At 41.6% G+C, this 72,089-nt stretch overlaps 1 protein-coding gene across 2 annotated transcripts; it reads right to left on the reverse strand.

Moving 5' to 3' along the window:
- Positions 1–7,672: 7,672 nt before the first annotated feature.
- CALCOCO1 (calcium binding and coiled-coil domain 1) lies at positions 7,673–37,816 on the reverse strand. 2 transcript variants are annotated; one of them, XM_075265812.1, is made up of 13 exons: positions 37,747–37,816; positions 30,432–30,597; positions 29,997–30,099; positions 28,156–28,346; positions 27,054–27,212; positions 26,070–26,218; positions 24,308–24,398; positions 23,646–23,900; positions 21,684–21,809; positions 20,732–20,827; positions 19,862–19,967; positions 19,287–19,498; positions 7,673–8,582 (listed from the first exon to the last, which is right to left on the reverse strand). In XM_075265812.1, the coding sequence occupies exons 2-13, from the start codon at positions 30,576–30,578 to the stop codon at positions 8,577–8,579; spliced, it is 1,641 nt and encodes a 546-aa protein (XP_075121913.1). In that variant the 5' UTR covers positions 30,579–30,597; positions 37,747–37,816; the 3' UTR covers positions 7,673–8,576. The 2 variants fall into 2 exon arrangements, with proteins under 2 accessions (XP_075121913.1, XP_075121912.1); XM_075265811.1 differs by having other exon boundaries at positions 30,432–30,586; positions 37,735–37,799.
- Between the last annotated feature and the right edge of the window lie 34,273 nt (positions 37,817–72,089).

Below are 72,089 nucleotides of genomic sequence, written 5' to 3' on the forward strand. Positions count from 1 at the left end.
GCGTGATCTGGCACGTATATGGCGTGTCAGAGTTTGAGCGCGCAAAATAACGCGGCGTATACGCTCGTAACTCCTATTGAAATCAATGGGATCTTTTTGAGCGCTCAAACTCTGACACGCCGTATACATATATCATGCTCCACTTTACATCGTGTGAACGCACCCTAAGAAATGAAAATGGTAGGAGAATGGTTAAGTGAATATGACTTTTTAGTATTATTAGCAGAAGCAATCCTGTCAGCAGATGTTCCTACAATAGGGCTTACTAGTAAAAGGAACAATATTAGTTTTGTCCCATAACAGTTACAGTCATAAAAAAAAAACAAGTACGCCTTGTTCAATTCTTCGGTTCTATGTATGTACCTATATAAAAACAGAAGTTTTGGCAGTTTACTGGTCTGCAGCATTTCCAAGGAGAAAAGACATTAGCATTGATCTTAGAGTTGCTGCTCACCAATTATGGAAGGGTAAAGCTGGTTCACACAGGGTTTTTGGTACGGATTTTCACGTGGAATCCACGACAGAATCTGGCTCAAAAAACTACCTCCCATTGAAATTCAATGGGTTCCTTTTTCCATGAGCGGTTTGTTCCCATTTACAGAAAAAAAGAAGTGACACACCCTTTCTTCAGGCGGATTCCGCGGCTGATTCAGCCGTGGATGTCCGCGGCGCGACACTCCCTCCCGACTAGGCCCGATCATTTGGGCCTTATCCAGAGAGGAATGCTGCGACTGGATGCCGGGTGCACTGTATGCATTGCTCCGGCATCTAGTTGCGGCTACCCGTTTTTTGGACCGGATTCTGAAGTGGCCTCCGCGTCAAAATCCAGTTCAAAAAAACGCTGTGCGAACCAGGCGTTATAATGCCATTTGAAGTCTACCATTATTCAGTGAGAAAGACTATTCAGAAGTGGAAAACATTCAAGCTGACAATGTGGGGTGATGATTTGGGCTTGTTCTGCAGCCACAGGACCTAGGTATTTTGTAGTCATTCAGTCGACTATCAACTTCTCCCTATACCAAAGTACTGTATATACTTGAGTATAAGCCGACCCGGATATAAGCCGAGGCCCCTAATTTTACCACAAAAAAACTGGGAGAACTTATTGACTCGAGTATAAGCCGAGGGGGGGAAATGCAGCAGCTACTGGAAAATTTCAAAAATTAAAATGGTCGGAGTTTTTGGGTGCAGTAGTTGCTGAGTGCTGGGGAAGGGGAGGGGGTGTTTTGGTTGTCTGTCTGCCCCTTCCCTGAGCTTGAGGACTGTTTTTTTCCCCCACTTGGAATTCAGCCTGGCTGAATATAGGGGATCTGCAGTGCTCCTATTAACCCCTTCCCGACGGAACAGGAGCACTGCAGATCCCCTATATTCAGTAGACCGGGCTCTGTCAGACACAGGATACCTAATGTGTTTGTGTTTCACAGAAATTTTCTACTTTTATATGTATTCTAGGGAAAGGAGGGATTTAGAATTTTTACTTTATTTTTTTATTAGATATTTTTTAAAGTTTCTTCTTTTTTTTCCCCACTATTTTATGGGAGATTGTATACATTACTATTGCGGCTGGTCATAGACCCCCCCCCAAAAAAAATAAAAAAAATAAAAAAAAAAATATATGTTTTTTTTTTGCTTGACTCGAGTATAAGCCGAGGGGGGCTTTTTCAGCACATAAACTGTGCTGAAAAATTCGGCTTATACTCGAGTATATACGGTACTCAAAAGTCAAATGTGAGATCATCTATTCAACAGCTAAAGCGGGCTGCAACTGGATTGATCAAAGATCCGTAGCACACTAGCAAATCAAACAACAGAATAGCTCAGAATGTAAAGAATCAAGGTGTTGCAATGGCCCAGCAAGCCGCACTTTTCTCTCTGCATTTTTCACCCTTTTCAGCGGAAACCACATGGACTCCACTATAGTCTATGGGGTCTGCGGGTTTCCTAAGGTAACCACTTTTTTCTGTAGATTTTGTTTCTGTTCAGGGGGTCCCCAAGCGGATGTGAATCTACCCTGATAGTCAGCCAGTTATTGATGCTGAAGGTGGTTGTATAAGCTACAGAGTCATGGGGTATATACTAGACTGTTCACACCCAGGTTTTCCATTTTGACTTCATTTTTGTTACATACACAACATGACGTTGGGATCTTTTTTTGTGTTGTTTATCTGAGGATGAATTTAACTAATTTTATGACCTAAGAACCAAATTTTTTAAAATGATGTCCTTATAAGTAAAACCAGAGAACTTAAAGAGCTTGCACTTTATTTTTCTTCTGATTGTAATGAAGTCACATTACGGTATATAATGATACAAGATCCTATAGAGCTGCTGACATGTACTTATTACTTTATCCAATATTCACGTCTGTAAATACAGGATTTATGCAGGTTACACATGTCTGACATTTCTAGCGGTCCCTTAGTCCTCCAGATAAATCACCAGTGAAGGATCTATAAGTGGTTTCGCAGTACAAGTATGCTGTGTGTTGACAATGGGACTTTCCTCTTTTCTTTATGGTGTTACTGTGGTCTTTGTCATCGGGCCATCAGCACAGAGTGTTCTGCTCGGCGGCGGAATGAATGGCACAACCCTTAGCTAATTAAAGCACTGAGGGGATTGATGACCCATACTTACAATCTGTATGAATTTTTATGGCATATTTACTGTATCTGTAAATCAAAAAGGAGCTCAATGTTTTCCACCATAGCGATTAATCACGACTTACACTGCATAAATTAGATGACAACTTCTCCCTTTGTTTCCAGTAGCTTCGGGGGAAACTTGTTTATAGACAGACACATTTCCCATCTCACACTTTGCCTACAAAGAATAAAGAGGACATTTAGGACAGGTAACCTTAGGCAAGGTGATGTAAACCATGGCAAGCTGGACCCTACCTATGGATTTTAGAAGTACAACAACTGCAACTTGTTTGTAAAAAATATTATCAACATTCCTGTTGTAAGCCACTTAAAACTATTGTTGGTCCCTGACCAATAGCACAAGTTTTATCACACCGAACACAATGAATCACATGCTATATAAAAATCTGCCATATTGCTTGCTTATTTAATATGCAAAGCAATACAAGATTATAGAACAGAATGCACTGGAAAACTATTTGCTCTTCTGTACTAAACACTAGGGGATGGGGGGAGGGGATTCATCAATATTGCTGTATTTTATATCAGTCTTATCCCCTTCGCCAACAGGGGGAGCGTCTTGATGAGACTAGTTCATTCATGAATTAAGCATCACCTGCACGTCCAAGCACCTATTTTTCTAGTTTAATAGTTTATCTAATTCACACATCAATACAAGCTTATAGAACAGACTGCAGAATTATTTGCTCTTCTGTACTAAATACTAGTGGTCGGTCCATCAAGGCCTGCATATTTAAAGCAGGTCTAAGGCTAAGTTCACACAGAGTTTTTTGGTCAGGATTTTGAGGCCATATCCGACTCAAATTCCTGACCATAAAGACGACTATCATTGAAATCAATGGGAGCCGCTCAGGTCTTTTTTCCAGGAGCCTTTTCTTCCGGTTCCCGGAAAAAAGAAGCCAGATGCTCATTCTTCAGTCCGTTCCGCCTCGCGATTCGGCCTGAAGATACACCCTCCTCCGGACTAGATCCATTCATTGGGCCTAATTCGGAGCAGAGCGCGCAGCTGGATGCCGGTGCAGTGCATCGGCTTTCAGTAGCGGGTACCCGGCTTTTGGTCCGGAACCTGAGGCGGCTTCTGCCTCAGGTTCTGTGCCAAATAAACCCTGTCTGAACTTAGCCTTAATGTCCCCTAAGCCAGAGGAGGGAGCACCTATCCCATAATGTGGCCTCATTCATGCATTAGGTACATCATCCCTACCATCCTTGCGCCTAAGTGCAAATCCACGGCAGCCCTTTTGTCATTGTTTACACTGCTTCTGTAGCATATAAGATGATGATGATGAATACAGCGTAGATGGTCACCCCCCAACAGTTTTGATAAAGTGGTGAGGTTAATGAAAAAACGCCTCTTTTAGATATTTTAATTGCAAGTGACCTTAAAGAGTGTCAACTGCAACTAGTTTACTAGTGACCATAACGATGACTTTCCCCTATGTGTATTGAATAACATTTAAGGTGCGCGCATGTGCTAGAGATTTTCCTCTATGGAATTGGGATAGGGGAGATTCACAGTATTGTACAGTAGCTGCATAGTGAGGCCCCGATGAACATATGTGTGAACACAAAAGCACAAGCTATAAGAAACAAATTTTACCTTACCAGTATGTCACACCGTATGGGGCTGCAACAAAGCTCGGCCATCAGAAGAGATCCCCCATTCTCCATAGAACAAAAAGAACGTCTTTTACTCCTTTTACTTTTAAGATAGATTGTTGCTAGTTTTCTCCATATATATTGTTATATAAATTGTTAAATTTAAGGATACTTTATATTTGCTCTATGAGCCCAATACGTTTTTGAGGTATGTTACGTCTGACTGTTGGAGAGATGTGTGTAAATAAAGTGAGGTTTCCAATAAGCCCAAAGTCAGTGGTGGTGGCAGTGTATATTTGGGGTGTGATTTACGCTCATTTTACAGCCTGAGTGATGAGGGAGTGCAAGATTGAGTGAATGGAGTAGTGGAGTGAGTCGACACCTGACAACCACACCTGCATCATGTCCTAGGTTGGTCGCACATGACACATCCCTTACACTGCTTGTAGTCCAGCAAACGGCAGGAGGACGTCCATCAGAATGGATGTGATGGGATAGGGGTATGGAGAACCTGAGTTTTGGCATTAGCTCTTCACTCTCTGACTCAAAAGATCTCAGTAGCAAACTGAATCAAAATTCTTTTAATATGGATTGCAGCATCAGAACGGCGATATAAAGACAGCGTAGGAGACCTCTTGGGACTATCTGTTGGGTAATAGTAGCAGTGTTAATAGAGCGGACTGGTTCCCTTTCAATATGACTTATGAGCGACGAGTAGTACAGCTCTGCTGTGGAGCAAGGCTGAATGTGAATTCTGGACTATGAACTTCATCCAGTAGGTCAGACATAGTGGAGGTATTCTCGCTTCAGCTAAGTAATTCAAAAACCATCATTTTTTGAGAACTGAAATTTATTTTTTTTTGAGTAGGATAAATCCAAATTATACTTATGTTACATACTACATGATAAGTATGTCCACATGAGAGGGATCTCTGGCAGAAAATCTGCAGCATTTACAGTAAAAAAAGTGGAACCAAATCTCATCCACATGCTGTGTAATATTCAGGATCCACAATAGGAGCAGATTTTAATCCCACAGTATCACAATATCTGCAATACACAGGTTGCAATCTTTAGCAAAGTTGCAGCAGTTGCTCATATAAATCTGCGGCATAATTTGCAATATTTGGTGTGGTTTCTGCTGCTGCAGATTTCTCATACATCTTCTACAGATTTAATGCAGCAAGACATCCACAGCTTATACTTCCCATATGGACATACCCTACATATAAAACTGAAATACAGTAATAAACAATATTCATTACACACACTCAGATAATAAATACATACTGAAGCCGTGTACTGCAGATTTATTTCACAATATCATAACTTTTGGATAGCATATTTCAGACAGCCATATTCTAAAACAACATGTGCCAAGCTCGCCTGACATGTCCATTTAACAAATACTATGTGAGAGTATCTACGGACATGCCCCAAGTGAATGGCAACACCCAGCTGTCAATTCATTCATACATTTCCAGGAGGAATAACAAAGTAAAGCAACGCAGCGGTATAAGAAAAGTTGTCCCAGAATTGTCATTTCAAGATGAACACAATTATTTACTAAAGCAGACATATTCAGGAGAGCGGATAGGTCCTCTTTATAGAAATACTCGTACAAGAACATTACACAAATGATGCAGATGGAGTAGAAAAGCAATGACGTGACTCAAAAACTACAGAATAAAAATGGATAAACACCCAGGTTTCAGATGACTTCTTAAGCTTTTAAGGGGGCATTCACACGCAGTAACGCGGCGCTGATTCTGGCACGATAACTTGCGTAAGAATCAGTGCTGAAAAACAGAATCTCATTGAGTTCAATGGGTTCTGTTTAACGCGCATAACACATTGAAATCAATGGGTTAAAAAGCCTCCCATTGATCTCAATGGGTTTCGTGCGTTAGAAGGAACTCATTGAACTCAATAGGATTCTGTTTTGTAGCGCTGATTCTTACGCAAGTTATCGTGCCAGAATCAGCGCCGCGTTACTGCGTGTGAATGCCCCCCTAACCCCGCTCAGTAGAAATAAAATTTGGCTTTTATGGGTGAAATTATTTTATGCACAGACAGTTACCAAATACCACTAACACTAGGTTCACATCCTATCCGTTGTTCTGGTCCATTGGATTGCTACAGCAGTGGACACATGCGCAGCCCCACAGACCCCATTAACTAAAAAGGGATCCATCGGGTGTCCATTCTTTTAAACTCAAACCGTAGGACGAAAATGTAGTACGCGCAGCCCTTTTTCGTCTGGGAATTTTCAACACACACTGCAACGGAGATGTGAACATAGCCTAACTCTGCTTTCCCCACAATTAATGGAGTGTCCATTGTCTTTCATGACATCTGCCATTTTATTGTCTGTACAGGGCCCTTACAATGTACAGGCTTAAAGAAAACCTGTTGATATGCAGGACAATCTACAGGTACCATGTTATAATACAGGAGGAACTGAGCAGATATACTTTTGTGGGCAAAAGTCTAGGAGGCGGTCCTAACAGATTGACAACTCACCCCATGATACTACATACAGAGGTAGCTGTCAATCACTGATAGGACCGCCTCTTAGACTTCTCAGAGATATAAATGGATAAATGACAAATTATAAAAAATCTTTTGCCACAAAGCTATAGATCAATCTGCTTAAAGGGGTTGTCCCATGTCAAGGATCCTATCTATACGGCTAGCTTATGTGGATTTAAGACTTTTCCTAAATATATTGCTTTACCAAAACTGCTTTGTTTGGCTGCTGAGATTCTTCACTTCATTGTTTACATTGTGTTTCCATAACCACGGACCTGGGGACGGTCTTATCTCTCCAGCCAGGACAACTCACATAGCTCACTGCTCTCAGGAGGGGAGGGGGAGCTGAGTGCTCAGGAGCAGCTTGTATTTCTGAGCTGTTTATCTCCCTCTTCCAGTTATCAGGTCTGCTAATTGAATTTTGCTGATAAGGGCTGAGACAGGGAGTCTGTTACCTCTATTTATTGCAAGCTGACTCTTGGTCCTGTAGCATGTCAACTTGGGATTCTCATCACCTATCAAATTCAGCTCTGCTACATCAGCTTCATATTTTGCATCTTCCAGTGATACTGTGCTAATTTATTTACAACCATCACTCATTACTGACTGCAAACATGTACTGCTATGAAGAGAGCTAAGCAGAACTGGCTTTGTCTGGGAGACAGCAAGTGAAACCCCGCCCACTAATTCACTAAGAAAACCAGGAAGTGAACAGAGCACACAGCCTGCAAGTTAGTGAACAGGCGAGTTGGGAATACCCCTTTAAGCTCTCCTGCTCTATAACATGCTACTACAGACTGGACTGCATTTTACATGTGACAGGTTCCCTTTAAGTCATCATTTCTTCTTCCTCATGTGGATGGTTATCTTTATATCAAGCCTCCTATCTAATGAATGTCAGAAGATCTGAAATATCCATCTTATCTGTATGAGGGTCTGCTGGTAAAATAGGATCAGGTATCAGGTTAGATCTCAATGTGCCCTCAAAAGAGATAATCTCACCCAGTTAAGAATGCACACTTGGCTGAGCTGAGTATACATGTCTATATACTGAGGAGCTCTGAAAGAATGAGTTTGGCCAATAGTACTATAAGGTCCATGGCCAAGGTAACTGTGAAAGGATACCAGAGCCGGTCACTACTTACATCTGCATCAATATTCTTTCTTCACTTTGCTTAAAATCCATTAATAAAAACTACAAGACATGATTAAACATTCAACATGTTATAAAAATACTTCACACTAAAACAAGCTTAAAGATAGACCATATATAATATATAATGACAAATATAAATCTACAGTAACTGGTGACTGATCTTAGGAATATTATTGCTGTAGGACACCACTGACTGTCCTGTATTTCCATTGACTTCTGTGCTTTGGGAACCCTTTCCCATATGTATTACAAATCAGAGCTCATCTAACTTGGTGCCACAAATATACTGTCTGGTGAATAGTTCACTATGAATGTATAAAGTGACTGGTAACATGTGAGCACATAGCGGATGATAATGCTGCAAAGGTTACACAAATATAGCTCTAGAAGACAGAAGAAATGGTGCTCAGGTCCTCTTGAAAACCGGTAGAAAACTAGCATTGATGTCTTACTCATAGTCTAGTCATTGCATAATGGTGGCTGTCTGACCATGGTGCAAAACTGCACGGGTGCCATAGAGGAAAGATGATGCAAAGGCTTTATTAGAAACGGTGATGTGACTGCATCCTTCTGTGGGGAATGACTACCACACTCTTCTACAAAACCCATCTTGTTGGGAGGATAAGAGGTTACCACTGCAAGAAAAAAAGACAACATAACATATTACTGCCATACTACTACACATACAAGCAGCCCAGTAGCCAACATATTTGTGGACCAAAGAATCTTATTTACAGGGGTTGTGCTGTTGTGGACACTTATTCCCTATCCATAGGACAGGGGATAAGTGTCCGATCACCGGGTCCCTCAGTTATCAAGAGGACAGGGGATCGAAAGTCCGCCTAAGCCTAAATGTGAATAATAATAATAAATTTTATTTATATAGCGCCAACATATTCCACAGCGCTGTACAATTTGTAGGGTACAAATACAGACAGAAAGATACATTACAAAGAAAGTCATTTCACACAATGGGACTGAGGGCCCTGCTCGCAAGAGCTTACAATCTATAAATGTGAATGGGGTGCCAGTGCACTTGTGTGCACAGTGCGTATTGTGCCTGCTCTAGTGATCAATGTGGAAATAATATGTATATATTTTATAAAGAAACGCTAAAAACAAAAAGATAAGTTGGCTACAAAATCATCTAGAAATTGGGTAAAGCTGACTATATGCGATTCATGGAACTACAGTTTCAAGACTGTAAAGTAGTAAAGTAGGCTAAGTATTTGAGATAAGGCGCTGACAACCAGACTGTGCAGTTAGTAGTGTAAGTAACAATAACTGAATATAATGTGATTATAGTGCACTGTGTGCCGCAGGATTTTATTAGACATAAAAGCGGCCTCTACTTTGCTCAAAGTGTCAAGAAATATAAAAAACACATACAATAAACGGCTCTATTCATAAATGGAAACCGCAAGACAGTGCTGGATCCATCACACAATGGACGCCAGAGGCATCCAAATGAAGCCACTGAGCTATAATGGAGTCTTTCAGGTTCTGCTGCGGTGTCAGTCAGCAGGGTGTGAGAAGTAGCACTGCATGGAGCACTGTTGTTTATTCCATCAAAACTGATCAAAGCAGATGTGAACAGAGACGTACTCGTAGGAAACAAATAATGGAAGATGATGGTAAAAGGAAAGGAAAAGCTATTGCTGCTGTACAGTGTGAGGATCAAAAACCTCTTAGAGCTCAGCTTCCTGGAATATGGGGAGTATGAGAGTCTACTACCTCCCCGAGTATACTGCCATCACCATGTTACAGAACACATTATAGTAATACACAATATTCCTTTATCATATATGTCATTTTTGTAGATTTGGGGAAAAACAACTTTAAAATCATATGCAAATGAGGCGGCTGGTGCACTGGGGGCGGGGCTTCTGCAATGGGAGCGCTGTTGCTGCTCAAGTAGAATGGTTGCTGTCATAACAGTGGGAAGATCAACTCTCACTGTACTGTATAGTGCAGGCAGGAGATGGTAGTGGTCTGAGCAGTGCTCCGGTGCACCAGCTGCTTCATTTGCATAAGACATCAAAGTTGTCTTTTCTTCAAATCTACAAAGGTGACATACATAAGAAAGGTATAATATTTATCACTGTAATATGCTGTGTAACAGGGTGGTGACAGTAGAATATGCTTGGGAGGGCTGGTAGACTCCCTTACGGGTCAATGAAATTAACATCTGAATTTTCTAGTTTCAATTGGAACCTGCCAGTCTAGTAAATAAATACATATATAACGAAGAACTAATCTTTCGGGTAGAATCACATGACTGGGAAAACTGGCCACGTGACGTCTGTTTATCGAATGTCACACGGCAGCGTTAATTTCGGTGAGTGGGGGTTTCTGAATCATTACTTACAAAATATACGTCATGTCCTATTTTCTGCTGTTTTCATGGATTACTCCATAAAAAGAAATGGCCACTATTTTCGAGTGCAAGACGACCATAAAGGCATTTGGCACGACAGTCGAGTGTCTAGCCTTACACTGAAATACTGTGGCTCCCTTCCAACCATCTCAACTTAACTGATACATCTACTAGACACAAATACAGAGACCTGTCGATCTGACCGAGCCATGTGAGAAGCCGGAGAGGCGCCACCTAGTGGACACTTCTTCCACTTTTTTCAAAACTATGTTTTTCGGAAACACCACAGGCCTCTGTGGAGTCTCTCCGTATTCTGTGCTTCCTGTGGTTGTGTCAGGATGAATCTACTGGCACCTTCCCTATAAGTAGAGTCAGACTTTAATATGGGCACGCCACTTTCTTAGCACAATAGGAGTTCGCTTGCAGCAGGCTAGTGTAATGACAATTTTGTATTTTGTTCTTTTTAAGGTTCTGCTGACATATATTATGTGCTAATACACTGGAATAGATTCTCTAGCAGTCATATACCGCTCTGTAGTACATGCCATATTGTCCAACACGATGACACCATGTTTCTGAACAGAAAAGCGGTGGAAAACTTTAATAAAACCGCACCGCAAACACGCCATCTGTGTTGCTAGAAGTGGTAGGTGGACTTGATAAGTAATGCCATTTTTTACCAGCGCGATTCCATCACAAAACTGTCACAATAGCCTTGATATATCTCCCCCTATATGTCTGTATTTCCCATTTTCATCAAGGTGCCTCTCGTTCTCCTTCCTCTTGATATTTCACTTGCTCCTCTCCTCCCCCTTTCTCAACACTCTTCAAAAGACTTCCATTTTGATTTTATCCATTACACTTGCAAATTGTGCTTCCTCCTCCTCCCTCCCCGGACCCCTATTCTTTTCCTCTCTCATAGCCTCTCTCCCTATGTCTGACTGCAGGAGAAAAGAATCTAATGATGCTGAAAATTGATTCTGAAGCGTCCTGACAATGCTGTACATCTTTCCCCCTCCTCGCCTGCCATCTTTATGGCCTCCGGCTGTAAAAGTCCCTTTTACTCCCACTGGAGAGAGGCGGATTTATATCAGAGCGCAGGCTGCAACCCTTCTCGGCTGTGCCCTATTCCAGAGCAAGGAGGGAAATGTTCTCCAAATATCACCTGTGTCTTGTCTAGGAACTTGTGACAGGCTCGGAATCAGAAATCCGCTCCTCATGTATCTTACCGCAGATAATGTCTCATTTGTATACAGTATTAAAACCAACCTGTAGGGCAAAATGTCTATTTGCTGATCATTTTCTGGTTTTGTGCGATTCTGGTGTTCCTACATTATGGATTACATCTCATGGCGTCTATATAGTGAATTTCTCTTCCTGTTATGACAAGTGTGACAACATGAGCGATGAATGGGATATCAATCTTATATTGAAATCTACAAATGTTTTTGTGTTCTACATAGGCGGGGGGCTTGCTGTTTATTCACACTTGTATTACAATTGATGATATACTGCTTAGACCTTAAAGTGGAGCCACCTAATAACTTATCAGATAACACGGATTCAGATTTTTACATTTCAATTTTTGGCTAAAAAAATAGTACATGTGAATACGACCATACACCTACCAGTGTAAAAAACTACTAATACATGTAACATGTTAAAGGCGAATTCTATTTTAGTAAGCCTCTGTGAACAGTACACAGCCTGCTTGTTTTTTCTCCATGTCTACAGACAGTTGTTCACATTGTATTTGAGTAAACACATTTGGTGCATATGTCAGATGCAGCCATAGGCCATTAATCATCTAATGGAGGCCATCCATCAGACGAGCATCACAAATGTATACCGCGGCGCAGTATGTTTTATTTGCACATTGTTGGCACTGCCAAAGTATTCCACAATATGTTTATACGGTGGTATATATCAACGGTATACATCAGAAAACTGTTCTGACATATACCATACACATCCAATGTATAGACTAAATGCAATGTAAACAGAGCCTAAGGGGAGTTTCTATGTACTACTCTGCCACAGAGCTCGTATTTGAAGAGGATGCCCATAGTACCATGTGTCCATATCAGTGCCATTGACATGTACAAAAGATGAGATCATGCCTGTAACTACCAGGGCAAACAGGCTAACAACTATTGGGGTCCATTTCTAGTGAGAGGGTGTATTTAGTGACATGACTGTGTGCATTACCATAGTACTGTGACATTACTATATGCATTATTCTTATACTGAGACATTACTGTGTGCATTTACTGTAAAATAACTGTGTGCACTGTCCTTGCGTATAAAGGAGACCTAAAGAATTATACACTATTTAATGTGTGAACCTCTTGCTTAAGGTAGTCATAGCAGAGTGGTGCCTCATTATAAGTTTTGCTATGGGACCCTATGATTACTTGTTACGCCCCAGAATAAATGGAAAGAAAATGAGAAGCAGATTACCCTATATTTTACCATAAAATATTAAGAGGAAGCATCTTCCTTAATTTCCAGCAGCCCATAGTTCCTCTTTCTCTACCTGTAGGCTTTCTCTAAATGTTCATCAGTCTGCAAAATACCCAATAGTGAGAAATAGTAAGTGCTAGTCAGAGAGGAGGGGAGAGTGGGATGCAGCTGCAGTATCTCTGCCTCTATATAAGCATGTGGGAAGAAGGGAGGAGGCACTGCATGAAAGAGGCATCTGATTGGCTCAGCCAACACAACACCATGACATCATAACAGAAGGAGCCCTCCCACTCTGCAACCTCTGAAGCAGCAGAGATGTGGAAGACCCAAAATATTTAGTTTAGTCAAAGCATTTTTGTCTGTACTACATCAAATGTTGCCTGGGGAGAACATTGGAGTCTTTTTTTTTTTTTTAATTTTAATTTAGTATTTGTTTCTATATGTTCGTTAAAATCACTAAACACAAATTCCACCACAATGCTGATACATAGTACGTCTCACAGCCAATTACACGTCATTAAAAAAAAAAAAAAAGTTATCACCAGATAAGAATCTATTTCTTTGAACTAAGTTTTTATGTTGAGGATATTTTTAAGAATTTATGTGGATTTTTTACAATTTCTATTTCGCTATATTTAACATCTTGCAATTATAACTGAGCAGAGAGTCTTCTCAGTAGTAAGGTAAGTATTGGAATGCAAAGGATGAGGGGGGGCTCAGTTTTGAGATAGGCGAGACTCGCATCTATGCCTTTTAGGCTCCACGTAGCGAAATACAGCAAAAAGACGTTGCGTAGACACATAATTTTTTTTTATTTTCTTATTGCGCTTTCACAGGGTTTTCCTCTGTGGACTTTCTGCCCTTATTATACCTATATAGAAGGCACCAGCATTCGTGCAGGTATAATTAACATGCTGCAATTTTCTGTTGCAGATTTTTTTCTGCAATTTTTTCTGGGATCAGCCAGAGTCCCAATCACTTTGCAGGTTCTGTAAATTGCTGAATTTTTACAACATGGAGTTTCAGCCTTGAACTGGAAATTTTGGTAATAAAAAGTCTGTATACTAGGAGTCTGTAACAGGAGCCAAGGAAAAGATTGTTCTTGTCTCGTATGTTGTCGAGTCAATAGTACCTCTCGGTATGCTACTTGCCAGACCGTGCAGAAGAGTGGAAATATTATGACCCTTTAAATTTAGTGTCTTTTCATTTGTAATACCTACATTGATGAATCCTCTACAGCAGATTTACTTACAGTGTCTAAGTTTTAGACTAGACAGTGCTAAACGGAGCCTGATGCAGGCTGCAGCATAGGCCACACTCTTATCCTGTAAGGCAGGGTACTAAAAGCCTCTAAACACTTGATAAATGTGGTATACAGAAGATTAGACAGTTTTCTGGTGCAAATTACTCCAGAATTCCATTATATTTTGCTTAATAAAACTTCCATAGCTGCTTTCTTTCAGTATTAGTTGTAATCCCTACACCAAAAAAACCCTGCCCCTTACATTAAAAAAAGGTAGAAGTCAAGTGAATGGGAGTTCAGTGCAGGCACCTGGCACAGTAAGACAGTCAAAGAAGTTGTGTGCCGCTTACAGTGCCCATGGCGGCTTAGAAATGGGGTGAACCCGCACCATTCTGACACGGATAAGATATCCTAAGCATAGGTCACCTATAATAGTGTGCGAGGTAACTGGAGCAAAACCACACAAACACTGGGAAAACATAGGAACTTCATGCAGATGTCTTTGTTTTCTGCACCAGTTTTCTGGTGTTAAAAAAGTTGCAAAATTTTGTGCACCAACATGTGGTGTTTTGACAATTTCTGATGCTCACAAAGCTTTTCTGCAGCCCAATATACTTACTATACTTTATGCCAGAAGTTGGTGTAAATCATAGAACAAATTTAAGAAGGCTCACTACTGCTATACTGACATGCACCTTGCCAAAACATGCACCAACTTGTTTAAGAAGCCCATGCCTCTAAGTAGATCTGGTGCATCTTAATCCAGTGCCCTACAAATTTAAGAGTTGGTCTTAATAAATTCCCCACATAAGTACCATACACTATATAAATAAATGTATATATATCTCTATCTATCTATCTATCTATCTATCTATCTATCTATCTATCTATCTATCTATCTATCTATCTATCTATCTATCATATATAATTATGTAACATAAGAGGGGCATAATGATTCTGGATGGGCTTTAAATGAAAATGATTCATTTGTTTCCATAGGCAGAATGCAGACCAGCAAATATAGCAGCTTGTATCCTGCTGATAGATATGAATTACAATGGGATGGAACTTGAAGCAAGCATGTTGGTTCGAATATCTACACGTCTAAAGGCAGTGATTCAGACAATAAGCACACACTACACAGCTGTAGTTTATAAAATTTTTCTAATATTTTAGTATACACTTTCCTGGTATAGTATAGACATTCTCGGACCAATATAACTAAATTCTGCCATAGGCACAAAGATCACAAGAACCATTTTTTAAGGGTCCACTGATAATAATGACGTGGCTTATGGGGTCCTGCTGCTGAGCAGTAATCTGCTTTTTTATGTAATGCACAGACAGGCTGATTCCTACGCAATAAAAGAAGCCATTTGAAGACACTCTCCGCTCTGAATAATATATGAGAGCCCAGAATGGGGGACCCTTAACCTAATAACTCACATTCTCTAGTCGGAGCTTTTGTATGTGGCGGTGTTCTAAAACCACCAACCAATGACCAGTAGTATAAAAAGTTCTACAACAACGATCAAATGGCAATTTCCATCAAGGTGAGCATCATTGCTGATGAGGAGGAAAACTTGAAGCTGTGTAAGGGGCATCATTGTCACCATCTGATACTTACCTGCTGCATAGATTTAAACTTTAGGTTCACACCTGCGCCCGGGTCTCCGCTCTCAGGTTTCCGTCTTCTGTCTGAGAAAATGGACAGGAGACGGAAACCAGCAGTCAGTTTTCAAACTCAATCATTTGAATGTGTTAGCAAAGTGTTCGCCTGTGAGTGTCTTCTGCCTCTCCGCGACAAAACCGTTTTTTTCAACCGGACATGCAGGATTTTGTGTGCGATTAAAAAAAGAAAAAAAAAAAAACGGTTTTGCCGCCAAGACCAGAAGACGCTCAAGGGCGGACACTGACTGCCGATTTTCCATCTCCTGTCGGCAGAATACGGAAACCCACAAAGCGGAGACTGGGCGCAGATGTGAACCCGCCCTAATATTACATTTACTGTGTCAATATCAATGAAGATCATCGGTATTCATCTTGCCAGGTACCGACAAGCTGTCAAAACCCCTGATGGTCACATTAAGTTTCTAGACAAGCGGTGCTACCTTCTCTACAGCTCCTGTTTGTCTTATACCAAGGCCCTGCAGGTTCAGGCCTGGTTCTCCTACTACAATTACATGGCAGCTATTTCTTTATTTCCGCTTGAGAATTATTGTTAAAATCTCAAGGAGTTGGGAGTCAGTTTTGAGTAAAATCAAAGCTAGGGTCGGGAAAATGATTACAGTAATTATTTTTCATTGTAATATACAATTATTGGTATTGTCTATTTAATTAGATGCAGAGCTTGTTGTCTATTTGCTATCATAGGAATTCATTCATGAGAATGTGAATTAGAGGAGCTTTACTGCTTGTGTCTTTTATGACGCAGCCGGAGTAGGAGTCTGGAGGAGGCGGACGGTGCCTTGGCCTACTGACTCCACAGCCCTGGCTAAAATCACTCAGAAATAAATGAATCATAACCGTGATTGATCAGTGTAATGGGATTAGAGCTTTGTGGTAACTTTACATTTAGTATGATGATCTTCCTTTAACCTTTTATATGTAGAATGGTTTTATAAAGACAAGCCGACATTTTATATATTCAGTTCGGCAGACACTGCACTTAGACACAGACCCACCACTTATTATGTGCTGCCCCCTGGGTCCTGGCTGTAAAAGGCCTAACATAAAATTACCAAGTCTTTTAAGACTAAAACTATATCAGTTCAAGGTTTCTGTATAGAAGACGAGAGATCAATCCGTGGCTGAAACAACCTCCCCGAATACACAAGAAGTGATGTGAGTGGAACAGGTCTTCTCCCCTAGCAGTGGATGTAATCCCAACAATCAATAAATCTAATCAAACAAGTAAGCGGTAGAGATCAGGTATGGGTATGGGAAGAGTAATGGCCATATAGGAGCCGTATGAGCTCAGTATGTTTCATTTCACAACTGGTGATTCTCAGACAGCCAAGTGTTACCAAGGCGTACAATCAGAAATGTACCGCAGTAAGTGTGCTGCATGTGATCATAAATTGCTATAACCTGCTTAATGGACCTGCAAACTAACTAGGCATGGAGGTACATTTCATTTGACCCCTGACGGTTGGCACTTCCAGCACGCACCCCACACTGGAGATTTATAGGCACTCTGTTCTTGCACGGTCTGTACAGAAAGACATAAGGGAGATGCCTACCTGCAGAACAAGGAGGTATCTTTATACTCTACAGTATGAGAAAGGTGTTTCAGATGTAAAGACCAGCACTGGAGACATATAACTGCAAAGGACAGGGATATGGTAGTACAGAGTGTCGTAAAAACAATGTGCTCAAACTACAGAGCAGATGGGTGATAGAAAACAAGAAAGGAGAAGCCAGCATGAACAGATCAATGATTTTGGTTCCAGCTGGAGACGGCAATAAGCAAATTGCTTGTACTAAAAGCTCCAGAATGTGGAACTGCTGCTCATGTGGAAGAAAAGCCTGATCCTGGCAGCAGAAGTGTTACACAAAGGTGATACTGTAAGTGCGGCCGTTCACTTTCAGAACATCCTATTAGGAAGCTTCAGAAAATCTACTGAACATTAAAAGTTAATGCTTTGAGATGTCCGCAGAGCGCTACGCTATCATTCGCGCCGTGCTATGAACTCTGTGTGGCCGTCAATGGCCAAAGATCTTAATTTGACGCACAGGGAGTAGCTGACCGCCCGCTGTTTCCTGTCCTTTCTACTCTCTCCGTCTTTGTTAGTTTTAATGTACCTGAAGCTACATATGTCTACTGCCTACGGAGGGAAAAGTGGGGGTAGGACCTAGACAGAGACTTGTTTCTGATGGTAAAATTGACAAAGTGCATTGGCAAGCTGTCAGCATTATCCAGCAAATGTTCCCCCTGAGGACCTACAGATAAGGCAAAGGTGAAAAACAAGGAGCTTAAAACTAGACGTTCTTACAGTATATAAATTAAGAATATTAGTAGGTAAAAGCTCTAGAGGATGTGTGCAAAACTGAACAATTACTCACAGTGACATGGCAATACCTAATGGCACATGCTCCTATTTATTTCTGATGCATTGTGGGGGTATTGACTCTCACTGAAGAGATATAGCAGTGTACGGAGACTTATTTATAGACAATGCTCCTTGGGAAAAAGTGTGGTCAGGGTAGGTCTAGAGTAGGCTTCAGGCCAAGTGTGGGTCCTAGGCTCATTACTGGCCCCAAAAAGCTGAAGAGCTTGCACTTCAGGACAGATCCAGGGAGTGCGAGGAGGTGTCTGGGTCTGTCCTGTTACTCTGAGTCTTGTGAGACTGTATCGTACTTATTTGTTGGTTTGTGTGGCTGTTAGTAAGCCACATGTATAGTTAGCTTATTATTACTGTTTAGTTAGTGCACAGACAAACAGGGTTTTGTTAGTTATTTTTTTTGCCTGAAGTTAAGGCTGTATTTTAGTTTGCTTATTTTTTTGTGTCTGATGTAAAGGTTTATTTACTTTGCTGGGTTTTTTTTGTAAATAAACTGGTTTGCTACAAGATTTGTGTCCCTGTCTGACTGGTTAGGTCCGCACCACTGCCTCTATCGAGCTACCTTTCCCACAGTATGTATATTTTTACTTGTAGTATGGGAGGAAACCAGGGAACTTGAACAGCATACAAGCTCCATGCAAATGTTGACCTTGATCAGATTCAGATCCAGGACTCCAGAGCTACAAAACAGTGCTAACCAATGAGCCACCATGATGGGGCAATATCATTGCCTTGTACCCATTAACCAATGGCTCCTTATTGCACCTTTGGAATTTTAAGGGAATGTCAACAGTGTTGAAGCTGCATTACTGCCTTGTTGTACTGGAGTCATGGTGTAAATTCTACCAAGCTTTTGTGCATAGTTTGCATGTTCTTTGGATTCTTTAGACAAGAATATTAAATTGAAAGCTCTGCGGGAAATATAAACTATTGCGGACACAACATTATTAATACACAAAATAGTAAATACTGTACAGTCAATATAAAAGTAATAGTAAATAAGTAATGAACTCTGTGGTCATCTACCCATAATATCTACCTTACCAATGTGGTTAGGGTACGTATGGAAGGGCACCTGTGAACGTTTCAATCTTTGGAATGCTGATCATTTATTTTACATTGATGTCCGTCATATGCTGTTCCATAAATCATAAGTGTCTCACTTTCATTGGCATAGGCTGCATATACTTACCGAGTCAGGGCTGTCTTCAGGCAGTGGATGTAGCTGGCATGCAATAGGTGCAGGTTGGTTGATCACCACCCTATTACTCTCTTGTGAGAAGACAGGTAATTCTGAGGAAAGCTGGTCACTCATTTTGTATGGGTCTTCCTGCTGAGGTAGTCTCATGTTTTCATCAGACTCATCATCTGAGTCGGGGGGTCCTTGCATTGAGTTTGCTGAACCTGTGTAATGTAAGTAATAATGTCTTATAGATGTAAATATTTCTTCTCTGCGTTCTGCCAACAATCTAAGACTAACATCCCATGTAATTCAAGCCTCCCATTTCCATCTCCAAAACTTCTCGTGCTGAACTAACGGTCTGGAATTTGCTACCCTGGACAATCAGAGTATTACCCAACATCCACAGTTTTAGCAAGTACTAAAAACACAACTTTTATACAGGCCTGTCACATTTTATAAATTGACTGCTGTCCTTTCAACATCACTATTCGTCAGAACATCATCCATTCATTCAACTGTATTTATTACTTGTAATAAATCTAGTAATAAACATATTTATTAATTTCTTGCTAAACAGGACATACTTAATACTGCTGAGGTATCCTCTTGGACCACTCGGTCCTCTCTCCATTTCTCATCTGCAAGTTTGTCTAGACGTTCCTCCAGTCTTCTCACATATTGCATCAACTCCTAAACAGGCAACAGAAGAGCGTAAGGAAATCTAAGGGTATGTTCACATAGAATTTTTGAAGCTGTTTTTAAGGCATCAAAAATGCCTGAAACCCTCCTCCGGCTCATTTCGCTGGGAGGCAGTGGTAGATTTTATCAGGTAGCAGAAAAAAGAAGTTTCCTGCTCTATTTTCAGGCAGATTCTGCTTAAAAATCCCATAGGGTAGGTCACACGGTGGAATTTGTGCTGAATTAGCGGTGGATTCCACCCCAAAATCAGTGTCAGATTGTGAACCAGGTGGCCAAAAATGAAGAGGAATTTAAAATGGATGTGCGCCTCACATTCCTCATTATTTTCTGTGTGAACATACCCATAAAAATGAAAAGGAGGCAGAAAAAAAACTCTCAAGAGAACTTTAGGCAGTTTTTGCAAAAACTGCTTCAAAACCCCAGAGGTTTTGTGAAATAGAGCCCAGTGTGGTAAGCAAAGAAACACTTCTAAAATCTGTTCCAGAACAAGCTTCTGAAGCAGATTTTTTTCTGCCTGACAAAAAACTCTGTGTGCACTGACTCTATGGGAGCCTTCACACGGAGTAAACGCATGTGTATTTTTTGCAAAATACACGTGTAAAAATAAGACCCTCATTGACTTCAATGATATTTTTTACACGTGTAAAATACTAATAATAATAATAATATTTTGCAAAAATACCCGCGCGTTTGCTCCGTGTGAAGGCTCCCTAAAAGTAACAAGAAGAATGGGAGTGTAGTAGTAAATGGCTCACCAGTCTTTCCTCTCTCATTTGCTCCTTTTCCATTTGTGCAACCTTCAGGGCAGATTTCAACTCACTCAACTCTCTCCTGCTCTCCGATAACTGCACCTGGATAGTAGAAAGATAATAAATTATACACTTTGCATTATTCCTGTTAAGGCTCATGTACTGTACATGGCAATGCAATAGGTGGACCTTGTATGGGGCAATGAAAAAAGGATCTCCATCTGGATTTGTCTTATAAAACTACATCAGAAAAACGTATGTGGCCTACTGATCAGCCAACAAGCAAGCAAGTCACTGTAGCATCACCTACAGAACCAAGTAGCCAGTAATAAGGGAAAGCCAGTTATCAGAGCTTTTACTTACTTAAGTGAAATCACTGGTAGCTGCTGTACTATGGCCTGAACACCTCACTCTCAGCCAGTGTAAAAAAGACTGAGCAGTATGCTCTATAGTGAGCTACAAGAAAATGGAGTACAGGCATGCGCAGTAGCACTCAGAACGGCGCGTTACTGCGCATACCCGGGATTTGAAAGCACAGGAAAGAGACTGGATGGAGGCAGTTACAGCAAGTGAGTAAGAGGGCATAACGCAGCACAAGCCATGGAGGGGGTGTGAAAGAAGTATGACGCAGGGGGGTGCTTGCTGGCCCTTGGGAAAGCCCAGGGTGTTCGGTAAGCATCATTAGCATATCGCTTTTACCGATATTCAAGAAAATTTGGGCGGTGGGATCTTTTGAAAAACTAGTGGCAGCACCTGAATAGCCTTTTTAAAGGCTAATTAGGCATATCAGTTTCTCAAAACATGCTTTGGCAATGATAGACCCCCAAGCTTTAGTCAATGACTAATAATTGTAGAGTACCTAGCAGGTAACACGCTAGTAGCCAAGTAAACCTGCTTCCATTCTTGCCAACAGCAAGGTGATCATAACCGAATTATTGTAGTAATATCTGTCTGGTACCTGACTGGCTTCTTTCTCATGGTTTAGCTGGCATTGAAGTGATTGTCTCTGGACTTTCTCTTCATTTAGACTGCTCTCCAGGTTCAGCTTTTCAGCTTTAAGATTTACGATCTGATCCCTCTTAGCCTGGAATGGAAAGGAAGACTCTCTGAGAGGTATTCTTAAGTTTCACTGTCACAATGCAAACATTCCTACAATAACAGATACAGCTTTATATCTACTGGAGTGCAGAGAGCCAGGAGACAGGGCTGACTCCAAGGGAATGAAGGAACTTGGACGATACACTCAAAATGGGCTCTCACATAACTCGTCACAAAGTTACCAGTGAGGATGTCACAGTTTTTGCTGTATTTTTTCTGGCTACAATAAATAGTGTGTTCACTTTATTCTACAAATTGTTACCGTTATGGGCATACCAACTATGTCCTTATTTAAAGGAATTGTAACACGTGGTCGCGTGTAACACGTGGACAACACGATTTTCACATATTATAAACTTTTCATACCCCAAAATAATACACATTAATTTCGATTACCAAGAGGGAGGCTCATTCACTTCCCTTAGGTTATTACTAGTTTGTCTGCAACAACATACAGTTTTATGTGGAAAAGTACCTAATAACTGGTTGCATCATTATTAGCTATAGTAACTACAGTTATACAATATTATATTAGCCCTATATACCATTAAGTAGCCCCAACATCTTTCAAAGCGTGGCAGGGAGTTGTCATTGTTCACTACAGTCTCGGGGCCAGCCCTTACTGGTTGTAATGTCGAATTTCGATATCTCAGACACACACACACATTCTGTATACATCAGGGTTAATTCCAAAAAGAGTCAATGAAAATCTGTATTTTTGGACCTGGATCTAATGGCTTGAACTTTGACTTAAAAGGTAACCACCTATAGGGGGAACTAGAAAGACAAATTTCTTGATTCTGGAGAACAAATTTGCGCAATTTTTACACTAGCCCTGTAAGGAAACCCAGTAGCCCCTCCCCAAAAGCAACAAATGAGAAAAGCTATAAGAAAGATATCTTGTCATCTGTCTATAAGTAGAAATAAGTCTACATCTGAATCTATTGGGGAGAAAAACAAAGCAAAAATTTTGGATGCAGCTTGTTAATTACAGCAGATAGGATGATATCAAATTATAGTGTTTTAATGCAATTGCTAATGCTAAAGGTTGTGCAACCAGTTACTGAATTTTAAGGGATTGTCCAAGATTTTCAAAAAGTTCCCGAATAGCAGCAAATGGATGAGATAAAAAAATAACGTAACTCACTCACTGACTCCCTCTCTGCTTCAGCGGTGTCATTGTGATGGTCCTCGGTGGTGTTTGTTTACAGTGCTACATCAACGATGTAATGATCACCAATGTGACTGCAGCAGCCAGTCATGGGCCTCAGCAGTGATGACTGGTGGGAACACATGAATGGGATTGGTGTTGGATTGGCAGGGGATTTAGATGGTGCGCTGCAGTTACGGTTATTTTAGTGTTTTATCTCATTTGCTGCTATTAGGGGTTTTTTGCTGGCATTTCAAAACCTTGGACAACCCTTCTAAGGGGGCAGTTACTTTATTCTATAGAACAGAGTACAGATAGTTAAGTCAGGGCCACCGGAATCAAACAGTGTTTTTCCCCATGTGAGTTAGTGCCTCTATTACTGAGATTTAGCCATTTGTGGAGTAGCAAATACACCCTCATTGCTCCAACGAGTTCATATGCATATGGACAAAAACAGCAATATCTCAACAACGGAGGCAGTGATTCACAAACACCATTTGATTCAGGTGACACTAACCTATCTGCATGGTTGATAGGCTAGGTTCTGGTGATAGACTCCTTTTAAATCAAAGATACAAGTATCCGTAAGTGTGATAAATATAAATTAATAGATGCCTGGAAGGGTGGCAAATACTTGTTCTTACAAATCAATCATATTTCCATCATGTTTACCTCCATACTATGATTAAGAGCGGTCTTCTCCTGCCACCACTGTCCCATACCTTCCTTATACCTCAGACTTAAGTCAGACACTTTCATGGCAAGGTCAGCAGTTTCCAGACGGCTCTTGTGAAGGTCAGAGATAGTCCGGTCCCGGATAGTAGAGACTGTTGTTAGTTCCTCTCCCAATAGCATCACTTTCTGCTGGCTTGCTGAGAGTAGATCTTGTGTGCAACGCAGCTTTTCACGCAGTGCGTCCATCTGTAGCTATACAAATATAGAGATGACCTCAGCACATATTAAAAAAAAATAGATACCTCACTGTATAAAAGTTTGGGGACACAACAATGATGGGTCTAGGCCCTGTAAACAGCTATTTTTCTAGGAGCCAAAGTCTATCCTTAGAATTATCCATCAATGTTTTATTGGTAGGGAGTCCTGCATTTAGGACCCCAACTATACACCAGAATGTAGGGGCTCTGGTGCTCCAACACAATTCCCCTATGGGAGGATGAATGTTGCTTGGTTCTGTAACTCAGTCCAAACAGATCTTAAAACCAAAAACTGAATGTGCTAAGACAGAAGATGCAAGAACATGGCAAGATTAGACATGGATAAACTGTCATGGCAGACCTCAGGATGAAGCCCCATCATGCACACCCTACGAAACTCACCTGGGAGCGTTCCAACTCTGAGGTCGTCTCTGTAACATGCTGTTTTAGCTCATCCTTTTCTTCCTCCAGTGACACAATTTTTTTCCCCAGCCTAAGTAACAAAGAAGAGCATATAACAATAATTATAAGCTGTTTAGCTTGGTACAAACTCTTCAGTTCACAATGAGCCTCAGTGATGAAAATTAAAGGGATAGTCTTACCGGGACAGCCCCAGTCTATATGTCTTATTAGGCATATGGACATCACAGAGGGGAAATTGGCTGTTTGAGATCACACTCTGTAAGTCACTACATAAGACCAGTTCCTGCTATTGTGGATTTTGAAAGGTGGCAACTACAGGAGAAATGTATAGCCAGGTGTGGCATTATTCAGAAATAGTAGCTCATGGCCAGGGGTAAGAGGAACTGAACATGCTCAACTCAATTCATGCATATGTGAACTTTCAAGATAAGCTGCCATGTGTGTACATGAGGAATAATACTATTTCTGACCATTATATGACTTGGATTCTTTTTCGCAGTTTTCCCCTCTGCAAACTACATCTCTAATTCTCAGTTGTCCCGGAGAGATAGCGGATATCTACTAGGATGTCTGCCATAAACAGCACATACTGTAGACAAAGCTAAAACAGCAAGTTCTGATTTCTTTCTCTGTGGCAGCATGGAGGACAATATAGAGAAGAACAGAACAATACTGATGTGAATAAAACTCCGGGGTGTAATAGAAAGTTTACTATTAGTTGCAACAGGATGACTGTGTTTCTCCCTCACTCAGCAGATCCCTCCATAGACCTCTATGGACAACATGTAATCTGAACCCTCTGTGTACTCACAAATCGTCTCATAAGACAGATTTAGACTAAGGCCCCATGTTATGGAAATGCAGCTTTTTTTGTTGCAGATTTTGTCTTTAAAGTCTACATGATATCTATATATATCATTGCTGCTAAATGCAGGCAATGGGTTCTCTGAGATACATTGATGCAGTAGTTTCTATCTACATATTGGTATATTTAGTCAAGCAGAAACCAACCTGACTGCTCAACACATAGCGGACAACCTATTAAGTGTTGAACAGAAGGTGCCTAAATCTGCTCCTTTATTCTTCTAAAAATACTTATACAGCAAGAAAGGCAGTTCTGATAATACCTTCCTATTAGGCATAGGAGACATAAATAATATAAATCATACAGTGAATGTCCCCTTTGCTATGTTCCCTTTATGTCCAGCATCCTGCACAGATTTATTCAATTCTAATTCTTTTTGGCACAAAGAGCTCTGTTTTTCTGATCCTCCTCTCCAAATTTCCTGCATAAATATAGAGTTCAATTGTAAAACTCTTGCTGTCCACAACCGCCATTAGGGGGAGCTCACAGCATACAGTGATCAATGTATACAGTAACACAGTTTGCTTCTAATTTGCCATAGAGGTGAATGCAAGGAGAACCTGATTGTTTTTCTATGTCAATGCAGGGTATATGGAGCTCTCTAACAGGAAAACATCTCTCTGCGTGCTATAAAGATATTGTATATTGGGAAATGACTCATTGCAAAGCCACAGCTATCGAGGCCGATGGTGCGCTCTAAAATCTCAGACGTATGGCCTATCAGTACCATGTGTGTTGCTCATAAACAGCGGACACTTCTCTGTATCTAGAGTATTATAACCTGCTGAAACACAAATTTACATAAGTTCTCTGATTACGCTCTCTAAAAAAAATTTCTGACAAAGGCAGATAACTTAGAAAAGAACAATGTTTTACATGTCAAGCCTCTTCTCCTTTTCCAGCATTTTTATAATCATATCTCTCACAGTGTTCTCAACCATCACAAGTTTATCCCGCTGTTGACTTTCCTTATACTTCAGTCCATCACGTTCTTCTCTTATTTGCTTTTCCCTCAAAATGAGATCCTGTAAAATCATTGAAATGGTATGTTAGCAAGTATCCTACACCAAGAAAAAGCATTTCCTTATTGCTATACTTAAGATTGTGGACAGCGATTCCTCTCCATTTTTTTGCTGCCAGCATTTTTGCCTCGGTCTAGCTGTGACAGGATGCTGATGCATCGCGCTCCTGATTAGGCCCGGACGAATGGAGCTAATCTGCAGGGAGTCTTGAGCCGCAGCGTTCGTGGAAAGATCAATCAGGACGCTTCTTTTTTCAACATCCTGCTGCGATCTCTACCTCCCATTGAAAACAATGGGAGGCGATTTCTGGGAGGAATCTGCTCCGGATACGGGGGCAAAATCCACGGCAAATTCCTACGTGTGAACACAGTCTAACATAGCCAATATTGTTGAGCGAGTAGTATTCGCCGGCATAGGAATGCATGTACTTGGCCAAACACCAAGGGGTTAAATGCATCGAATATTTGAAGCGTTTAACCCCTTCGTGTTTGGTGGATTACACACATTCCTATGCCAGCGAGGTATTTGATTGATTACTACTCGTTCAACACTAATAGCCAATGCTTTGTCCCTGTGGTATGTTTGCCAGAAAGGAAAAACATGCACACTTGGTTAGCATCAATGTTTATAGTTCATTTAGAAGAATTTGCACATCGCTGCAACTATAATCCTCCTGGCATACTTTACAAGTGTAAAAAAAAAAATCTCTACCCCCAAAAATAACTGATATCTTTTTAGGGTAATTTATATTGGTACATTTAGTATCAAGTAAAAGAAGAGGAACTTAGGTATAAAACACCTGCTACTCTGTATGTTACTGGAAGACTGACATGCACACCTGATATTCGTGGCTGAGTGTGGTGTTTTTGCTGTTTGAGGTTTCCAGGGCAGCCTCAAGATCCTTGATTTTTTTCTTGAGAGAACCCACATCCTCCTCCAGTGCAAGTCTGACTCTCATCAGATCATTCCTCTCCTGCTGGGAAAGCTCCAACTGTTGCTGTTGAGAAAAATGAAATGATAAATTAAACGACAGATAGATAATAGATAGATAGATAGATAGATAGATAGATAGATAGATAGACTCAAAGGAAGGTTCAGCCTTTTGGGGAATAACTCTCCCCTCAGAATACATGGCAGTACCCAGTCTCTTCTCGTGGAAAATTTACTAAACCAAAAAAAACTCTCCCAGCAAACTGACAAAAAGATGGAAGATCTTTAATGGAGGCCAAAAAACCCACCACGAATGGAACCGCACAAGAGCCTTTATAAAATGCACATGATAAAGACCCCTTTGTGGGTCAATATGTGGTGTCTTTAGTCTCCATTAAAGATCTTCCATCTTTTTCTTAAGATGGCAGATAGCAGAGTTTTCTTGTTAGATAGATATGATAGATATTTTCATTTTAATCCTGGCTATGACAACATCGTGCTATTCTATCATCCCCAAGAATATGTTTTATTGGACACAATAAAACTGGATACAAACAGATGCCAAAGAATGGGAATCTTTTTTGTATCCATTTTACATAGACTTGTGTTATACAAAATGTAAATATTGATGTCAGGTTTTTTGTTTTTTTTTTATCTTACACAAAAAGTGTAGATAACAATATCCTGTCTGGGAAAAACAAAAAATGCCAACAAATACTTTATCATCCATTTTTAGCATATAAATTAAAATGGATGTGCTAAGCAGATAATAGTGTTAAGGTGACCATGGCCCTTTGTCGATCTCTGTGGGACTGATGTGTATGGATATGTCCAGACTATCCCAGATGGCAAACATTAAAAGAAATAAGCATTGGACATGTTGAATTTCAGGAGCTAAGGAAGATAATATGTAATATGATGAGTAAAACTGGTTCGAGTAAACAAACATTTACACAGATACGGCAGCTTTTATTTTCAATGAACGTAAAAGAATTAAGACATTAAAATACCTGCAAGAAAGTAGCTTTAGGAACAACCAAGATCATGTCTAGAGACGCTTCTTCATCTTCCAGCGTAACCAAGTCTTCTAAGGGACGCGGTAGGTTGAACACAAAAGGTTCACTGATTCCTTTCACGACTCCATGGTGATCCACATAGCGAAAATTGTACTTCTGCTCACCAGGACGTGGTAAATAATAGGCTGCAGGGTGACAAATGCTTGTGTAAAAAGACATGAACCGTCTTAAAGAGGAGCGGTCACCTTTCTGACAAGTATATTTTAGTAAATGCTTGCATTCCTCATAGAACAACAAGTTTGGAACATAATAATAATAAATTTTATTTATAACACGCCAACATATTCCACAGCAGTATACCATTTGTAGGGTTCAAATAGAGACAAATGGGACTTAGGGCCCTACTCACAAGAGCTTACACTCTATCACTTGTCAGAACTCTGTGTTGTACCTTTCCTAGTCCTCCCAAAAAAGTATGAATACACTGTAAACTGCAAAGTACCATTCACTATGTTAAAGGCGTATACCCCTATATAACCTGGCACTAGCAGCAATGACTGGACAGTCAGAGTAACACTCATTTGTCAATATAACCATACATTTCTAGGAGGAATAACAGAGGAACAGCACAATGCAGAGCTCTAAGAATTGTTATGTTGTATTGCTCCTGAAATTAAACATGCCCAACTCTCTATTCCCCATGAAATCTGACATAGAATGTCAGACACCCCCACGCATTCTGCTTTAGTCTGGCACTGAGTAAATTTACATATAAATACTGGAAATAACTTTGGGCATTTGTACAGTATTTTAACTAGCCAAGCACAGTGCTGTGGGAATAATGAACACAGGAAAAGTAGAGGGCACTGGATGCTGAGAGACAATCTGCTTTAGTTGGTAAGACCAGACTGGGGTTGTCCACAATTGGAAGATTTTTGATACTGATCAGATTGGTCGGGTCCAACATCCAAACCGATTCACTGATGCAGCCACCTGAGACAATATACTAGGTATATGGCCAAAAGCAGTGTTGCTCCTATTCAAGTGAAGGGGAATGAGGCTGCAGTTCCAGGCGACACCGCTGCACTGTTCTGTATACTTAACTAGGAGCAGGGCTGCATCTGCTGTATACTTAGTATATGACTTTTGGCAGTCGAATCAGCAGGTCGGTTCATAGTTCGGGTGTTGGGGCCGGACCAATCTGATACTAATGACATATCCTGTAGACAGGTCATCAGTATGAAAAATACTGCAATTGTGGCCTTCTCCAGTGAGATACTGTTAAAGGGATTCTACCATTAAAAACTTTGGGGACACCCCCAGTGCTGTTTGAGCGCTGGGCCCTCCCCCAGTGCTGCGAGAGAAATTATTTGCATACTGACGAAAAACGGAATTTTAACCGAACGGCGGGCGAAGTAAACATCTAACGGTAGGAGAAGAATAGCCTTACTTAAGGCTATTCTGACATGTCAACGAGAAAAAAAAAAGTTTTGAATGGTGGATCCCTTTAACTTAATGGTTGGAGGGCAAGCAGTCCCTTCTGTAGCATATTCAGATCTTACTATATTGATAGATTTCCGGGCCAATAATTGACCAGGGTGACTGTGCTACTGACTGTGCCATTAGCTAAGGGTACTGTAAGGTTGCTATCACAAATCTGCGTTCTATGTGCATTATTACATACATTTTGGAGTCACACATGTTCTGCATTTTTGGACTCCCTATTTGGCCAATGCGAATGAGTACCGATCAACATCGATCAGTGCTCGTTCTCATCCTGCAACAGCATATTTAATAGGACCTTATCATGGACTCCCAAGACATAGATTTCTGACCTTGAAACTGAACACTGCAGTGAGATTCTGATCCATTTGCAAGTGCTTCAGTCGACACTGCCCAGACAAAGGTTTCATAGTCCCGTATACAAGAGGCTCCCACCTGTTACGCAGACAAGACACAAGCTTTCTTTTTATTTTATAAAATACATTTACCTTAAAATATACAGAAGACATCCCCTAAGACTCTTGTTGGAAAAATCCATTATGAATGATTTTTTTAATACATAGGGGCTTTAGGAAAAGCTACATGATAATATCGCCTCCAGAGTTTATCTCACTTTTCCGACCTAGAAATGTAACATCAAACAGTATTCTAGGAAGTAAAAGTGTGGCCATATTGTTTGACAGACAGAGACGTATGATAAGATAGAGCTAAGCAGAGGGGACCTAGCATATTAGAACCATGTACAAACCACAGGCCCATTTTCTTACTTTAAAGATGCCGATCCAGTCGCTGGTAGAACCCTGCATACCGGCTGGCAGGGTGTAGTGGCATTCCACTTTGGTACTGGGCACATAGGTTTGGGCCACATTTAAGAAGCGGACACATGACACCTGAGATAAGGAAGAAACCTCCATGATGATCCCTTTCTTGTGTCTATGGATGACAGTAGATAAAACTGTTATTTTCATATAATGTACATTAAAGTGCTTTTCTATGACCCAAATGAAATTTTCGTACTATTATACATATTTGTTAAAACTGTAATCTTATAACCCCTTTAAATTAATAACAAATGATTATTGATCCAATAGATGCAATGTAGGTGATACCTGCTCATATCTGTTGGGGTCTGATTGCTCAGACACCAAACTTTTGCAAAAATGGCGTTCCTTTGTATCCCATTTGAATGTTAGAGTGGTCCAGCACGTCACTCCAGTCTGTACTCCGTAGTCCCATAGAATTTGGAACTGCTGCATTCAATGTAACACACTGAACGCCCTTTCTGGTGATCGGTTGTTTTCCTAGCAGTTTGACCCCCGCACATATAGTGGTTATCACCTATCCACTGTTTAGATTACTTTTATTGGGTGTCATGTTATATATACTAAACATGGACACAACTGTATCTTCCTCTTTCAGCTGAACTCTAAGCACCCTTTAGTTGTACGTGCCACAAGGAGGACTGACGTAGTTGGATAGACCCTTTAAAGGGATTCAATCAAAGGCTATTCTTCTTTTTTTTTTTTTTTTTTTAAAATGTAGATTGTGAGCCCCACATAGAGCTCACAATGTACATTTTCCCTATCAGTATGTCTTTGAAATATGGGATGGAAATCCATGCAAACACGGGGAGAACATACAAACTCCTTGCAGATGTTTTTTTTGCCCTTGGCGGGATTTGAACACCAGGACTCCAGCGCTGCAAGGCTGCAGTGCTAATCACTGAGCCACCGTGTGGCCCCCAAAGGCTATTCTTCTCCTACCTTTAAAAGTATTCTCTGCGTCGCCGTTCCATAGATATCCTGGTTTTCTATGTAAACGAGTTTTCTTGCAGCACTGGGGACATCCCCAGTGCTGCGAGAAAACTCTCTAGCCCCGGCCTCTGTCATCTTCTTCTGGCACACCTCCCTGCCATGTCTTCTTCTGGGTTTAAACTTCACGCATGCGCAGTCTGCTCCGCCATCGGGCAGAGTTGACTGCACTTGCCTGCTGCCATTTTGTTGTGGCCACTTACACAGTATGCTCGTGTAAGTGGCCATAAGAAAATGGTTGCAGACATGGGCCCCAATGGCAGAGCTGACTGCGCATACGTGAATTTATACTCCAGAAGAAGCCGACAGAAGAAGACATCGTGCGGAGACGTGCTAGAAGACAGAGGCCGGTGCTGGAGAGTTTACTCGCAGCACTGGGGACACCCCCAGTGCTGTGAGAAAACTCATTTACATACCAAAGAAAACTGGGATACCTACAGAACGACAGCGCGGAGAAGACTTCTAAGGGCTCGTTTACATGGCGGAAAAGTTTTTTGATACGGCTAGCCGCGACAGGTTGCCGATACAGTTGCATTCCGTTGTGGCATCCATTAGGCCTGAATGAATGGGCTTAAACAGGAGCGTCTTTCAAGCCGCGGATGCTGCAGCTGACTCAGCCACAGAATCCGCAGTAAGATAAGGCATGCCGCTTCTTTTTTCAGCTACTAGCTAGTGAAAAAAAAAAGCGAGCGGCTCCCACTGAAGTCAATGGGAGCAATTTTTGCAGACGGATTTTGAGGCGGATTCCGCGTCAAAATCCGCCTGCAAAAAACTCTATGTGAACATACCCTAAAGGTTGGAGAAGAATAGCCTTTCTTAAGGCTATTCCTACGTGTTAAGGAGAAAAAAATGGAATTATAATGATTGAATCCCTTTAAGCTTCATGCTGTTCCAGTGCATTTACAACCATATTATAGATCTGTGTTTTCATGCTCCATATGGAAAGACTAAAGCCTCCGATAGAACATAAAGCGGTATGATATGCAGCGCCATTGACCAACATTGGTTACGTGCTCAGGAATATTCAGTAAGCAGAGCCTGGCCCTTTCATTTATAGTTCAGGAGTCTCTTTATAAAACTTAATAGAGCCGTGCATTCAGAGGGAAGCATCTCCGCTCAATGCCAATGGGAGCCTGCCACTTGGAAGGCGCCCAGATCTCACAGGGAGAAATTAAATCTGTTGCTTTGTTTTACTGCGCCTGTGCCCTCACCTCTGACAGCTGTTTTCGCTGGGTCCTCACAGTAAGCTTTATAATGAATTGACTTTAATATTTTTAATCCCAATTAAACTCTGCACGAATACCAAAGGACATGAATCAGGATTTCATTGTGGGCAAAGCTTAGCGTGTTTCCATATTTTACATGAAGTTTGCCAAGTCATGAATCATCCTTTCTGCTCTTCAAACTCGGTGTTAACTCTTCATATTCCCCATACCAAGTAGCTATTATGCCTAAGAAATTACTCCAGACACCGACATTCTAGGGGTGAGTGGTTCCCTCAAAACTTTACTGACTTCTCTAAGGCCCGGTTCACATCTGCGCTTGGGTTTCCATTCGGGAAGTTTGCTTGAGGACCCCCTGAACGGAAACCTATATGAATAAAAAAGTGATTACCTATAGGGAACCCGCAAACCCCATAGTCTATGGAGTCTGCGGATTTCCCAGGTAACCTTTTTTTTTTTTTTTTTTTTTTTTTTTTTTTTTTATGCGTATAGGATTCCATTGGGGGGGGGGGGGGTGTCCCTGAATGGAATCCCATGCGCAGATGGGATAGTCTTATATTATTGCACATGGAGAGATGCAATTGGCCTATTTGGATTGGATACCAGGCTGTGGCATGTGGACAGTGGGTGGTTGATGAGACTAGATATTGCACAAGTAGTAGGCTGGCTGTTGCTGATGTATCTTGGTATGTCTTTAATTATAATATGGCTTACACTGGTTTCTTACCTACTTAGGAACATGCTATCTTCAGGAGACACGGTATTACATCATTGCTCACAGAAAGGGACAGCAAACTTTTTTGTGCGGTGTTCCAATTAAATAAATATCAAAGTACTGAGTGTGTCATGCAACATAAGAGTTTATATATATTTATATATACACTCACCTAGACAGTAGCAGCAGCTGAAGGGGCATTTCACCACATATATCACTCAAGCTCCTCCACTGTGTCTGGGCTAGGGTCCAATGACCAGTGTGTTACTATGGAGGATGCTCAGATGATCATATAAAGTTAGATGCCCCTCCAACAGCTGCCAGCCAGAGAAAAAGGGGCAACTTCCAAAGAATTAAAAGAGGTGCAAAAATAATAAAGACTGAGGTTCGGTTCACATCTGTGTTTGGTTCCCCTCTCTGCACTTTTTGTGCGGAAACCAAGCAGAAACCACACGGACACGATTATAGTCTATGGCGTCCACGAGTTTCCTAAGGTAACTGCTTTTCTATGTGGATTAGGTTTCCGTTCGGGGGGTCCCCTAGCAGACGCCTGAACAGAAACCCAAGCAGATATGTGAACCTAGCCTATGACCCGGTTCAGATGTGCATTCGGTATTCCATTCAGGGAGTCCACATGGGGACCCCCCTGAACGTAATACCGAACGCATTCATAAGCGGTGAGCTTATGTAAGTACACGGACCAGATACACTATAATGTGGTCCATGTGTTTTCTGCACCTTAGTCTGAAATACCAATGAGTGTGCCAGGCCATCACTTCTCATGTGCCAGCTGTAGCATGCATGCCATGGTTTGCCAACCCATAGTCTACAGATCCATACAACACAGATGCGAACAAGGTTTTAATGGGTTACACAGCCTATTCACATTAGTATTGAATGATGTACAAAAGTACTTAACAGAGTCCCACAAGTGGATTAAACAGGTTTTTCCACTACAGTTTTATGATGTTGATCCAAAGAACAAACTAGTTTCAGTCCATCCAAGGAGCGCAGGCAGCACAACCCCACATATGAATTATTTTATGACATGTCCTATTAAAGGGTATAACTGGAAAAAATCACTTTAAGCCCAAAGGCACACAAGGAAATAGTTGTTTCATCTTTTTAGCCAAAATAAGGAACTATTAACATTTTAGACTTTTTGAATCAAACTGGGTGGTGTGACCCCGGACAATTTGCAGCAAAATGATACAAGCTGTATTGACTAATATGCAGAATACAATAGTTCAGCAGAATGTGTGGGAAAATTCCACAACTGGGTAGGAAACAAACAATGGTGCAGATTTATAAGAATCTGTCTCACTATTTTCACTTCAAAAAAGTTGCAAGCCAGTGTCCTCTGCCTTTTTAAACCCCGCTCGGATAGTGCAAGCCTTGTCATGAGTCTGGAAAACTCTCCGCCATATCAAGGAGCATATAATACATATAATATGCTGGTCTTGAAGAATCAAGGCCAATGTGTGATGGGGACTGTCCCTTATTTTCTGTGTTTGTGTACTAAATTTCATTTTACAATTGTTAGAAGCTATGCTCAATGTAAGGAAGGCACGAAACAGGTTCAGTAAGTCTTCATAAGCATGACTTAGGCTAGAGGCACATGAAAGAGGCCTGGTGTGGGATGTTCACAGTGGACAACAAGCAGCAGACCGGCCTCAGCCAGAAACATCTGACATCGGCTGGTTTTAGCAGCTGCTTTCAGTGGAGACGAGACTCCCGGTGGCCCTTGGCCTCTAATCTTTGCATTGCAAAGGTTGTAAACAATGGCTGAACCTGCAGCAATAATGGACATGTTGTAGGATTTGCTTCAATCCCATCCACTCCACTGTACATTGCAACATGTTAGCAGCCAGAAAATCCGCCATAAACTCGCCCTGTGTGTCAACAGCCCTGAAGGGCCTTTCATCATATACAGTGATGGCATATAATAAATTAATAAATTATACAGATCTGGCCTGCCAGTTATCAACAAATTTAATTTCCCTTCAGTGCATATAGTGAAAAAACCTGTTTAAGGCTGGTCTTACACGACCGTAATGCATTTGCGGTCCGCAAGTTGCTGATCAGCAACTTATACTCCGCAGATGTCCGTGAGCTACCACACTCACCCATAGAGTTCTATGGGCGAGTCCGTGCAGTGCCGTGAATTGCAGCCATCGCGGACATGTTCCAAAAAGTGTGGACCTCGGTTGCGGCCCGGCACACCATGGATAAAATATCCGGTGGTATACGAGGCCGCATTGACTATAATGTGTACGCAAATGGTCAGCAATTGAAAAACCTCAATTGCGGACCATTTGCGGACTTAAACTACGGTTGTGTAAGACCAGCCTAAGAGGAGAGGGGGGTTTGGTGAACTTTAAGGGCCCGTGCACACGGAGTTAACGCGTGCGCATTTTAGCATAATACACGTGTATAGAATACATGTGTAAAAATAACACTCCCATAGACTTCAATGAATTTTTTTTTATATGTGTAAAAAACGCATCGCGTTATTTGATGCGTTTTTTAAACGTGTAAAAAATTTCATTGAAGTCTATGGGAGTGTTATTTTTGCATGTGTATTCTATACACGTGTATTATGCTAAAATGTGCGCGGGTTAACTCTGTGTGCACGGGCCCTAATATTCATGACCTATCCTTAGTCTAGAGTCTCAGTATTGGACAGTCTCAGGGCACTACAGCTGAGTGAAAGGGCTATGGCGCTCTATTGCAGCATCTTTATTGTTTACACTGCTTTGACTATATCTGTGCAGTCTAGTTAGTAGAGGCGTTGCAGAGTATTGCACCTTCATTCTGTTTACTTGAATAGGACAAAGCTGCAATACCCCAGACTGCAGCTACTAAGCAGACTGCATGTAGCTAGAGCAGTGGTTCTTAACCTTGTTTGAGGTACCGAATCCACCAGTTTCATATGCACATTCACCGAACCCTTCTTTAGTGATAAATCAAATATGATTTTTTTCCAAATTCAAGACATAGGTATATGTTTTGTTTTTTTTACTGGTACACAAAATGAACCGTGCATAGGGCCTAGGGCTCGATCAAACCCTGGTTAAGAACCACTGAGCTAGAGCAATAAACACTGAAGAAATTGCAGCACCCAAAGAAACTTTGCGGTCCCTTAAAATAAGAATGTTGAGAGTTGATGAAACTGATCATGTCTAGAGACAGGGAAGGAATAATCGCAGCAGGGTATTAGATTCACGTAGATAGGGGCTGAGTTGCAATAGTGCAGCATGGCATAGCAATGCACAGTGTAGAGAGCTGACTTATTCCAGCTATGTACAATATACAAACATCTGCTGATCACACGGGCACTGGACACCGGACCCCCATTCATCTCATACTGATGATCTATCATATGGATGGGCCAATAATATATAGTTTTGGACAGCCCCTATAAACCAGCAGAATGTCAATTACTGCTGAAAACTCTACCCAAAGAGAGATCTTTACTGGTGTGCTGCAGCAAAATTCACCCGACTTTCACCTTCTTCCATGGCTATCACCCAGAAGTAGCCGGCTCTACACTAAGGTCACCTGATATGTATTTGCAGTGCATTTTTGGTACAGATACCTTGCAAAGAGTAAAACGTGTAGCACTACCTATGGCCAATTGTAGTGCAGATTTAGGAAGGAGCTGTGCCGCAACATTCACCTTAAACCAAGTTGCCCGACCAATGATCACAGTATCACCCTGCGCTAAGACTTCTCCATTGGAGACCCTGAGGGTGCAGCCATTGCAGCAGTAGTCACTAGAAGATTGAGCACTACTATTTCTTCTTCTGACTATAAGTTGCAGTCATAACACCTTCGGGGGTCCCAAGATTATGAGAATTGCGTCCAAATTCGCCTTATAGGCTTGTTCAAGCAAGTGTGAACTGTTAGCTATGCAGTGATGGTAGCTGGTGTGTATAAGAGCAGCTCTAGGCAGACTTGCCTTTCAGGAGCAAAGAAAAGCTGGGTGGGTGCCAGTGACTATAGAAGCAGGCATGCTAGATGATGCACACCAAGGGAGGAGGGGGGGCTCGCTGAGTGGTACGTTCTGCATCATCCTAAACTCCCTCATGAGTCGATTAGGAAAACTTATGTTGGAGAGAAAACAAGAAGGCTGCGCTCCAGTGCTCGTGTCCTCCTCAGGCAGCCCCAGTGCGAGGCCTAGGCAGCAGCTGGAGACTTGCTGCGCAGCACTTGCCTCCCCGCCTCACACATCAGGTCCCCCTATTCTGGGCTGCACCCACCAACCTGCCCCCATACAGGATGCCGCACACCCCAACACAACACCCGCAAAGGAACGAACAAAACCTCTTACCCCGCACTCAGAAATCAGCTGTCCCACAACAACAACAAAAGCTTTGCCCGCTGCTACCTGGGAGTTGTAGTTTCAGGGAGGGATTAGCAGGCTGCACATGACCGGGATATCCCTACGTCCTTTACAACAACACACTGTTAACCCTGCCCCTCTCCGGAGACCAGGCCATGAACTGTAAACAGCAGGGCCCGAGGATTAACCCCTGAGCTGCTGCAGCACAGTGCATGACTATGGAATCACACTTATGATGGGCCTGCACTCACTTCATTTTGCTACGGCCCTCCCTTAACCGGGATATCCTTTACAACAACAGACTGTTAACCCTGCCCCTCCCCCGACCCCCTCCCTGCAATGCAGAGCTAGTAACTTATGATAAAATAACTCAGATGGACACCAAGATTGCGATGGATAAGGGAGCGTTCACACTACCGTCGGTGTCCGACAGCTAGTGTTCGCTGCTAATGTCCGTTCAAAATCATGTGCGGACATTAGCAGCGGACACTAGCTGTGTCCGTGACATTTTGCATTGATTTAAATGGACATCGGGTGCGTTCTTTTACTGTCCGTGGGTGTCCTTAACTGTCCGTTCTCAAAGATGTCCGACTTTTCAAGCGGACAGAAAAACCTGACATTTAGGTTTTTGTTGTCCACTTGAAAAGTCAGACATCTTTGGGAACGGACAATTAAGGACAGGCACGGACAGTAAAAGAACGCACCCGATGTCCATTTAAATCAATAAAAAATGTCACGGACACAGCTAGTGTCCGCTGCTAATGTCCGTTCAAGATTTTGAACGGACACTAGCTGTCGGACACCGACGGTAGTGTGAACGGCCACAACAGCCAATTTATTTTGATAATTAATAACAAGGTAAATAAACAATTTTACAAATGGAAGGTCTGACAGGGCCCACCTATGGAAAACAGTAGGATAAACACCTCCCAGCCGCAGCACGCTGAGTCGGAAGCAGACAATAAGTCCAGAATACTGCTTGTGAACAACAACCCATTATTAATCATTTAATATACATTTTCCCATAAAACATAACTGAAAAGGGGGGACCCTATATTCCCAATATTCTCCCCAAATGACCTTAAAGTGTCCCCTGGCAGACCTTCCAACCGCCATAACTCTATTGCATGACCCCTTGTGCAATAGAGTCTGCCCACATCTGCAGGGCTCGCTCTATGCCACCTTGCAATACTAAGGACCATAAGTCATAACCCACATCATTAAGGTGCACCCTATCCTTACTCATGTGGCCGCTCTGAGGAATCTCCAGGTCATGATGGCGAACCACCACACCACCATTACAAACTACAAAAGCAGAGACAACTCTGTTAATCTTTCTCCTAGCTTTGTTCAGTTTATCAACTGGCGCTGCTGTGAGGAAGGGCATTCCAGACTGACTGTCAGAAATGCCCTTCTGACGGTGAAGAACTATGGTACTGGCACCGGAAGCTCTTAACCGGGGGCACAGTTGGCTTTCTAGTGGTATAGAAAACTGCATGTTCCCCAAGTGATGAAAGGTCCTCTTTAAAGAAGTTAGCAATTATGCCTTTTTTATTATTAAAATAATGAGCATGTGGTATAAATATCATTAATTTTATACCAATTATGCTTAGTTTTTTTTCCCAGAGTAACACATTTTTTAGTGCAAAATTTGAAATAACGTTTTTACATTTTTAAATTTGCGACTAGGGGACTTGATCTTTTGATCACTTCTATAATACACAGCAATATTTTTGTGTTACATTGTTTTAAATTTGCCAGTTTTACACTGACCCTGTCTTAAGGTCCTGTTTTAAATCCGACCTTTCACCACTTGCAACAAGTCCAGCCCTTTGCATCAATTAATCAGTGCTCTTACACTGATTTTGGTGCAATTAGAATTTTTCCTCTAGCCCTCACTATGCCCAAGCAATCAATGCTTTTAGCTTTGTTGCATGATATGCTATTTCAGCTCTGTACTGTCAGGAGGGTGCTGTTAGGCAATGGCAGATAAGAGGTGTGATTCTGAGCTCTGACACTGGCTGCCTCTGATTAGAGCTCTGAATCACACCCCCTGCCTGATCCTGCCCTTCTGACATTACAGAGCTTACATAGCACATCAGGCACCAAACTACCTGTTCTTGTTGCTCATGAACAGTGGGGGCTAGAGAAAAAAATTCCAATTGTCTTGGAATCAGTGGAGTGCGGCCTAATGCTAAGAACTGTGATGAAAAGTCCTGTGGCTGTGATGAAAAGCCCTCTTTAAAGTGACCATACACATTAGATTACTGATGTAGCCAAACTTACCAACCATCCTATCTTACTAATATTTTAAATGTGAAAGTTTGGATGTTTGTTAGTCAATCACGCAAAAACGGCTGAACGGATTTGGATGAAATTTGGCACATAGTTTGTGTCTATGGCCAGACCCAAAATCCGGACTGCAGACTGCACCGCTAAGGGAACAGGGGAGGGAGACTTTCCCTGACGCTACGGCGGCTAGCTAGGCCCTGCCTGCGGGTGGTGGTCAGCTGTTCCCAAGCTAGCCTTGGCCCCGACAACTCCTGGCTCTCTAACACAAAGGCCTAGCCGACAGATAGGGCGAGAGCTACAAGAGAGTTACGGACTGGAGATACTAAGGTGGTCACCCCTTCAGAAACCAAGGTGCAGCTGCAGACAAAACAAACAGAATGGGAAGTGCTGGACAACAGACACGCAGCACAACACAATATGCAACAAGAGAATGAGGAGAGGGAGAGTGGAGAGGTGAGGAAAGGGTTAACACAGGACTAGGGCAAGACAAACTGGAACCCAAACTTCCTCACAAACACCAAGACAGTGCCAGGCAATCAGAACTGAAGGACAGGGCAGAGTAGAAGTGTGGAGGGGAAAACCAGACTCACACACAAGGCACCACTTCCAAGTCAGCTATAGTTCCAAAACCACTCCTCCTCCCTGAGCCACAAATTCTACGTTGGATACAACAAAAACCAGCAACAAGTGAAGCCAGCCCTCCTCCTTATACAGACCCCAGAAGCGTCTGATAGGACAATAGTAATGACCAACACCTGAGGCTCAACCTAAAGAACCTCAGGTAAATTCCGAAGGCCAATACCAAATGTACAAACAGATGGTCCAATGGCAAGGAAACCACCAAAAAAACACGGAACACTGGATCAAATCCCCACCAGAAAAACACACAACTCAATCACAAGAATTCAGGTTGTGACTCATAGATAGTCTGTAAGCTCGATTAACACATAGGCTACTTTTTATCCCGGTAAATGACATGGCTTCGCGACTGTTATGAATTTATGTTCACATACTATATTAAACTGCTCTTGCAGCAGCTTATCTCAGGTTTTGATAAAGCCAGGTCTGTTATCTCTCTGTAAACACTCAGCTAACCCTCAGTCTATTCTGTACATGCATTTGCATATTATCTGATCTGCTCCAGGCAGCATGCTGAGACACTGGATGGGAAAACATCTTTAATTCAAATTGGCAGTTTGCCAATTTTAAACATGCTCGGAAAAAGAAAATCTAATTTGTCACAAAATTCTAAAACAACGAGAGCTATGAAGGTAGCCAGAAGTCAACAGAGTTCTCCTGAAGTGGAGCTGAAGGGGGATCATCGACGCCAACAACACATTCATTATATGGCGTCCCAGCGAGCTGCTGAGATGCCGGAACAATTACAGGCACGGTGCGAGGAACAAGTTCAGTGGCAGGACAGCTTCAGAGCTGCTGAAACATGTGGATCATCGACGCCAACAACACGCTCATTATATGCTTTCCCAGTGCTGTGCCGGAACAATAAAGGCCACAGAGTGAATAACGAGTTTAGCGGCAGGCCAGCTTGACAGCTGCCGAAACACTGGAGCAAGCGGATCATCAACGCCAACAACACGCTCATTATATGGCGTCCCAGCGAGCTGCTGAGATGCCGGAACAATCACAAGCATGGCGTGAGGAACAAGTTCAGCAGCAGGACAGCTTAAGAGCTGCCGAAATGCCAGAGCAGCAAATCGATGGCAGCAATTTTCTGAATATAGGCGGATCATCGTTGCCAACAATACGCAGACAAAGTCGCAGGTAGAGGCTAGTCTAACATAAACGGTATTGTCCCAGATTTCTCCTGAAGTTAGATGGAATGGACTGTTTAATTTCAATCATCCCCTCTTGTCCTTTTGTTTCTAAGGGAGATAATCCTCCACTAGAGATTTCGGACAACAGCTTACTTCCTTCTCCCTATTGAGAGCTGAGCATGCAAGTGTATTTGGGAAGAAGAGATCACATGGAATAACTGTTGACCAAATGCTCTTTTAATGGCAAACATAGAGGCCTTAGCTTGTAGGTACACCATTGGGTTTACAGAGGGGTTCCCTGTACTGGGCTGAGCTGCTGTACCAGACATGCACTGCTTATGGACAGTGCACATTTCGGGAGAGTTAGTCATTGGGTGTTATGATACCCCTTAGCTTAGTGTTATTGGGGCATTTGATGAATGTCCTCATTGTAAAAAGGTCTCTTTCTGTGACAGATTTTCCTTAAATCAGCTTTACAGCATTAAATGTAGACAGGTTAGAACCATTATTAGAAGACGGATACTCTAGAATAAAAATAAAAGTGATATGAAGGGTATGTACTCGCTCTAGACTCCGCTGAGGAATCAACAGCAATTAAATGTTGCCCATCAAAGCATTTATTTTCAGGCTATTAAATTGTGGATATTTTTAGCGTCCCCTCCTGCCTTTAGCTCCTTTCTATGGCTCCTTTGTTACCCCTGTGCGTCTTTCTTTATACACATTGCCTATTACTGTCATGACAATTCATTATAGCGAGGGTGAGTTACACGGCTGAGGAGACAAGTTTTCATTTTTGAATGAAGTTCTTTTATATTTCTGGATTTTTCTCACAATTGACATAAAGCTTAGTAGTAGACTGGGATGTACATTTATTTTTACTTTGTGTTGTGAGTTGTTAAATGGTCCAGGTTGTATAGATTGGTATGAGACCGAGAGTGGACCTCCAAGCATGATGGTGGCTTTGGCAGGTATGACTATACTGATTCTCCTATTTTGTATCCCCATTACGTAGCTCCCATATTACATCCCCAAAGAACTATCAGCAGAGTATGCAAAAGTATGTATCATGGACCATTCAGCTTTAAGATACTGTATATTTTCAAGTAAATTTGGAAATAAACCAAGAACAATAACGGATCGAATGGTGTTCATACTCATTGGATAGAAGAAGAGTGATGGTGGAACAACTGTGAATCTGGTGAACAATTGATTTGCTTTTAGGCCGTCTTGGCTATTACAATCATTCAGACTGGGCCAGACATGTTCAATGACATTGGAAAAAGAATGAAGCGTGCCCATAAATAGTGGATAGATAAAAATTTACAATTTCAATCACAATGAATGTTTGTTGGGTGAAATTTAGGAAAGAATGGTTGCTTTAGCTGACAGATATTACAATGTTACTACCTGGAAAGAAGTTAAAAGCTGGCCATACATGTTAGACTTTTGTTGGCCTAAATGAGCAATGATGCAACTAAAAGCCACTTTTCTCTCGCCATTTTTTGTGCGGAAACCGAGCAGAAACCACACGGACCCCATTATTGTATATGGGGTCCACGGGTTTCCTGAGGTAACTGGTTTTTTATGTGGATTAAGTTTCTATTCGGGGGGTCCCCCAGCGGACTTCCCGAACGGAAACGCATGCGCAGATGTGAACTGGGCCTTAAACTAAGGCCCCATTGCAAAAACTCAGTGGGAAAAAAGTGATTTAGGCTAAGGCCCCATGGGACGTCCCTCAGTAATAAAGGGTTGCGGGAAAAACCTCAGCGGCACTGCATTGCGGTTCTTCCCGCAGTGCTTTAGACAGAAAATTCGCAGAGTTTTCCTCTATGGACTTCTGTTACAATTATATCTAAGGAGAATCCGCCGGTGTTTCCGTAGATATAATTGACATGCTGCGAATTCCAAAACTGTGCCGGCTTTGGAAATTGCGGCATGTCCGCACGGCGGTTTTTACTGCAAGGTGGGCATGGGATTGCTTCTACTGTAAAATGCCATGATTTTTCCCGTGGCATTTCCGACATGGCCAAATCGCATCGTTTCCCATGGGGTCCCAGCCTTACAGTACAAGCAAAGTGAATTAAATTTCATTAATCTCATCCACACATGGTAGAAGAGAAAAGCTGAGGATAAGCTGAGTTTTCAAAAACGTGTGCTTTTGAAAATCTTTAGAGTATTAATCTTACTTGCGGAATTGTGAGCGTTTTCCCCTCTGTATTTAATAGGAGAAGAAAAAAAATCAAAAATGAATGAAAAACGTTGTAGAAAGAAGGTATTCCATTTTTTCTGTGTTTTTTTCTGCAGCATTTTTTTAAATTGCATTTGACTTTGCGGAACCTTAGGGTATATTTAAAAAAAAAATTGGCCACTGCACTTGTGAAAGAAACCCGGTGCACATTAAAAAAAAAAAAAGAAAAATGTTGGTTAGGTCAATTAAACTGATAATGTCTGGAATTTATTTTTAATCTGTTTAAAAAAATGCGTGCACCCCTAGAAACTCCCCACAAGCATAAAGAACCAGTATGTATTAATAACCGCTATAAAACAAGCATTTATATAGCGTACGTCTGTCATACGGTGAACTTGAACATATTGTATTTCTGCCTCGTCAGGGCAATCAGGTAAGAGCAGGTCAGGGGCGTATCATTAACGTGGTGTAATATCTTTCTGGGGAACAAGGAAAGGTAAAATGCTGAGCGGGCAGGATCCGGCGGTAAGACTGCGAGGCACTCCGGAGTGCTAAAATCCACAGCTTGTTTGGTGTAAGCAACTAATTAAAGCAACGAATTTCAGACCTGAGGGTCCTTTCATGAACAACATTAACCATTAGCGCTTCCTTGTCTCCCATCACTGGAGTCAGATGTACAACCATGTTCAGAACATAATAACTTAGGATGTGTCTGAAGACAGAACATTTCATTCTTCAGATATACGCGAGATGATTACATCTTTCCAACATACAGCTAATGTAATGATATATGCAGATGGAGGCTTTAGTGCGGGGCGCTCATTAAAAATAAATACTACAGGGTTCATATTGTCTTCAGATATATTTGTGTTCTTACATGAAACATATCAACCCTTTTGCACACTTAAATAAAAGGCATTTTGCTTAGGGCAAATTGCTTCAATATATATCTGTTGATGATTTTTGTCTCATTTATAGCAAGAAGGAAATAGGAATTCTAAGAAATTAAAATGGACTAATTTGTAGGGGAAATATTTCTATACTGAAGTCAGTAATGCCTGTAATAGGCAAAGCTTTTGATGCTGTGGAAGATACATTGCTTATTGTATTAGGAAACTGTTCTTGTAATTCCAGGACAATAAAATACATGTAATTCTGTCCAATAATGTAGCAGATAGCATTGGCATAGGAGCTCTGTCCATACTGTGAGCATATATATAGCCAACAAGGCACTGAAACTGCTGGGAATGGAGTTATCTCCAGTTCTATGAATTTAAAGGGGTTATCCCGTCTCGAGGACTCTATCTATCTATCTATCTATCTATCTATCTATCTATCTATCTATCTATCTATCATTATTATTATTATTGTTTATTTATATAGCACCATTAATTCCATGGTGCTTTACATTTGGGGGTTACATACAGTAAACAAAGTATACAAACAGATATAATACTAACAATGACTGACTGGTACAGTGGGCTAGAGGGCCCTGCCCGCGAGGGCTTACAATCTATGAGGGAAGAGGGATAGAGACAGAAGGAGAGGGGAGAGGCTGCTCAGATGGTGGTGTGACCATAGTGTTATTGGAGGTTGTAGGCCTTCCTGAATAGGTGAGTCTTCACGGCCTTCTTGAAGCCTGTGATTGTGGGGTCAGTCTTATGTGTCTTGGTAAGGAGTTCCAGAGTATGGGGCATGCACAGGAGAAATCTTGGAGACAGTTTTGTGAGGAGCGGATGAGAGTAGAGCAGAGTAGGAGATCTTTGGAGGATCTGAGATTGCGTGTAGGCAAATAGCGGGAGATTAAGTCGGAGATATATAGAGGGGACAGGTTGTGGATGGCTTTGTATGTTAACGTTAGTAGCTTGAACTCAATTCGCTGGTCAATATCTATACAGGTAGCTTATGTAAATTGAAGACTTTTCCTAAATATATTGCTTTAGAAATGCTGCTTTGTTTGCCTGCTTTGTGAACTTATTCCTCCCATTGTTTACACAGCGTTACCATAACCACGGACCTGTAAGATAGGACAAGTGAAGTCATTCTCTGCCATCTGGACACTCAGTTCAGCTAATTACAGTTTGCTGACAAAGCCGGGTCTGTTATCTTTCTATGTAATCCCACAGATAATACCGAGTCTGTTCTCTACAAGCATGTGCATAGTATCTGATTTGCATAAGCGTGTTTAGCAAGCTGGGGGCCAGAAATACAGGAAGTGAGAAGAAACGACAGCAGGCAAACTGCTGAAACAGTGAGGGCTCATTCACACTACGTATACGGCAGCTTATTCTGAACGTAAAACACGTTCAGAATAAGCGGCGTATAAAGCAGTTCAATGCATTTCTATGGGAGCCGGCATACGAGCGCTCCCCATAGAAATGAATGGGCTGCTTTTTTCACTACGAGCAGTCCCATTGAAGTGAATAGGAAGTGCCCGCGTGTACGGCTCATGCTCATGACGGTAGTGTGAACGCCCCCTAAGTAAACATAGCAGGAAAAAAGAACAACAATGGGAGGGCACTCACCACATGGCAGAATATCTTCTTAAAAACACAGTACTTTATTTAAAGTGCATTAAAAACATCTCCTGGGAGGGAGCGATAGCATCGTAGGCAAAGAGGCAACAACCGTTTCGCGCTCTCCAAAGCGCTTTCTTAAAAAGTGTACACCAAGTTATTTAAATAATCCCACAAAATAATGCAGAATAGTTGTTTTTGTCCCATTCCCCCTGTAAAACAATAAAAGTCAATCAATAAATTTTATATACCCCAAAATAGTGCAATAAAAACTACAGCTTGTCTTGCCAAAAATAAGACCTCATACTCAACTCAACATGAAAACAACATAAGTCATTGCTCTGGGAATGTGCCAGTGAAAAAAAAAAAAAAAGATGGATGGTCCTGAAAGTGCATAAAAAGCTGGTCATTCAGTGGTTAATACCAGGCAGGCAGAGGAATCATTTGCATTTCCTCAGACTTCACTTTCCACCTGCAAATTCAGCCTTAGCAACTCTTACATTAACACTACATTAATGAATGCTAATGTAATGACATGTGAGGTCCATACAGTTTTAAGAGAAGTACGGTAGGTTTTTGCCACTTGAATCAGTACGGTTCCCTCTATAGATCCCAACAGTCTACGCTAAACAGATGATGATGAGGTTATGGAATATCTTACCAAATATTCCTTGACATCAAATAACTGAGAACCCCCAAGCAGGATTTAGAACAGTTAATTCATGTAATAAAACTATATATGTTCAACGCCTCTGCCAAAAGTCTGACCAATCTCCAGCACTGCAATCTCTGGCAGCCCCATCGAAGTGTATGGAGCGTTGGTCATGCAAGCAAACTTCTACTTTATTCACAAGGAGGCTTTAGAGGTACATGTCCCTCTACTTGCTGGGAGTACCAGTGGTTGAAACCCTAGCCATCGGACACTTGCCCCCTATCATGTGGATATAAGTGTCAGTGCAACTATTGCCCTATGTTTCCAAATGCAAAAGTACATGCTTTCCTCATTGTACCATGTGGCTTTACTGTAAGGGGGCATTCACACTGCCATTGTTAATGTCCGTTGCTGTCTTCCATCATAGGATGACAGCAACAGACATTAAACTGTCCCAGAGGATGGTCACAGTCTTACACTAAAGGGCCCACTTGGGGACCCCAGAACAGAAACCTAATCTGCTTACAAAAGTGGTTATCTTCAGAAACCAGCCAAAAGGGGCAGAAAATGCGGAGAGAAAAGAGGATTAGGGAATGGAATCTGCAGGCAGAGACACAGTTTCTGTGTTCGTTCTCATTGACACAGCTATCTTCCCTCATGTTTTTTAAAATTTTGCAACAGAAGATAAAGTCCTGCATACATGGCTTTTTCTTCCATTGCAAAGTAAACAAACATGTCTTTGTCTGCAGCTTCTCATCTCTTCTGCATCTGATGTTTCTGAGTGAAATCCTAGACTTTACTTGAAAGCTAGTGGGTTGAGATAACAGTGTGAAGGTGAAGTATTGTGAAGGTAGACCATGTCCATTCTTATTTTTATACATGCTTTATACTGCTTAAGAAATTATATTTTTCTTTGTGCAACGTTTATACATTAAGATGGCGCCTGTATCCAGTACCACACCCAGATGCTGACGCACATGATCGTCATGTGGTTTACAAGAAAGACAGTATAATTTCCCGGGTAATCGAAAGCTAAAAGATGTTGAAATTTAAGAGCCAATGACTGATCGCCAGTGTATTCGGATACAAGACGTATATGCTTACAGCCTGCCGTTATCTTATCTTTCTTGCATTCCTGTATAAAAACTGTAACTTCCTCAATAAACCTCAGTACTGTGTGAGCGCCCAGTTGCATGGACTGAGATGGAAACTGCATCAACGTCAGTGTTTATCTTTGTCAGCGCGCACATGCATGATTGATTTGGAGCAGGTGACTGACCACTGGAAGTGACCCGTATTCTGGCGGAGGTCACTACCTCAACAGTATTGGGTCCTATTTTAGCCAAGTGTTACCCTGGTGTGAGAAGGAACGCTATTGAGTGCAGACATGAGCCTGAGAGTCCATCGCTCTCTGAAGAAGTATGCCTTGTACTGCTTGGAGCTACTTTGAAGACTCTTTGTAACCAGCAACTCCCTCTGTAAAGTGTCCGGTGAAAACCAACCTGTAAGTGTTTCTTTGACCCAACTTCTACAAGCACCAGAAAAGCAGAGAGCTGGTTAGCTTGTTAAGCCCTTAGGTAGGCTGGCGTAAAAGAAGGTGCAGGTTTTATGCTTACAGTATCACCAAGTGGCACGTTAGAGAACAGGGCCAGGTTGTTCCTCTGCCGCTAGGTTCACACTAGTGTTGCCTATCTGTAGTTCGGGTCCAAACAAATGAAAAGCGGATCGCTAAAACAGTGGGAACACACAGAGTCCGATGTACCCCATTCACTATAGCAATAGACAAACATTGGCCGAACAGTTAGCATGTAAATTGGTCCTTGACTATTATTTGTCAGTGTTTAGTTCATGTGCTGTCCAACTATACTAGGTTGGCATATGAAAACAGTCTGAATAGGCTTCTACCACCAAACTGTGTACTCCACGTCACTGAAGCAGAAAAACTAAAGGAAGAAAACCTATTAGTTCTTGGCTTATGTTGCACACAGTGACCATTGTTTGTGCACAGTCTCTGGGGATAGCAGAGAAAACACAAACTCAGATTTTTGTCACTTTTTTTTTTACACATAAAGAATACACAAGACACAATGGGAAAGATATCTGGATACAGTTATTGTGTAACATACTGTACTTCCCATGTTTCAGAAAGTTATTTTATTGTATACTTTGTAGAGAATTGGCTACATATGGGCAAATGTTGAGGCTGTCTGTCTAAGATATACGGTATGTTAGTGACAGCTGTCACTTGTGAAATAAGAGACCACATGTGGAGAAGACATTACACACATGGGAAAATACACTTATGAAATTCTCCTTTCTATGGGTGTGTGCCTCCTGTGCTTATGGCACGCAAATGCTTTGGCCTGGTGATCAGGGATCAAAGGAGTCTGTCAGCAAAAAGGATAAACCTATTAAAAATCAAAAACACACATTTAGGCATAAAATCATGTTATAACATACAGTACTATATATGTCGATAAAAAGCTAAAGTAGCTAAAATCAGAAATTTTCACGTATTCAAATGTTTCATTCTGTTATTTGGATAAAGGTAGCTAAAGATTCTGCATTATGTTGTGTGAATGGGGGAGGTGTCATACTGAAAAAGAAGGCACACTCACGTGTACTCACCCACAGCCTCAGGGCTCATTTCCAGTATTGCAACCCCTGCTCCCTCCACTGCTGGTTCCAACAAGACTAGAACTTGTGAGGCTCCTATGACTAGTACAGCCAATCACTATCAAGTGGTTACATGTGCTGGACTGATGACATCACTGCACCAGACCACTGAGGTTAGGGATTGGCCATTCTTATTTTACGCCCCCTTCCTCCACCATTTTTATTTTGGTTTGCCTGGAAAAATCCTCCAAGGAACCGAGTAGAACTGACCTTTCATTAAGGGTAAGTTCACACTGAGTTTTTTGGCCAGGATTTTGAGGCCGTATCCACCCCAAAATCCTGACCAAAAAGATAGCTCCCATTGAAATCAGTGGGAGCCGGTCAGGTGAGATGCTCATACTTCAGGCCAATTTGCCTCACGATTCGGCCTGAAGACACTCCCTCCTCCCAACTAGGCCCATTCATTGGGCCTAATCCGGAGCAGAGTGCGTGACTGGATGCCGGTGCAGTGCACCGGAATTCAGTCACAGCTGCCCGTTTTTTGGTCCGGAACCTGAGGCGGCCTCTGCCTCAGATTCTGGACCAAAAAACCCTGTGTGAACTTATTCTAAAGGTGGCCAAACTCTAAGGTCAGCTGAACCCACCAATTTTGGTCAACTAGTGACCGTCACATGTTAAGAAGACACAGAAGAGGTTAATTAAGTTTTAACTAATTTTTGTTTTTTAACCTTTTTCCATGCTATTATCTATAGTCACAAATTCCTAAAAATCTTTCAGTTCTGACTGTGTCCATTAGGCCATATTATATGCCGAGACTTCCTGTTTTCTGTAGATTTTTTTGTAGCAGTCACCTCATTTACAGCAGCGTATGGATGATCACAGATATCGTGTATATGTAGATAAAACACAGAATCCACCAATCACCATAGAGGATTTCACATCTTATCTACTCCTCTCTTTACACTATGACCTCAGTGCGGGACATAAAGCATGCCTAGAATATTTTCCTTACAAGTAAGTAGGGTCTATTCCAGACCTTTGTTTCTGTGGCCCATTGTATTTCTATAGGAATTTCAAGATTTTTAGGTTTTTATGCAAATAGACATTAATTTGGAAAATTCCAAATAATATCAACGAAAATTATTTAAAAAATATGTTAAACATAAATCTATGATTTAAGCAATAGGTCATTATCTTAACACAAGAGTCACACAAACTTTTGCAAAACTGTTTTGCACCCAAATGGAGCCTGTTTTCAAGGATCCCTCATATATCTGAGGGTAAGTTCACACAGGGTTTTTTGGACTGGATTTTGAAGCAGTGACAGCCTCAGAATCTCGTCCAAAAAACAGCTACCCACGACTGGATGCCAATGCAGTGCTCCGGCATCCAGTCGCAGCATTCCGCTCCGGATTAAGCCCAAATGAATTGGCCTAGTCAGGAGGGAGGTGTCGCGCCGCGGACGTTGCAGCAGATTCTGCTGCGGAATCCACAGCAATTAAGGGCACATCGCTTCTTTTTTTCCACGAGCGGAAAAAAGAAGTGAACAGCTTCCATTGAAGTCAAAGTTTTTTAGAGTCGGATTCTGAGGCGGATTCTGCGTCAAAATGTGGTCCAAAAAACTCTGTGTGAATTTACCCTGAGTGTATTGAGGGAGCCGAGAAATGGGACAAAAATGAAACCTGACCATTATCCCTTCACTTCAGTCAAACCATGAAGTAAAACCTGAAGTACAAGTTTTACCTCAGTGAGTGAAGCAATGTCATCTGTCTGCTCCATTCTCAATGTGAGGTAATGATGTAGGAAAACTGTGCTACTAAAATAGAGAGGTAAAGGCAAAATATGGGTTATACAATGCATAGAGAACTGGCAGATGATAATGTCTTGCTCATGTCCTGCGGGCATGGAATGGGGGCAGTCAATGGCGCACAAGTTGTGCCATGATGGATCCCAATGAAAATGGTAAATTATAATGTCAGTATAGATTTCAGAGTCAATTCAATGTTATATCAGTGCCAATAATAAAGGGCAGGTTAGGCCTGGTTCACATCTGCGTTCGGTATTCCGTTCGGGTAGTTCACATGGGGACCCCCCGAATGGAATACTGTACACATTGGCAAGTGGTGAGCTTATGAAATCACACGGACCCCATAGACTATAATGGGGTCTGTGCGCTTTCCGCGCAGGGTCCGCACGGAACATGCGGACAGAAGAAAACTTCATTTCTTACTTTCCTGTCCGCATGACTCGTGCGGACTCTGTGCAGAAAGCACATGGACCGCACTATAGTCTATGGGGTTCTTGTATTTTCAGTGCTCACCGCTTGTCAATGCGGAACACCGAACACAGATGTGAACCCTGCCTTAGGCTAATGGAGTGTTTTGTCTACACCAACTTAATCCACAAAGGACAGACAGTCCATGATCACATGCAGTAGTTATATACAGTGCAGAGGGTTACACAAAGACCCTAAGACCTCTTATGGGGGCTGGCTTTACTGTAATATATTAGCCCGCATAGCACAGGCAACTACCTGTGAACATGGGAGAGGGGGGAGGAGGTAATGTGACCTGGGAGCTCAGTTCCAATCACATGACCCAGAGTCAGAACCAGCCCAGAACCACTAAGTATATCAACTACAACTAGAAAGTCCAAAAAGACTCCTCATAGAATCCTTTATGAATAAATTGACAACTGGATGTTTCCACTCCCTAGTACAGATTGGACAGTAGCAGATTATGTGGTGACTAGAGATGAACGAATAGTATTTGATCGAGTATGTATTGGATTGAATACTATGGTATTCGAAATACTCGTACTTGGTCGAATACCACGTGGTAAACGCAGTAAAAATTCGATTCCCCTCCCACCTTCCCTAGCGCATTTTTTTTACACCAATAAACAAGGGAGGTGGGACAGGAACTAGGACAATGTAGGCATTAAAAAAAAACGTATACAGTAGAGATAAGCAAGTAGTGAAATATTCGAAAATTCGATTAGAGTAGACCTCAATATTCGTCTATTCGATTGAATACCTACTCAATCGAATACTACTTGCTCATCTCTAGTGGTGACCCAAATGGTAATGGCCAGTTGTCATGGCTGTATACTGTACCTAGTGTTATATAGCAAGAGCAGAGCATGCAATACAATCCTAATGTGAATCATTTGTTGGGAACCATTATTTAATTTTTTTGTTAATGTTAAATTTTTATTGATTTATGACAATTTATAACAAAAGGAGATTAAAAGTTTATTGTATCCTATCCTACTAATATTATAAATGTTAAAGTTTGTGGGTTTGGATGTTTGTTCCTCAATCACGCAAAAACGGCTGAATGGATTTGCAGGAAATTTGCCGCATACATAGATAGGAACCCCCGATTAAAACATAGGCTACTTTTTATCCCGGTAAAAGACGTCACTACACGATCGCAGTGTAGGAATTTAGGTACTCACAACACTAAAGGACCTGTGATGACATCATCACAGGTCCTTGAGCCATTCTAAGGGCTTGTTCACACGGAGTAAACGCGGCACGCAATGTGCTGCGTTTACAGCCAGTTAGCGCCGCGATTTTGACGGTGCATGTTTGCGGTCACGTTAACGCTGTGTTAACGTGCGTTTACGCGGCGCTGACGCGACCGCAAACATGCACCGTCAAAATCGCGGCGCAAACGTCCCGTAAACGCGGCGCATTGCGCGCCCATTTACTCCGTGTGAATAGGCCCTAAGATAGGATCATGCTAGGCAGTGGGTGGAGCTATATAGGTTTAAGCTGGACAGTGTGAAAGCTGAAGAAAATGGAGTCTCATGGAAGATCAGAAGACTACAGAACATGCAAGCTGTGTGTGGGCAAGAGTATATCCGGTGTACAGTTTCAGTGAGTACTACAGGGAATGTGTTGTTCTGCCTCGGATGGGGGAAGGGGGTGAACTTTGACACATTTCAGCAACATCCGTTCAGCCCTTTGTAACACAGAAGCTGCTCAGACAGTCACATAACAAAACCTCTGTAATCACAATTGCCCGATGTAGCAGAGCTTACGCAGCGTTGTAGCACACCTCTGTAGGCTCTCCATATGCAAACATGTACATACAGCTGGGTATCCTACGCATATGTAGCGATGTAGCAGAGCCGAGACGCGGGAGCAGGCTGATCGAACTTTGGTACATTTCTGCAACATCCATTCAGCCCTTTGTAACACAGAAGCTGTTCACAAACTGACATAAGAACACCCCTATAATCCAAATGGCCAGATGTAGCAGAGATTAAGCTGCGCTGTAGCACAGCTGAGTATGCTCTCCATATGCAGAGATGTACATACAACTGAGTATGCTGCGCATATGCTGTGATGTAGCAGAGCCGAGACGCGGGAGCAGGTGGATCATCCATAACAGCAATTGGCTAAATATAAGTGGCTCAGCGCTAACACCAACCCGCAGATGAAGTCACGGGCATATGCTAGTTGTATATAATATATCAAGATGTTTGCTATTTGGTGGAATGGTCTATTAGTCAGACCTGGTTCTATGGTGATGTTATGAAGGTAATGCATGTATATCAATAAAAGCCCATTTATGTAATTCCGTAATTGTAAGTATATGTGATACACAATAGACACTATGCGAGGCTTCTTCTCTTATTTGCCTCTTTTTATGGTGTTTTCTGCAAACACATTAACAAAACCCGAAGCAAATGGTCGCTTCACACCAAGGCCAGATGGACTTGAGAGCTTAAGCACATCCACCCTCTTCCTTGCCAAGTAGAACATTGTGTTTCTAGCCACATGCCTCGTGGTCAGCTCTGCCAGTTCAACATTCTTCGGCAACGCCAGGCTGTAGTTGAGTGCAAAGGTCCATCTGCCACTACTGGAAGAGTTATTGAAAATCGCCTTCCCCACCCGCCCTCTGCAGCCTTACTGTTCTCAAATACTGGTGCCTTCTGCCCTTGACAGATGCCAGTAACCTCTAGGGCCACTCAGCATGATGCCCTTGTACAGACTTTTCAGAATGCTGAATAATTTAACTCTTCCACTTCCACAAACCACCAGCCATAAAAATAATATCAATCTGTCATTCTGGAATATAATACGAGATGGATTTAACATATTGCACACTTATGAAATTAATAAGCGACTGAATTGTAAGCTCATATACTCAATGTAATTAGACACTAAAACGCTTTATTAAAGAAGCCCCATCATCTTTTCTATCTCAAAATCTTAGACAGTCGCCAAAACAAGCCAATAAATTACCTCTGGGTAAAGTTAATGCAAAATTAAATATTTTTTAATGTTTTTAATATGAACATTAGGTTGTTTTTTTTCAGAAATTTGAGGGAATATACAGTACTAATATGTATTGTTTGTTTCTAGAAGCCCCTTCCATTCTAAGATATAGTAGGATAATTATTCTATAAAAATCAAAATTACCCCATATTTTGTAAGGCAGAGGAAGCCAGCATGTTATTGGTTGCTGCTTCCTACTGTGTGACTCAGGAATGTACCCCAAAAAACAACAGGGGGTAGCTGATACAAATAGGACAGATATGCTTCAATGTACTAGTGCTAAAATCCTTTGAATACAAAGGGGCATGGAAGATCAGCGACAATATTTCCAGATTTTTCTCTGCATTAACAAAGGTATCTGCAGTTTGCAAAGCCTTCTAATAATATTCACAAGGCACACCATCACATTCTCGGAAATAAAAAGCATTATGTTGGTAGAGATATGCTTTGTTACCCCCCTATAAAGAGTTTCAATTATTACGAGGCGCTCATTCACTGAAGGGTGGTATAAGGAGATGCTTTATTTGATGTAATGTTATTATAGAAGGATATGGCTTTGCCAGAGGGCATGCTGGAGCTGGATGACGTGTTGTTATAGAGGTGATTATATCGCTAAACATATTGGGTTATTATGTTTTATAAACATGATTTACTCATAAAAATCTTCTTATTCTTGCTAAGTTCTAGCAAAGTATATTCATTTTTCCAAGTTTAACACTTTGTTAAAGAGAACCTGTCAGTCCTACTGATGCCTGTTTTAAGTAAATATAGTTTCCGATAATATGGCATAGTAAAGTTCCTGATAATATAACATTTCAGGACCATATGTTCTTATAACCCTGTTATGCAGCTCCTCTGTTATTTCTAAATAAAGAATAAATTGACAAGTGGGTGTTACCAATAAGGGGTGTGTCCTGGCACTCTCACACTGTCCAATCAGTGCTGCCAATGTCAGAGCGTGACAGGACACACCCTTTTGGAAAGGAGTGGTGTTTATTTATTAATACGTTTCTAGGAGGAATAACAGAGGAACATCACAACACCAAGTTTTGAGAAAAGATGCTCCAGAATCGATATGTTGTGGGTAGGGTTGAGCCAATCTTGACTTTTCAGGATCGATTTTAAAATCCGATTTCTGATCATTTTTCATTCGAACCCGATCTCGATCCCAATTCCGATCCCAATGCAAGTCAATGGGATTTTTTTTATTAATCGGAGATCGGATTTTAAAAGCAATCCTATCCCTGGTGTCCACTTACCTCCAGAGATGGCTGGTCCTGTGCCCCATGCCTTCATTCTTCGCCTCACTGCTGCTCCATGCTGCTTTTCTTCCTTTGCTGCCCCCTCCCTGCCAGGTTAGGAGAGTGTGGGCGGGTTAGGAGAGTGTGGGCGGGTACTGGGAGGGGAGACATCACGTCTCCCCGCCCTGTACCTGCCCACACTCTAAGCCACAAGCCCCGCCTACCTAGCGCTTTAAACACTAACCTGGGATGCGGGCCAGCGAGGCAAGAAGAAGGAGGGCACAGGAACAGCCATCTCTAGAGGTAAGTAGCTGCTAGAGATTTAGTTTAGCCTTCCATTCGAATGAATGGAGGCAGCTGGCGCGCAGGGGGGGCTGTGTGTCGGCTGCTTCCATTCATTCCTATGGAACTGCAGCAGAGCCTTCACACTGAATATACAGCGTATACTCAGTGTGAAGGCTAAGCAATGCATTGTGGGAAAAATCACTGATCTCGATCCCACATAAAAAGATCGTGTTCGGAATTCCGATGGCGATCGTGAAATTTTCTCAATCACCGATCGGAATCCGATCTTTTCCGAACACGATCGCTCAACCCTAGTTGTGGGCAATGTAAGAATTTACAAAACCAGACATGTCTGGAGGGGCAAATCGTCCTCTTTAAATTAAGCTATTAGGAGTCGGAAAGGAATTTTTTCCCTTGAAATAGGGCAATTGGCATGAGCCTCATGGGGTTTTTTGACTTCCCCTGGATCAACACTGTAGGGATTGGAGGGTTATAGGCCGGACTTGATGGACTAATGTCTTTATCCAACCTCATCTACTATGTAATACTACTATGTATGTAATATGACTCTGTCACAATCACCAGGGGGTCCTTCCTGTTCCCAGGTTCTTATACAATAACAGCCCATAGTCACTGCAAGGCTTGTGACGTCTAGGAAGACAACCCTGACTAGAACAGCTGACAACCTCCTAGGGTTTATTGCTTTCTTGGGCAACCTGTTAATCCTTTTTGGTTATATGGCCAAATGGTTGTCAGTTAGTTTATAGAACTATAGTAAGAATGGGCCAAAAGGAACTCTGTTTAACATTAAAGGGGTTATATAACTCCCTAATTTTTTTTACACTGCTTATATTGTTATAAAATAACATAAGAAGTTGTATCCAGACTGATACCCTGCGCTCCAATTTTAATGCTTCCTGATTCCTCGAAGGTCTGTATACTTCTTGGTCCCTCTCAGTACAGACATGTGACCACAGACCAATCACTGGCTATAGCAGTAGCATCAGTGGTGTGGACAGATGACTGCTCCACCCAGTGATTGGTTGTGGTAGTTACATGACCATATCATGACATCACTCAAATACAAAGACCAGCAAGTAACTGGGAAGCATTGGAACAGGAGCGGCCTGGGATTGCTAAGGGGAGTATGACTTCTTTTATTACTTTAGATCATTGCCAATTGTTTTCAATATTTGTTTACGTGGCTGTACAACTCTTTTCACCTACTGGTGAGGACAGTCACCCCGTATACCTTTCTATCATAATGATTCACCTTTCACAGAATTATCACATTTATCTTTTATTCTTGCCTCTGTACACTGGTTATAGCCTACATGTTCCAGGACAGGCCAGAGTTTTTGCAAACCAAGAAAGGAAGCAGTTCACCAGGTTTGGTTGATGCTTCTGTTTCTCATGAGTATTGGGTGGCATTTACTATAACTTTACTTATACAAAATCAATCCAATTGTTAATAATAGTAATACAGATAATCATCATCAACATCATATCATTCTGTTCTCAATTATTCATACATGTAAATACCGAAAGTTACTGATTGTTCAAAGGCGGCAGATACAAAGGGAATGGATAGAATTAAAGAGGACCTTTCATGTATTATAGAAAACTGACAGTGCGCTGAATGCAATGCTTTGTCATTATGTACCTGGGTGCCCGGTTTTAATACCGATATCCCTCCATTGTCAGAAGGGCGGCCCTTACAGCCTGGCACTATCAGCTTTCCATCTCCAAGGACATGAAAGATCCTCTCCAAGCTGGCCATACACATAAAATACTTATCTACAGACCCTTCGAGAATTCAGCTAAATTTGGTGAATTCTGCTGAGAATCTGATGTCTGTTATACACAAGAATAACAGCAGATGCTACTAAAATAAACGGATCTGCCAGTGATCTGCAGATAAATATCTCCTGTGTATGGCCAGCTTTACAATCTATGTCCAAAGCACTATGCAAAGTACAATTTTAGTATATTATTTGATATTCTTGAATACTCTATTAAGAAAGAATCATATTTAAAATACTATAGTAAATTTAGATCAGCATTCAATAATCCAAAAATTCTGATAATCCAGCACTAGTTTCTAAAGCTGCAGACTAACCATAGACTAAGTTTAATAAAGGGGTACTATCAGCACAATTATTCTGTATGAGCCCCACATATACGTGAATAGCCTTTAAAAAGGCTATTCAGGCACCGCTAATCTTATTTTAAACCCCCCACCCGTTTTCAAATAAAACTATAAAAATATATATGTAAATCATACCTTTGCATGCACGTTGGGCGGTCGTCATCTTCAGTCCCGCCTTCCTCTTCTTTCTTCTTCCAGCGATGTCCTCCTGTTCTGGCTCTTCTCCGCCTTCATCTTCTTTTCTTCCGGAGTGAAGAATTTCGCGAGCGTACTGCGCATGCTCACGTAGTTCTAAGGGATACTTAGAACTACAACCAAAATGTCGTCGGCATGTGCGCAGTAGCGCTCCGGAGGGAATGAATGGCAAAAAGCAACCCATTCATTTCTATGGGGAGCGCACGTATGCCGGCTCTCATAGAAAGCAATGGGAACTGTTTTAAACGCCGCTGATTCGGAACGTTTAGGGCTAGTTCACATGTGAAAACCGCCTAGCTTATTTGTGCGAGGTTAAAAACCGCAGGGAGTTTTTTCGACGCTTTTTTTGCATTCCGCGCGGTTTTTGACGCGGTTTTCGCTAGCGGTTTTCGCTAGTTTTTTTTCCCTATATGTGCTATAGAAACCGCGGGCAAAAAAACGCGCGTTTTTTTACCGCGCAGTTTTTGCCTCCCATTCACTTCTATGGATTTCTTCCGCTAGGTCATGTCGCTTCTTTTTTCCGCTAGCGGCGATAAACCGCTAGGAGGAAAAAAAAAAGCTAACGGTCTACATAGACCACTATTGTAAAGGGGCGGTTTTTGAAGCGAAATCCGCTGTCAAAAAGCTCCCCTTTGCCCACGTGTGAACTAGCCCTTACACGTTCAGAATCAGCCAGCGTATACTCCGTGTGAAGGGGCCCTTAGTGTCAACATTACATTTTAGGATGTCTCCTTAAGGTCAGTGCACACAGAGTTTTTTGGCGCTGATTTTGATGCTGAATCCGCCTCAAAATCAGTACTCTATTGGGAGGCTTTTTTTGGAGGCTGATTTTGAGGCAGATTCAGCGTCAAAATCAGCACCAAAAAACTCTGTGTGCACTGACCCTTAGAGTCCATTCACATGAAGGAAAATGGTGAGGAATTTGGTGTGGAATTTTAGAGCTGAAAAAAAAAGCCTCCCATTGATTTCAATGGGTTCTGCTAGCTTTTTTTTTCCACTAGTGGAATTTTCTGCTAGCTGAAAATTACGTTAGTGGAAAAAAAAAAAGCTAGCAGAACCAATTGAAATCAATGGAAGGCTTTTTTCAGCGTGGAAAATTTCACACCAAATTCCTCACCATTTTCCTCCATGTGAATGGACCCTAAGGGTAAGTTCAGACAGGGTTTTTTGGACCAGAACCTCAGGCGGAGGCCGCCTCAGGTTCGGGTCCAAAAAGCGGGTAGCCCCGACTGAATGCCGGTGCACTGCACCGACATCCAGCTGTGCACTCCGCTTCGGATTAGGCCCAAAGAATGGATCTAGTCCGGAGGAGGGAGTGTCTTCAGGCCGAATTACGAGGCAAAACGGCCTGAAGAATGAGCATCTCACTTCTTTTTTCTGGGAGCCAAAAGAAACTGCTCCTGGAAAAAACTCCTGAGCAGCTTCCATTGATTTCAACGGGAGCCATCTTCTTGGTCAGGATTTTGAGGCGGATATCCGCGGATATCCTGACCAAAAATCTCTGAGTGAACTTACCCTAGGGTCCGTTCACACAGAGTAAACACGCGTGTATTTTGGCAGAATACACGTGTAAAAATAAGACTCCCCTTGACTTCAAAGACATTTTACACGTGTATTTTGACATGTTTTTTTACACGTGTGAAAAAATGTCATTGAAGTCAATGGGAGTCTTATTTTTACACGTGTATTTTTTACACGTGTATTTTGCCAAAATACACGCGCATTTACTCTGTGTGAACGGGCGGCTGACTCTCTGCTATCTGCTGTGGATCTGCAGTTTGCACTGCACATGTTGTTCAGGCCCATTCAGAGGGGCTAATCCATATTTGGCTACCCAATGCGATTTCCATTTAGAAACTATCTTAAAAACTAATATCAATTCTTTTTTCCCCACAATGTAGATTTCCACTGGAAAAAAAATTTGCACCATATGAATTGTATCATAGATTCCCATTGAAAACAATAGGTGGCGGAATGCTCACTGTGTGAACATGCTCTAATGGTTGTTCTGCTAGACCGAGAAATGACTGAGTAGAATATTAAAACTTCTCTCAAGAGGAAAACTCAGGGACTTATATTTCCAGTTATTTTCTTTATTTCAGGACAAAATGTTCGTTAATGTAAAGTATTACACCCTGTATCCTGCGCTGCTGAGTGCGGCAGGAGCTTCACATTTTACACCTCTTACATTATATATGAATAATGCAAAATGCCTTTATTATACTGGATCACCCCATATTTTAGGTTTATTGACCTTGTACGAGAGACATAAGAGCAATTCAGTTGCTTGTATATTTCTTCCTTTAACAGAGATTTACGGAGCGGCAATTGGCAGTACAAGACGAAACGTAGAAATGCCAATGAATTAAATAATTACTAAGAAGCACTTGCTGGAGTGAAATTCTAGACGTGCCTGTTATTTGCAGTTTGGCGGAGAATTACTGCTTAAGTAAAGCCATGACACAAACAAACTAGTTACCATATGAAATCATCCATAGACATTGATTGATAACCAGACGTGTGACATCATCACTTAATAGAATGCCGCCCATGAGTCACAGAGTGTATGCTAAACACAAATAATGGTCAGAAGGATTCTTACAATGTTATGATCTTGGGCTCAACAGTACAATGAAAAGAAAAAAAATAAAATTAAAAATAAGAATTTGTCCTGAAGATGTCATGATTTTAAACTATATGACAAAAATTAATGTAAAACGTGGCAAATATGTAATTCCAACAAAGTTATGCCTACAAACAATTACATAGACAATATCTGTGAACAAAATATATAACTATATATAGGGAATATTTATATATCTATGAGGGGTAACTTCATGATTAATGCAACGGCCAGGCTTATCTATCAGTCTAGACCAGGGGTGCTCACACTTTTTCAGCGTGTGAGCTACTTTATTAGCTGACCAAGGCAAAAGAGCTACTAGGGCGGGCCGGGGCGGGCCTGTGGGCGGGGCCGGGGCAGGCCTATGGACGGGACAGGGTGTGATTGTGGGCGGGGCATGCGTGTCAGTGGGCGGGGCTGGGCATGTGTGCGGGGCCGGGCGGATCGTGAGAGCAGGAGACAGCGGCGTTCTGTGGCCGCCCAGGGATCCCCGCTGTCTTTCTGTTCACAGCGCAGGCTGAGAGTTATCTCTGGACACTGGCAGGCTGGGGCTGCGGCAGCCCCGCCTGCCAGTGTCCGGAGATGGCTCTCAGCCTGCACTGTGAACAAGCATACACCCGGGAATCCCTGCATCCCGCGATTGACCCATACGTCCTTTGTAATCTACCAGTAGATCGCGATCGACGTATTGGGCGCCCCTGGTCTAGACACTACAGCGATGCCTCTGGTCTGTGCCAGTAACTACATTGGCTAACTATTCCTTATAGAATAAAATATAAAGTTATCACCCTCATCCACAAGGCTCTCCATAATGCCGCACCTCCCTACATTTCCTCCCTCATCTCTGTCTACCGCCCAACCCGTGTTCTCCGTTCACTCAATGACCTAACACTTACATCCTCTATTATCAGAACCTCCCACGCTCGTATACAAGACTTCTCCCAAGCTGCACCACTTCTCTGGAATGCTCTACCCTGGACAATCAGATTAACTCCCAATTTCTACAGTTTCAAGCACAAACTAAAGACGCATCTTTTCAGACAGGCCTATCACAATGTCTAACGTAAACCCTTCCGTACTGTAATTAGATTCTCCAAAATTTAACCCTCCTCTATTCCAGCTCCCACATTACCCCACATGATATGTTGCTATTTTAGGCTAACGTTATATGTCCAAGCTCCATCCACATGTTAAAGGACACGACTGGTGACGGCTCATACAGCTTTATGTTTGTGTCATGACAGTAACCTCTATTACAATTTTTTTTTTTACCTTTTTTTGCAGATTGTGAGCCCCATATAGGGCTCACAATGTACATTTTTCCTATCAGTATGTCTTTTTAGAATGTGAGGAAATCCACGCAAACACGGGGAGAACATACAAACTCCTTGCAGATGTTGTTCCTGGTGAGATTCAAACCTAGGACTGCAGCACTGCAAACCACTGAGCTACTGTGTTGCTCCACCTCTATTGCAAAATTGTCTGACCACTGTATAAGCAATGCCGCCCCTGCTACCTCTTGTGTCACTCCCTCTACGTCATAGATTGTAAGCTCTTGCGAGCAGGGCCCTCAGTCCTATTGTGTGAAATTACTTTCTTTGTAATGTATCTTTTTGTCTGTATTTGAACCCTACAAATTGTACAGTGCTGCGGAATATGTTGGCGCTATATAAATAAAATGTATTATTATTATTATTATTATTATTATTATTATTAGGGATCTGTCCCCTGGGGCTCCCACCAATAGAGAAAATGGGTATTTAGTCCTCCTGTCCTCATGCGGACTCCCCCGGACGGAATACCAATGCAGATGTGTACCAACCCTTACTCTTAGGCCAAGTTCACACGGAGTTTTTTGGTCAGGGTTTTGGCAGAAATCTGCCTCCAAACCCTGAACCAAAAAACGCCTGACCATTCAAAGTGTACAAAACGCTTCTGAGTCTTTTCCGCTAGCGTTTTTTCCGCTAGCGGCAAAAAAGAAGCGAGATGTCCATTCTCTTTGAAGCTGTGAGCGTTTCCGGCTCACGGCTTCAGTGCAAGTCAACGGGAGCCTGATCAGGAAACGCCAGGCGATCTCACGGTCCGGTTTTGACAATGCCAAAACCCTGACCAAAAAACTCCGTGTGAACTTACCCTTAGATTTCTGCCACATATATTCTTTCAAATCAACATCTAATTTTTTTAACCTAAAAAGTCAGCTGTCTGAACATGCTCTTAGTCTGGTTTCAAAGACAGCATTTTGCTAACATGGCAATTTATATGGCTTTTCAGTTGAATTATTTGCCAAAAAAGCTACAGCCAGATGTCACATCAAAGTTTGTAGAGAAATACTGTATAAAAAATACTACATACAAAAAGTCTCCATGTGTGGGAACGGAATAGATTTTTATGGCATTTTTTTTAAGTAGTCCTCTATGAAAAACGCTGCATTTTTTTTAACATTTCACTCTGGGTTTTTTCTTTTTTTTTTTTTTTTTTATAGCCAAAGGCAGGAATGGATTTAGCAGAAGGTAGAAGTATAAGAGTTTCCTTTATACTTTCCATTCCTCTAGAAGCCACTTTTGGCTTTGGCTCAAACACAGCGAAATCTGCAACAAATGCGTGGCCTCAGCCTTATGGTGTTTCCTTAACATGCCTATTAAGACATACAGACATCATAGAAATTTTCCTCAATTGCAATCCCCTCTATGAGCCAAAGGAGACAAAGAGGGGAATACTTTTCTAGTGGACTCTGTGAGGGAGATTTATCATGACTTATACAGCAGTTTTCTGGCATATAAGGCATGAAAAGTCATCATTTTACGCAGTTGGAGTTTTGCTCCATAAATTTGGACTCTCCTTTCTTTTACATGGCCCTCGCAACTTTCTTGAAAGAGCTCGTGGCTTGAGGTGTTTTCTGGGTGGGATCACCGACGCTGTTAGATTTATGATCATTTACTTCCGTTCACTTGCATAAATGATGAATAAAATTTACGCCAAGGCATAGCAGTCATACAGCACCGATAGAGGATGTGCCTAATTTATGATAGGGTGTATATCTCCATAAATAAGGTGTATCCTCCTCTGGTAGCAATGGGATTATCAAGACTGGAGTACCAAACACCATTCTTGAAAAATTCTCCCAATGTGATTATGTACTTCCTGGAGTCATGCAATACTACATTATTCCTACAGGGGTAGATACAGGGAAAATGAGCAGAAGTCTAGTACTCAAGGGCGAAGAACAGGTCTGGAAAGCAAAGACAGATCACTTGGGTGCATGAGCAGCCTCATGCTTAAACTGGTTGCATATGGCCATGTGCTAACCGGTGGATTTCCATCAGCAGAAATGTCCGATTTCACCATTTTGGCCAATGAATGGATGTCAATCTGCCATGTAGATGCAATAAACAGTCAGCCTATGCATATTCTCTATGTCCTTTTTTAGTAACTAAACTGCTCTCTGATCTGGTAGGTTATTTGCGAATGTTGATAGTGGGATCCTTCATATAAATGATCACATCATCAATCGAATAGTCACGAGGGCCATCCAATAGCTAAAATCCATGGTTGATCTTAAAGAGGACCTTTCACCATATCCGGGCACAGGCAGTGTTATATACTGCCGGAAAGCTGACAGTGCGCTGAGTTCAGCGCACTGTTGGCTTTCCCGATCTGTGCCTGGTGTGAAGAGCTTACGGTCCGGTACCGTAGCTCTTCTATGGTCAGAAGGGCGTTTCTGACCATTAGCCAGAGACGTCCTTCTGCCTCGCGGCGCCTATCACGCTGTACTGTGGAGCGGGGAGGAACGCCCACCTCAGGTTCCGGACCAAAAAACCAAGTGTGAACTTACCCTAATGTATTCATAAACCATGGGCTCCAAGATGAGAACCAGTGCAGTGCGCAACATTTTGGGAAAACATATTCCATTTTAATTGACTGGACGGAATCAATTCCACTATATGTAAAGTAAATTTGGTAGGTCCCCTTTAAAGGACATTTCTTCTCATATCATATCATTATTATAAATTTCATGTAAACAGTCTGTAACATTGAGGAAAGACAATGGCCTGTATTTTCAGCCCCAGTAACCACAGTTATCTCTTGGTACGGGCTATTTTTCACCAAACAATCTCATATTAGGTAGATGAGGCGTTGTGGGTGTGTAGACCGTAATGTTCACGTTGTAGGGCTACTACAGACACATCTGCTTAGCACAGCATGTAGATCCATATAAATGTCCCCCACACTACCTAGCCATAAAGAATGTCCTGCATTTGGTATAATTCACGGAAATTTATGACGGCTTTAAGCAGGTTTGGTCACCGGGGAATAATTAACACTTCACAGTCCATCAGATTACTTAGATCCAGGCGCCATAGCAACCATTTGGCGGCTGTTCATTGCTATTAAAAGTTATTGCTGACAACCTCAACCATAGGCTGGATGATACAGGATGAGGAACAAAATAGAGAATAAATTAAAGATGTGACATAGCTGAAGTGTGTACATGTCAGCTCTTATGGAGAGAAAAACTGCACAAACACACTCAGGGACTACTGGGGATGTGCAAAGATGCTCTCAGACATGAAACATGGATGACTGAAGCTTGAAGAGTCTGTCATGTACATCTGTAGATGTGAAAAGAATAAGGCCTCATGCACATTGGTGTATTACAACTCTAGGCCCAGATGTCTGTGGGGCCTGTATTTGTATTAGGCCCTGTTGTACCTCCATATGCTTTTCATTTTTTATGGAACCTGACAAAAAGTTGTGTTCCATATGGCGCACAAAGTTCCTGTGGTTACTTGGTATTATGTCTCAGGAGATTCACATGCCAGCCTCCTCCATGGACACGAGGCCTAACACTAGTTCCTATACCTCCCCATAACGTTCTTCCAATGTAATATATGGGAGTAAAGGGATTTCCATCTGAAGAAATTCACAATTTAGCCTATAAACTTCTACTATGTTATACTTTATTGGACGATTTATTTTATACTTTATTGGACAATATATTTCGGACTTTATTGTCGATATTGTCCAGGTTTTAAAAATGTGTATAAAAACACAGGAAGAAGCCATATATGTATTACTGGTAACTAATCTCACTTTCTGATCAGATACCTTGACCAGTAATACCCCATTACAATCAACTATTCTTACCAAATCTCCTAAAACGTCCAGGAGGACCCCAACAAAAAGGGGCGACCTTCCCGCATCCTGGAAAAGTGGAAAAATTTCATTTCATATTGTATGTGACAAGGACACTTTATGTCCTGATCACATGAGGGGTATGACTGGAACATTTTATGTCCATGTCACCAAAAGCGGTGTGTCATACCCCAAAGGGAGTGGGGCTGTAGTAAAAGGGGTATAGTTGTTTCACAATTTTCATGGAGTGCTTTTCATGCCAACTACAGGAACCGACCTATAGAAGTTGTCAGCTAAGTATATATAGCTATAGCCTTGTCCAAGGTCTTATCAATATTGTACTTCATTTAGTGCAAATATTCAATTTGTTGCCCTTACCCTTTATGAATATACCTTGACTTTGGCTTGTTAGACCCTCTCTATGGCCATAGAAGTACTTTACTACACTGTCTACCAATAAGTATTTGGACACCTGTGGTAGAATAGAAAAACAACATTCATTCATATACAATAGTTGGTAGACCCCAGCAGACGCTTCCTTACAGATGGTATTGATGGACACAATACTCCCGGATGCCTGGTGAAACTCCTGGTGTATGTGAGCCATCGGTTGTGTGCGATTTCTCTGGCCAGCACTTGTCGGTCTCTATCTCCCAACTTCAGGGTCTGCCGACTCAGGACACATTCCGACAATCACCGTTCACCTTCCACTTCGTAATCACATAGGCCACTGTAGTTTTTTGGTAATTCAGTTCACTTGCTATGTCCCTTAAGGATTGACCATTTCTGTGGTACCCCACAATTACCCCTTTCTCGAAATCGGACAACTCTGCACTTCATGACATCTTGCATGCGACTAATTCAATGCACTAATGCCAATGCTGTTTCCAATTTAATGGTGGAAGGCGTGACATACATCACGACCGCATATATCTTCATTTGCATGGGTGTCCAAATACTTATTGGTAGACAGCGTAGTAGCCTGCAAAGATATTGGGAATTTGTTAATGTCTCCAGTTGATTTCTAGATTAGTCCCAAGCCATATTCTAAAACATTCTATAGTTTGCACTTAACTGGCTGTACACAGTCTGCAGTTCACAGTCTGTATTCTGTAGGTGACAATTGCACGTAACAAGGATATGAAAATAAAAATTCTCTGCAGACTTAAAGGGTTTGTCCGGTCACAACAAGTTACTCCATATCCACAGATCTATCTCTGGCTGTCCCATTGAAATCAATGGATTGTCATGATCATTTCTTACCAGCCGCTCTGTTCAAAGTGGAGTACAAAACATCCCAGTTCTAATAATCCATGGGGGTCCCGGCAGTCATACTGCAGGGATCAGCACAAAAAGTTCACCGAATTGTGAGCATGTTGGGAGGGACAACCCCTTTAGCAATTGGTGTACTGGGGGTCTTCATTCTTGAAGTTGCTTTGCTTCTCCTGTATATATACACACTGCATGCTATATAATCGGCAATATAGTGTTTGTATAATACCTAGAGAAATTAGAAGGTGGGCCCCTTAAGGCGACAGGGAATAATGTGAACGGTGATCATTTCTATGCATTGCTGCAAAACACGTTAATAATATAAGCAATAAATAAATCCACTGTTATATTTGCATTTACGTGGATAAAAAGAGCAATTTTATTGATTATATTCTGAGCCTTAATTTTTCTTCCTATTATCACACATGCAATTTTTGATATCACGTTTTGAGACAAATACAATGGATACAAAAGAGGAAGAAATATCAGTTTATGCTTTTACTTTCTTTCCGGATCCACTCGCTGAGTAGTGTTATCATAAAATAATCGGTATATAATATATAGAATACAATAGTTAATATGCTGGAAATACATGTAGCTTCCTCAGAAGATAAAATTCCACAGTGCAATAAAAATTAAGGATGTGTGTAGAGAAGGGAAGAAATGTATATGTAATTGCTGAGACATCTTAGAGCCTGAAGATGGTGTCTTTCTACAGATTAAATCGCTAAACAAAGTTTGTAGTATATGATATCTCCCCAGTTTTATTGAAATGAGAAGAACTTTAGTTATTGACCATACAAGATATTATGATCAACAAGATCTGTAAAGAGTCCTTATACATGGGCAGATATATCACGTGGATCCGCATTCATCAACTGCCTGTACCACTGGCTATCATCATCGTATGGGAGCGGGCAATTATGTATACAATTGTCCTCATGCAATTGTGTTTATCGCCAACACTTCCCCTGTCTATGTGAGTTGATGCCATCGACATTTTCTCTGTCTGCATACACAATGAGCGTGTCTAGTTTTTTGGATGTTTATTTGAACAAATAAAAAATGTAAAGGATGAGGTGGCACTACTGCATGCATACAAACTATGCTATGGGAGGTCAGGGGTAAATTCCATATACTTCACTGGTGGTGCTCACAGCAAGTGAAAAAGTCAATATACAGTCCAGAAAATAGAAAAAGTTGGGCACTCACCGTTAGAAGAGTATAAAAATATTTCAAACCTTTATTTTAAACATCCATGTAAAATACAATACGGGAAGAGGCACGCCTGGGAGAGGAGAGAGACAGCCGTTTCTTGCGGTTTCGTTTGTTGAGCTTGAAAAAGTGCTACCAGCACGAAATGGCTGTCGCTCTACTATCCCAGGCATGCCTCCTTAGCAGCAGCTGTAGCCTCCCTGCTCTCACTTCCCCCTGTTTACACATAGCAGACAGTGCTCAGTGAACTTCTAGTGCTCCATGCTGGTTAATTAGCATATCAATAAAAGTGGGCTAATTCAAAAACGGCTGAGAAGATTACTGAACAAAAGATATGTCTGGAATAGCCTTTGTAAATGCTATGCAAATATATGCTTAGTTGAAAATCACTAGTGCCAATGATAGACTCCCTTTAAAGCCTCATGCATATGACAATGACAGACGTGTGACTCATTTTTCTTAATGTCCATTACACATTCATTTTCTGAAAAAAAAAGAACACAATGGGTATATTCACTTGTCGTATTTTTGGCTTTTTTCATGGTCAAATGTATCCATAATTTGCTTATACCAGTGTGGAGAGAAACCAAGGGGCTATTGGGACTGTATACATGCACTTAAAGACCTCAATAAGTCCAACCAGGTACCAAAGTAAATTTTTATACATGTGCCATAGATTGAGACTATGTCCAGTTCTGTTCCCAAATTTTCTCCTACTTCTAAATGAAATGTAAACAAAAGGGTCAGTGCACGCAGAGTTTTTTGGCATCGATTTTGAAGCTGAATTTTTTTCATCCCTATATTATGCCTCAGTAATGGTGCCCACTCTGCCTAGTCCTTTTTCTTAGCTCTGACAATGAGAGCAACTAAATCCTTCCGCTATTTCTTAGTTAGCTCTGTGTCCTTCTTCTCTGTATTCCAAAAGTCACAAAAGTTATTGACTTCCATTACAGCTTCCAAAGAGGTTGTCAGCCAGCGTATGCAATAATCCATTTTTACTGATATATTGCTGCATAACTACACAAATCTGCCATTCGAGACTCTGGGAAACCCAGGTGGCAATTTCTACATTTCCATTAGTAGCCGTGGGCCGAAGAATGGAAGTTGTGGACTAGTTATACATGAACTTGTTGCTTTGGAGTAAATAAATGTGTCCATTGCCGGAGATGCGCAGCGACTCGGAGGGTTTGCGTTCTTATATTTCTACTCTCTGTTAAACATACACTCCCAGAATCCCTTGGGGCACATAATGAAGACACTAAAGACAAGATACTTCATCAGAAACATTTCATTACCCGAGCCCCTCGGCAGCACTATATAAATATGAGCTATAGCCCGGCTGATAAGTTACCCGGCATCTAATTGCTGTAAATTACCTGCATGTCAGGGAATAAAGGAAATCTCTTCGTTCTTCTCCGTGTTACATACATTGTTAGCAGCGCTTCTCTTTGTTATAAGGCATAAATAGTCAATTAACGTCTTCATTTTATGTATGATCTTGTATTTCCTATATAATATTTCCCCATACCTAAGGTTTTAAAGATGATGCATTAGTTTTTTTTAGGCATTCTAGAGTTTTATTCAATTTGGATGTAATTTATACTGACATTATAGGAGATTTTTGATACTTGGTATACTAATACGGCAAATAGTCCAGATTTTTCTTTCTTGGATTTGGGGAGGGGCTTGAATGTCTTGTGACTCTGCACTCTATCATTAACTGTGTACTTTATGATACATTTACCATACATTTGAGGATTAGTACTTAATAACATTTCTGTAACCACCCCACCCCCCCCAAAAAAAACAAACAAACCAAAAAACAACAACAAAAAAAACAAGTAGGTGAAGGCCGCATACTGGGAAGACATGGCAGAAGTTCAGCAGGTAAATCCTGTAGCATGTTCTCCTGTTAGCTGCCATCGAAAAACTGCTTGATGCCGGAGTCCTACGGGGCGGAAATGCGGTGTATGTCCACGGCGGAAACACTGGGGAAAAATCACAGCGTTTTACAGTACATTAAAGAGGACCTTTCATCAGATTGGGCACAGGCAGTTCTATATACTGCTGGAAAGCTGACAGTGCGCTGGATTCAGCGTATTGTCGGCTTTCCCGATCTGTGCCCCGGGTAAAGCGCTATCGGTCCCGGTACTGTAGCGTTTTACAGTCAGAAGGGCGTTTCTGACACTTAGCCAGGGATGCCCTTCTGCCCAGCATCGCCTATCACGCTGTGCTGGTGAGCGGGGAGGAACGCCCCCTCCCTCTGCTCACAGTGCTCGTCCATAGACGTGTATTAACGTCTGACGTTAGCCTTTTTTTTGCCTTTTCCTGTGACTGTGTGTTTATATTTTATCCTGTGGACATGAAATAAAGAAAAGTTTTTATTGGAGAAACTTTTGTTTCGTTGCTGGATGATTTTTCACATGATTTCGAGAAATATAGAGGTTTTGTGTCAAAAACTGATGCAAAATCTACAACAAAAACACTGCTTTTCCACCACATGTTGCCGCAGCCTTAGGGTCCATTCACTCAGCGTAAACGCGCGCTCATTTTGGCAAAATACATGTGTATTTTGATGTGTTTTTTTATGTATTTTTTTCCACGTGTAAAAAAATATCATTGAAGCCAATGGGAGTCTTATTTTTACATGTGAATTTTTGCCAAAATGAGCGCGCTTTTACTTTTAGTAAACCCTAAGGCTCCGTTCCCATGGAGTAACGCGCCGCTCATTTACACACGTAAACATGTGTCAGAGCGAGGCGCTTCAAAACAGATCCCATGTATTTCAATGGGTGCCGGCTTACGCGCACTACACATGTAAATCAATGGGAGGCTTTATAACCTATTGATTTCAATGTGTAGCGCGCGTAAGCCGGCACCCATTGAAAT

The sequence above is a fragment of the Leptodactylus fuscus genome, chromosome 2 (assembly GCF_031893055.1).
Source record: "Leptodactylus fuscus isolate aLepFus1 chromosome 2, aLepFus1.hap2, whole genome shotgun sequence".
In the NCBI taxonomy this organism is placed as follows: domain Eukaryota; kingdom Metazoa; phylum Chordata; class Amphibia; order Anura; family Leptodactylidae; genus Leptodactylus; species Leptodactylus fuscus.

Coding starts and splice junctions, on each gene's coding strand:
- CALCOCO1 (XM_075265812.1), bottom strand. CDS start 30,578: ATGGAGGTTTCTTCCTTATCTCAGGTGTCATGTGTCCGCTTCTTAAAT. Junction 30,100..30,431: donor ACTGGATCGGCATCTTTAAA/GTAAGAAAATGG, acceptor TCTGCGTAACAG/GTGGGAGCCTCTTGTATACG. Junction 23,901..24,307: donor CAGAGTTGGAACGCTCCCAG/GTGAGTTTCGTA, acceptor ATATTTGTATAG/CTACAGATGGACGCACTGCG.